Genomic DNA, 72,089 nt, shown 5'->3' on the forward strand with positions numbered 1-72,089 from the left:
CCGGAGAATCGAACCGGAGTCCTCTGGGTTGGCAGGCTAGCGCTCTACCACTAGAGCCAATGTCACATGTACCTTAGAGGATGCATATTGTGTATATTAGCTACACGCGCATACATTTGGTATAGAGCCTAAGCGTGCGGAGGAGGGGGGGTGCGTATGAGCAGCTATGCTTACTACCTACCCTCTTATCTTAAGTTGATTATGTCTATCATAAATGTAGATCACAGCTGGTTTGAGGATGATCAAGCTTCTCCACTACTTTCAGAAAGAGAGAGCATCTATGCTTACTACCTTCCCTCTTATCTTATGTTACCTATGACTATCACAAATGCAGATCATAAACGGTTTAAGGATGATCAAACAAACTCATTAGCGCGGACCATCTGAGTGAAATACGTTTGTTGTAGATGATCATAAAGTCACCGATACGTCGCTCAAGATTTATGAAGTTTTTTAGAAAGTGGCAAACTTTCTAGTCCACATGAGGAGGGAAAGGACACACCAAACGTCCTATCTCACTCAAAGAATATCTACGTTTGTCTGTAGCGTTACATATTTGTAGAAAAATATTGTATCTGATATTAGTGTGAGCGTTCAGTAGGATTCATTCACGGAACACTGACACCCCTGGGGCGAGCAGAAAATCGCCGATGAAGTGGCAGCCGGCAATCAGCTGGGTCAGGCTGTCGAACACCATCGGCGACATCCTGAGCACCACACACAATCACAACGGTGACCACACTCAAACACCCGGGAATACGTTACTTAACCGATACGGGAGCGCTCCATGAGGCGCTCCAACGACCGTTACGGGAACACGAGGCGTACACGCGAGAGACCGAGCGGCCATTTTGAAGCGCCGAGATGAACTGAGCATGAGCGAGCGAGATCCACTGAGAGCGAGCGAGACAGACTGAGACAGAGCGAGCGAGACAGAGAGAGCGAAATAGACTAAACAAGAGCGAGCGAGACAGATTATATGAAATGATGAATAGAATTATATGTAAATGCGAAGATGGAGGCGCTACAATTGAAACGAAGTACATTATATATGTATTCACAACGAATTAAAATTAAATATATAATTTGAAAATGAACATGAAAGAAATACCGAATTTATATAAATTCGCATGCGATTGACACACCCCCTATTATAATAGCGAGCGACAAATACCCGGTCAAATTTAATCAATAAATTAACCGATAGAATTCGAACCTCTGACGAAATCCGCTGGTGACGTCACGACCAATAAGCGAATACCATTTCTAGGTGCCGCTTATGCTCCTCAAAGGACGACGAAACCACAATTACGTCGTCAAGGTAAGCAAAAGCGAATGGATTCTTCCTTTAGGGGAAGTTGATGGTACGCACTGCTCAAGTCCAGAGTAGATATGAACTTATCCCTTATCCGTCTTAGGAGGTCGTTCATATATGGTAAAGGGTAGGCATCAGATTTGGTAATCGCATTTACCTTTTGGTAATTCACGCAAAATCTGTATTTTCCATCAGCCTTCTTTACCATTACTATTGGACTTGATCATCCGCTGGTCGCTGGTTCGATTACATCTTTTTCCAGCATATCTTTGACCAGCGCGTGCATTTCCTCTCGCACTCTATCAGAGACTGGGTAGTATTTCTGTTTGATGGGTCGAGCATTTCCAACATCTATTTCGTGCTCAACCCCCACGGCACAGCCTAAAGCCTGACCTCCGTCAGGAATCAATCCATTAACGAGGTCTTCTATTTCCTCCAGTTGTGTCTCCGTGGGCTCCCACAGTCCTACCGGTGCGAGAAATGCCGTACCATCAATTCCAGCCACTTCCATTGGTACTTTCACCTGAGCGTCTTTAAGCCATAATTCATCCTCGTTGTACAATCAATATTAGAATAAAATTTGATTTCCGTCCAGATAGAAAAATAGATAAGAGTAGGGGTAGATCTTTCCCATTAATTAATGATAGCTATTATAGTGGGGGGTGAGAGAGGGTAAATAACGATAAAAGTAGGAGAGTTAAGGAGGTCGCTGTATCCTTCTAATTTACATACGGACCAATGATAAAATATTCGGAGGGCGCTACCGATATCCGAATTAGCATACCGACCAATAATAACATTTCTTCTCGGAAAGAGGAGAAGAGAAGCGATCTTTGACCGTGAAAAGCCGATTCTCGTCCATTTTGCCGCTGTTCTTCGAGCCAGAAGGAGGTTTGCACCAGATATTCTCGTCACGCAGAATTAATTGCGTTAGACACCTTCTTTTCACGCTAATTTCGTTCGCCGAATCTCAGCAAGGAAAACTGTAAGTAGGCAAAGTGCCACTCATTAGTATTTATCGCGGAGTGCGGGAGTGGATTTTTCGGTGCAATAGGTCGTCGCGACGCGTGGATCCGTCGATACCGGTGCCTATTGAATCGCGCTGACCTTTCCGCCATTTCGTAGAATCGAACGTGAGTGTTAGGATCATACGGATTAAAAGCAGTGATTAATTTATTCGCGCTGACCTTTCGCCGATATAGTAGTTATTGCGAAATGTAGAATTAGACGAATAAAACCATTGATCCTATTAATCGCGTTGATCTGTCCGCCATTTATCAGAATCGAACGTGAGAGTTAGGATCAGACAAAGAAAACTTGTGATTTAAGATATTCGTGCTGACCTTTCGCCAAATTAACAATCTATTGCGAATATCGAAAGTAGACGAATTAAGACTCGTGATTTACTTATTCGCACTAACCTTACGCCCGTATAGTAATTTATTGAGAATATTGGAAATAGCTGAATTAAAATTCGTGATTTAATTAATCGCGCTGACCATTCCACCATTTTTGTCAAATAAGGACCGATCGGAAGAAAATTATTATTTCGATTATTTCGTGTCCTTGCTATTTCATAATTATGCAGAGTCATATTGACTTTAATCAATCCGACCACTTGATTATGATTTAATAAATAAGTCATAAAATTGAATAATTGTTCTTTATATAAAATTTACTTTTGTTACTCTGCCTCATTTGCATGCTGATGATTTTCAGCCGCGAGCGGACTCCACGATAGGTAACATACGCGCGAATTCGAACGGACTTTCGACCTGAAATAAGGAGTCATCATTTGAGCTGCCGGTATATCATAAGCGAGGAGACAAATAGGAAACGACTTGTTGGACACCGAGGCCTGGAGAAGAGGAGATCGCGAGTACTCACCCGTTTGCCCACCCTGCGCAGTCGCTGTAAAAGCAGATCGGAATACGCGATCCCATTAGGCCCTATCCCTGACGATCGCCCTAGTCAAACGGCGGTCTGGCGCCCTAAATAATCGGGAATAAGGAGTCAAACAGGCCTTGTGGCGGAAGAGCTTCGGTAGAGTGGTTAAGGCCCCCGAAATCCCCCGCCACAAATGTAACTGACAGCTTTTTGATTCTTCTACATTTCTTTCGTCCTTGACGTTTTTTAAATCCTCTACCTCGTTTTTTACTACTTTTCTTCATATCAACTCCCATACCAAGCTTACTTTTAACTTTCATAATGTTGGCTACAGTAAAGGAAGCTGCTTTCTCACCAAAACTGCTATCTTTAGCTAGCACTCTTTCCCAAGCTTTTTTAGCTAGAATTTCGTCAGCTTTATTTCTTATTGCAACAACCTCCAGATTTTGCGCATAAACGATATCATGTTCTTTACAAGCAACGTCTAGTGTATTTTTACCAGGATCTCCAAGTGCCAATCATTTGTTCAATTTTGTACCAGCACCACAATACTGATATCTAGGTGAGCTTCAATAGGCAAGTTATTTACAATTTTGTTCACTAGATCACCACCAGTCTTTCTTTTATAGTACGTGGTCATACTTCTTCGAAAGACAACATGTTAATGAAATAAAAGATATATAACTAGTCTTTTTATACCTAATAAACTCATTCATTGAGGAGTCTATGACGAGAAAACAGCATTGATTTCAAAGAACAGCCTCGTAAGCTTCAAGTCATTAAATTCGATAGAGTGGTAGAGACGGAAAAACAAGAAAAAAGACATGGTGAACTATTGCCTAATAGTATCCGTGCCGTTTTCTGTGGACCTAGTAATTGTGGAAAAACTAATTGTTTATTAAAATTAATCACTCATCCTGATGATCTTAGATTTGAAAACGTATATGTCTACTCAAAATCCCTTAATCAGCCTAAATATAAATATTTGAAAAATTTATTAGAGTCTATTAATGGTATAAAGTATCGTGCTTTCAGCGAGCATGAGACAGTTGTTTCATCAGATAAAACACGACCAAATTCTATCATGATTTTTGACGATATAGCCACTGAGAAGCAAGATAACGTAAGAGCATTCTTCTGTATGGGTAGACATAAAAAAGTAGATAGTTTCTATCTCTGTCAATCGTATGCTCGCATTCCGATGCATCTTATTCGAGATAATGTGAATTTACTTGTTTTGTTTCGACAAGATGACGTGAATATTAAGCACATTTACAATGATCATGTTAACTCATCTGTGACGAGAGCAAGCAGTACGCTTGCTCTTCGTCTGCCCTTCTTCTCTCTCTCCCTCTTATCGCTCGGCATGGCGACGTGGTCAGCGTTCGGCGCATATATTTATTGCGCCTAACCACTGGCCTTTATGTTTTTCCAGCCGCCGAAGATTGCCGAGCAAGGTTGAGAGCGCCTGAAGAAACAAGAGCGCAGCGACTATGAGGTAGAGAGAGACAGAGAGGGAGAGAGAGTGAGACAGAGAGAGAGAGAGAGTGAGAGTATTAGGCCCATGCAGGGATTGGCAGGCGCGCAACGCGTGACCGATAAGCGACGCGTCGCATGCCGCCTAACTAATAGGTCAAGGTAGGGAGAGGAGCGAGCGCCGCTGAGCGACTGCAAGATGCGCGCAAGAATTAGTGCGTGACAGAGTCGCAGCCGAGCCTTACTAGAGTGAGGCAGTTCCCGAAAGAAAGTTGAGGAGAAAGGTTGGAAGTAGCAGCGCAATGAGAGAAGAAGAAGCACACGTGCAGCAGTGACCAGACCAGGGCGAGCCGAGGCAACGTGTGGAGGCAACACCTGCAGCAGGGCATTCAGTGTCGCCCTCGCCGCCATGCACGGCAGGACTTCCAGGGAGTTCACCACGTGCTACGCCAAGGGAGACGTCCAGCCTGCGGCCAGGTCAACTCCCCGTTGCCGGCTCATCGCCAAGGACAAAGGTCAGGTTATCTCTCTTTCCCGGTATTTCTCTCTCATGGTGATGCGCGGCCGCGTAGGAACGATACGTAGCCAGGCAATCACTTGCCGGCTACGCTTATCGTAACGCGGTAGAGAGGTTTCAACGTATTCTTTCTTTTGTAAGGAGGTAAATGGCCAAGGCGATTTAGTCGCCGGGCCATTCGTCCTCCCGCGTTAGTTTAAGTTGTTCTGTATATGTGCGCGTGATGTAAACGTTATTGTAACTGATTTTGTATTTGTTGTCTGAATAGATTTAAGTTATACGTTCCAAGCAAAGAAAATCATTTATTCGCACGACCTATAATCTCGTTCCCCGATTGTTAAAGAGCGAAAGTGCCTCTCTTACTCTCCCCTTAATAAATTAGTGACGTCAGTGCCGAATAAGGCGCTGCCCCCGTTACACATCATGTCTTTTGAGAAGTTTAAAGCAATTTGTTCAAAATGTTGGAGAGACGATAATCATGGGTTTTTGGTTATCTACAGAGACAGACCAATAAATCATGGACGATATAGAAAGGGATTGGATTCTTTTGCTATAAATATAGAGGAGTGAGTGGATAAAGATTATTTAACTTTAGAAATTACAAGCGTAAACATGGCTGACTTTAAAAGAGAAAAGAAGGTGCTCGAGCAATTATCCATGGCTCGTGATGCCATAAGTCGCAAGTATTAACTAATAAAACGCGGTAAAGATGATTTAGAAAAGACATTGCATGAAACTTTCAAACCTATGGTTGATCCATTGAAGAAACTCGTAGAAGCAACTACTGATAAAAGGAACGCTACTACTGCTGAACAGCCAACGAAAAAGAAAAAGAAAATCGCGTTCGATAATGTTTTCAAGTCAGAAGTAGCAACTGACACTCCCTACAAATCTAGATATTTCAATAGTACTGATAATGAATTAAATTCTACATTGCAACCGCTTGATACGACATTTGAGTCTGGTATTTCTATTGATGATGATGATCATCATGATGAATCATCACTTGATACAACTGCTATAAATTTAAACAAAAGTAGTTCAAATGTAACTACAGAACAGAGACAACAGCTATTGAATGATTCGATTGTAGGAAACTATGTTCGACTATTGCATGAACCTCAGCAGAAAAGTAATTTAGACAAGACATTTGGTGTTCGCTTGCATGAAAATAAATATGTCATGGATAATTCTCCAATTTCCTTCAAAAACGATAACGTGACTGTGAATGATAAAGCATACAGCAAGACGCTTGGTTTAATGGATCTTAAGTATATTGGTATAAAAGTATATTGGTCCAAATTTATCTTTGAGCAGTAGCGCTAAGAAGCGAAAATAGACTATTGATAAAAGAGGTCTTTTTCCTAACTATAAAATAGGTAGGACTATTCTATAACTAGAAAAGGAATATTATTTGATTGTGTATATTGGGATGATCCAAACGAGCTCGCTGATCGATTGAGATTGCTTATTGCCGAACAAACCTTCGGTAATTTTAGTCATGTTAATGAAATTCATTCAATTATTGAAGAATTACGTGAAGCTGGCTATATAAAGAGAATCCTAAATATTACTCAGTAATAAAATGATTGTTGATGTGTTTGGACGTATATTGAATAAAAAAAGGAGGGTAATCGAGGTCCTCCTGGTGTAGGGTATAAAATCACTAAAGACGAACAATACGACACAAATGACAAAAGAATTTGTAATATAGCCGATCCTTAGGAGAGTAACGATACTGTAAACTTACTAACGTTGCGAAAAATTAGTGAAGCTAACGTTACTACGCTTACGAGTATGATAAATGATCTGATAAAATCATTGGATACAATAAGATTAGAATAAGTAAAGCACCGAGTAGTTATTAATCAGTTAGAGAAAGATAATATTAATAATAATAAGGAGAAAGAAAGAAATATTGGACCGTTTGACTTTTTAAAACAATTAAAAAAATAGATTAAAATGAAACATCAAAGAGTGATGGATAAGTTACATAAACCAGCACGTCGAAACTATCCCCGTAGAAAAGTTGATGTACGCGGAACATATGAAACATGGCAAGCTGATCTTGTAGAAATGCAAGGCTACTCGAGAGAGAACAAAGGCTTTCGATATCTATTAACTGTCATTGATATATTTTCAAAGTACGCTTCCTGTGAAACAAAAAACCGGTGTAGATGTTGCTTATGCAATGGAGTCTATATTAAGAAAAGGACGCACTCCTAGAAATCTACATGTGGTCTGTGGCAAAGAATTCTACAATTCAAATATCAAAGACTAATGACAAAGTATAAAATAAATCTATATTCAACCTATAGCAATCTTAAGGCAAATACTTGTGAACGTTTCAATCGCACGCTAAAAAATGTCATGTGGAAAAAATTCAGTCGTCAAGGAAATTACAAATGGATCAACATTTTAGCTGATTTATTGAAATCTTACAATAATCGAAAACATCGTACGATAGATATGAAGCCTAAAGACATGACTAAAGAGAATGAAATGCAGGTGTTGAGACGATTCTCTTACGACCGACGTCTTTTCGTTAAGAGCCCTAAATTCCAAGTAGGCGATAAAGTACGTGTGAGCAAGTCTAAACACGTTTTCGAAAAAAGATACACTCCTAACTGGTTTACTGAGATTTTTCCTATTCAACGAGTTGCGAAGAGAAAGCCTATCACTTATCATTTAAGAGATTATAAAGGCAATCCAATTGTTGGAGATTTTTACGAGCAAGAACTACAGAAAACTATGTATCCTGATGTTTATCTCATTGAAAAAGTTTTAAGGAAACGTGGTAATCAAGTATACGTTAAATGGTTGGGATTCGACAACTCGCACAATTCATGGTTAGATAAGACTTTATACGTATGAAAGAATAAAGACGTTTATGTAAAGTAACTTTTATTCAAATAAATATCATAATAATAATAAATAATTTTTGTTTTATTTTAATGGTAAGAGCCCCAACCTTCGCTCTCACCTATGAGGTACTTCCGTTTAAGCATCATCACTTGTGAGTCCATTAGAACAAGTCGAAACGTTCTTTAGTAGAAACACCTGTGACTCATTTACCTCTCCACAATATATTTTATAATAAATTTATTGTACATACTTTATTGAAATAAAGATACATTTTTGATACATTAAATAATAAATTGAAATCTACCATACGCTATGATATTCAATCTGTAAACAATATTTTTGTACATGATCTGAAAGTAATATATAAAGATCATAACGTTTCATGATGGTTTTTGAAATTCGATCTGATAAAATAAGTTGGAATTCAGCATCGAGCTCGAGAATGATTCGATTGTTATCTTCTTCCTTACAGTTTGTTACTAAAAAACAATGATTTTCTTCAAGTTCATAATGATTTTTCTCCGATAGTGGATCAAAGGGCTTCATAGCTATTTTATTTAACATTTCTAAGTCCATCTTGCTATCGAACACTTGAGAATAGTGGAGAAGGAAGTGGATACTACTAGTGAGGATACTTCTAACAGAATGACGTTTTCCGAGCTCTTCTCTCTCTCTTAAGACCTTTACTCCACTACTACACTTTTTTCTAGCCGCCACGACCGCCTCCCTTCACTTGCTGCTTCTTCCACCTTCACTTGCTGCTTCTTCCATCTCCACTTAGATTTTTAGTTGGTTAAGTGTACTCGTATATACTATACAATGATTTTTTAGTATAGATTCAAGAATATGATTCATCATTATTATACGTTTTTTAAATAGTGCTCACGATATTATACTATTTAGTTGCATAATACGACGTTGGAAGCGTTCTCGATCTCGTGCAAGCTGCTCCCACACTCCTTTCCTTGAGTTTTTGTCTTCAATAAGAAGATGATGAATTTGAATATTATCCGTTAACCATACATACTTCGAAGCAAGAATGCTCTTCTTTTTTCTTCTAATAGGCACCATGATGAATCACAAGAGGATAGTCTTGCTATAGCTATTTCTTCTCACTGAATGATGGTAGTGCAAGCTATGCATTCTTCTTATAAATATATAAGAACTCGTATGACTGCCCTCTATCGGAACTTAAGGTTAATATAGGAATAGTGAGAGCCCCAACCTTCGCTTTCACCTGTGAGGTACTTCCTTTCGAATCGTCGCTCATAAGTCACCTTTACATTGAGATAAAATTTATTTGAAAGGGCTACATTATGAACTTTTTGTTTACCTCTTCACAAAAGGAAATAAGAGGATAGTTAAATAAAGAAAAAAAAAGACTATTAAATTAGAAATATTTTTTTTTATTATTGATAGTGCAGCTATTTACATTAGTATTATAATACATTTAATTATTATTCGTTGAAGATACAATTATGTTTAAATTCGAAGTTTCAACCGACAATATGGTAAATAAATAACTCCTCCTTCTCACTAGTCTGATGTAGGTTTTTCAACATTTCTTTATCTTTTTCGACTACTATATTAACCCTTTTGGGCAGGAACACATCAAATTCGTCATCTGTTGTAATAACAACGCTAAATCCATATTTCGTTGTTAATGATCTAACTTTAGTAACTTGATATAATGTATTCGATGTAAGTTGGGACATCGCCTTTCGAGGAAGGAAAGTCGTATTGGAAATTTTATTTATTGCTGAGAAATCCATTCTGTAAAATAAAAAATCAAAAAATTAATTATTTATTTATTTATTACTAAGGTATAAATAAACTAAAATTATTTAAATAGCTTATTTGTTACAATGGTTGGTGGAAGATGTACGCATTAGAGGTTGAGGAAAGACTGTTGCTTGAGTGAAAGCTGAGGAACTGTTTCGAACAAGAGTGAGCTCTCAGTTTTATAAGTGGCAACCCCACTCTAAAAGCTCAAGCCGTCGTCGCCGCTTCCCTCTCTTTCAGTCTCCCCTCTCTCATGATTCTTCATCTAAAAACCTTTCTCCCACTCTGTAGACTCAGGTATCCATTGTTTCTCCCTCTCTATTACTAGTCATCAGCGCCATCTAGCAACTGTCGAAGGAGTAGAATTCTTTCGCTAGTGCTGCCCTCTAAAATTATTTTCTTCAATTCTGGATCTTTTCATATTACTATTTTCGTCTTCTTCTCTATACCTCTTTCTTCGTAGCTGTTCAACTCTTTCTTTCATTTCAGCAATTTCGAGAGTTTTATAATGCCACCATGGAAGTGTGTCCGGATTAATATCAAAAATACAACGTTTATCATCATGAGGGCTTAGTGCTGTCTTTTCCTCTCACTCTGTTATTACTTGATCGAATATTACATTGAGTACGTTTAATAATTTCCATTTCGTTTAAACACTTTCGATAATCTGAGTGAGTTATTGTATATTTTACTGTATGTTTTTTCACTCTTTTTGCCTTTTTCAAGGGATCTTTATTTATTATTTCGATACTGTATAGTTTACTTCGTAACCCAATGTACTCTCTCATAATAGCAGTATTGCACTCATCCTTCATAACACCAAGAACTTTTTTGTTAGCTAGAGACATTCCAAATTGATTATCAGCAGGATAGTCCGATGTGTCAAATTTATCAATGACTATTTTCATGATCTCATACATATCGACATCTTGAATTTCATAAATGAGGCTGTCAGTATCAGTATAAAGTAATATTCATTTTTACCAATTCGTTGCTTCATGTAACCATAATGAAAGTCATAGACTAATGTTTTTGAAAGATCTAATACACATAGACCGATGTATATAGGTTTTTTAATACTGATAGTTATCCAGGATAATTGAATAGCAGCTAAATTTTTATGAAAGATGGAATTACTATGGAAATTTAGTTGGGCAATTCGAGCTTCAGTGCCATATATACCACCCCATTGATTGATCAGTTTGACATCTTTTCGTTTTCTTTCGTCTTCCATCGTTTTTCCATATACTACATTAATAATAAGCTTGTAAAATATTTTTTCAAACTCATTTTTAGCTTACTTTTATTTTTCAGTATTTAAATCAACATACGGTTTCAGCCATTGTTTTTATTTGAATTCTAGCGCTCTATATAGCGTTTTGAGTTTTAGTCCATATTTGTGAGCTTGTTTTAACGCTCTATAATGAATAATGTATCGTTCTTTATCATAAAGCGTTGACAAAAGTTTTTTATGTTTTGATCCGGGTGGTTTAGTATGTTCGGGACAAAGAGGTAGGTCTTTATGATCATCATGTAGCTCTTGTGGATACTCTAGATCTACTTCGAAAATATAGCCTACGTCGCTATCATCAGAGACATTGAAAAAATTTGACATATCCACATTTGAAACACATTTGAAGCCCTCAAATGGTAGTGATTGAGTCATAGCCCAACCATAAAGGTTGTTACGTCATAGTACATTAAAATTTTATTTGGTTCATCCTTATTCAATTCTTCACCCATATATTTATTCTTTGCTTTTGAAAATATATTGCAGCATTGACTAATACCTCCACGAATACCTTTTAATTTTTTTCTATATGACTTATATATTGACTTACTAACATCATAACGGCATTTTACATATAATCCAATGCTATAGGCTCCATGTTCTTGGAAACTACTATATGTCTCTTAACATTGAGATTTCTATTCGGATCTTCTATAGATTTTAACAGACATTCAAAATCAGCGTACTAGGTGTGTTCAAAAAGTAAGGTGACTTTTCAAATTTCACGGGCAACGTACTTTCGATTTTCAATTTTTTTGTTTTGTTATGTTGGTACACTCTTCCCGAACATCTGTCCCAAGTTTCAAGTGTATAGCATTTTTTGTTTGGTTGTGAGAGGCGTAAAGGTTATAAGTGTTTTATGTGCTCGGCGATTTCTTGCTATCGAAAAATATGGATCAAAGGATTTGCATCAAATTTTGTGTAAAAAATAAAATAAAGAGCTCCGAAACACTTGAAATGTTGACGGTGGCGTACGGTGAAACTGTTCTGAGTAAAAAAAATGTTTACAAGTGGTACAAACTCTTCCAAGATGGCCGGGAAGATGCCAATAACGAGCCTCGCTCTGGACGCCCAAGCACGTCAACAACTGATGAAAACGTTCAAGCAGTGAAGAAAATTGTTCTAGAAAATCGTCGAATCACTATCAGAGAAGTTGCTGAGGATGTTGGTATATCGCTTGGCTCGTGCCATGAAATTTTTTCTAACGTTTTGGGCATGAGACGTGTGTCAGCGAAGTTTGTTCCAAAATTGCTAAATTTTGACCAAAAGAACCGTCGCATGCGCATCGCTCAAGAACTGTTGAATGACGTCAACAATGACCCAGATTTACTCAACAGGGTTATAACAGGTGACGAAACATGGGTATACGGTTATGACGTCGAGATTAAGACTTAATCGTCCCAGTGGAGGCATTCTGGATCACCAGGACCAAAAAAAGCACGCCAAGTTCGATCAAATGTAAAGGTTTTGCTTACAGTTTTCTTTGACTGTAGGGGCGTGGTGCATCATGAGTTCTTGCCACAGGGTAGAACAGGAAATAAGGTATATTACCTGCAAGTTATGCGCAATTTGCGCGAAGCCACCCGCCAGAAACGTCCGAATTTGTGGAAAAATAAAAATTGGCTTTTGCACCATGATAACGCCCCTGCTCACACATCGTTGCTTGTGCGCGAATTTTTGGCTAAAACCAACACAGTAACGATGCCACAGGCACCGTATTCCCCAGATCTGGCCCCCTTTGACTTCTTCTTGTTCCCAAAACTGAAGAGGCCCATGAAAGGACGGCGTTTTGCCACGATTGAGGAGATAAAGACGGCATCGAAGGATGAACTAAACAAGATCACAAAAAATGATTTTTTGAAATGCTTTGAGGATTGGAGAAAGCGTTGGCACAAGTGCATTATATCCGAGGGGGATTACTTTGAAGGAGATAAAATAAAAATTGATGAATAAATAAATATATTTTGAGAAAAATAAAAATTCACCTTACTTTTTGATCACACCTCGTATATCATAGTCAAAATCGCGGGAATATAGTATGTGCTGCGGTAAATACACAAAAAATACACGATTGGATGATGGAAAGACAAAAACAAGCAAAATCGAAAGCAAAAAAAAAAGCAAATCGATACAGTCGAAAGATTTACAGATGACTATAATTCATATAAAAATTCAACTGAATATTTAAAAATAGCTATGTCAGACACTGAACATAAAGATTATAGACAAAGTGTACTCTACTCAATGTACAATTAAAAATAATAAATATTAAATAAATAATAAAATATGTACTTATTTAAATAATAAAATAATCATAACGATTGCAAGAAAGGGTGAACGGATGGGAATAAGGTTCTCTCCTAGCAGAGATGTTTAGGAGGAACATCTCAAGGAGGAGTCAGTCGAGCGACTGCATTCGTAGTCTCTAGCATTCTCACGAAAACAGTTCCCGTCGTGGAGAGAGCACACACTGACTATAGACAGCATACGCTCGTCTCCCCGCACCATGGTCTACGCTTAGCTAGAGCATAGGAGAGAGTGAGAGAGAGAGCACACGTTTACTACTACTATAGTAGCGCATTCCCATCAGGTCAGAAATATAGACAGCATGCGCTCCACCCTCCTCCGCACGCTCAGGCCCTATACCAAATGTATGCGCATGTAGCTAATATATACAATATGCACCCTCTAATGTACATGTGGCATTGGCTCCAGTGGTAGAGCGCAAGCCTGCCAACCCAGAGGACTCCGGTTCAATTCTCCGTTCTGTCTCTTCATTTTTTTCAAAAATCGTTACTATTTTCTACTCGTTTCATTTTTAATGTAGCAAGTAAATTGTCAATAATATATATTTATAACTTTTTAAAAAAATACATTTCAATTTAATTAGACTGAAAGCACTAGGTATAGGGTCCCTAGGGACTAGGAGCCTTCCTCAAAAAATTATAAACAATTATTAACATTAATAATAATTAACATGGAAGGGTTAGGCCAGGAAATCAAAGGGTTAAACCAGGGACCCCCCCACGAATATTGTTAATAATAATTATTAACATTAACAATTATTATTAACATGAAAGGGTTAAGCCAGGGGGGGCCAAAGGGTTACGGACCCTCCGGCAGGTGTGCTGGAACATACATTGCTATACTACTTTTATCCTTTATTTTACCCTTATGGTACGCATTCTGGCATCAAAACATGTTTCGTATAAATGTTAATCGTCGTTTGGATTATGCAAAATACCGAATAGCTGTTAGAGACGACGAATTTAATCCTATTATACGAGGTCGTAGATTATTTCAACAATGGCTTGTAGATAGCTATGTAAAAATAGAAAAAGATAGAATTCAATATTGCAAAAATCATCAAAAAGAATTACGTACAATGGATTACATGACCACATAAGAAATTGTGCAAATGATGTTAATTGTCTTGTAGGGAAAACTATTATTCTCTCTTCATCATTTACTGGTTCACCACGATATATGCAACAATGTTACCAAGATGCAATGGCTATTTTAAATGAGACAGGAAAACCTTACATTTTTTTAACAATAACGTGTAACACAAATTGGCCGGAAATAACAGAAAATTTACTACCAGGTCAACAAACTGCAGACCGACCCGATTTAGTAGCAAGTTTTTAATCTAAAAAAAGATTGTTTATTAGATATTGTTGTAAAAAGAATTTTTTTTGGCAAAGTAGCATTTTTCGTATATGTCATTGAATTTCAAAAGAGATGATTACCACATATCCATTTATTGGTCACTTTAAAACAAGGATATATGATTACGACATACATTATTAATAAATTCATTTCAGCTGAAATTCCAATCAAAATAAGAAATCTACACTTATTTGATATTGTCATGAGAAATATGATGCATGGACCCTGTGATAATTGGTGTATGAAGGAAGGTAAATGCTCAAAAAATTTCCCAACAAAATTTCAACAAGAAAATACTATGGATGAAAATGGTTATCCCTATTATCGTCGATAAAATACTGGTACTGAGCACGGATGCCCTAATGGACGTAAAGTAGATAATAGATGGGTTGTTCTTTATTGTCCCGAATTACTAGAAATTTTCAATTGCCATATTAATGTGGAAATAGTTTCGAGTATTAAAGCTGTTAAATACTTATACAAATACATCTACAAAGAACACGATGCTGTTACAGTTGTGATTGGGTAAGCAGAATATAATAGTATTATCGAACACGATGAAAGTCATAATTTTATTGAAACGCGTTATGTCGGCCCTGTGGAAGCATGTTACAAAATTCTCAGTAAAACGCTACAAAGTAAAAGTCACTCTGTTATCAGATTACCTGTACATCTACCTAATGAGCAAGCAGTAATAATTGCGCAGAACGAAGATAAAGCTTCATTGTTAGCAATTTTGAATAATTCAAGCAGCATGTTATTAGATTATTTTAATTTGAATGCGACTAATAATAGTGCAAAACAATATTATTATTCTGAAATATCTAAATATTATACATATAAAAAAACAAAAGTAAACGGACAATATATTTCTTCATGGGAAACATAGAAAAAACATTTTAATTGCTGTGACGGTAAACGTCAAATTAGCGCTGATTATTTAGCTTAATTGCTGCCTGTGAGGGCAGCACCTGCCGGGGGGACGAAATTCGTAACTAAGGAATTCGGCACGCGAGCAGACGGAACGCGCGCGATTGAATTCGAACCAGTGAAGCATTGACCATTGTCGTGTCCACCCGATTTCGCTACCGCCGCTACCGATCCACGTGCCCTTGACGACTACACGCCAGATCAGCGACGTTCGACCAGTGCCAGATACCCGTGACAGCTGCCACCGAGGTGCCAGAGATTCGCCAGCTCGAGGCCAGAACGGGAGAGAGTGTGTGGGGTTTCGCCATCGAGGGCGAAACCAGTGTGTGCGCGCATTCGCGACCCGCCAGCAAAAACAATAAAAACTGTTCCGCGCTGTGTGGTTCGTCCCTGTCTTCTCCGATCGCCTGCAAATATAAGGTAAGCTGGCCAGCTTAATTTCGCGATCGCGGTGGCGTGATTAATAATCAAGTTCTAGTATTCGATGCGTGCATGTAACGGCTCTAACAACAAAGAGCAGCGAGCGTCCCGGCAATACGTGTTGCCGACGAGCGAGCGTCAACGTAAACAAACGCGCGGGCCGACCTTCTGTAGATTATAAGGAATAATAAAAGATCTAGTTCATATTACTAACAAGTGTTTTCTTTTGATTCTCTTATATCTCATAGCTTCCACTCACTTTCCTTCGATAAGAGAACTTACTGGTTGACTGGCGCCTGTCTTTGCATGCTCTCCGATTTACGTACTGAGCATAATTAACTGCTCGCGCCCTTTTAGTGTAATCGCGCGCATAAAAATAATTAAACGGTTTTACCCCGTTACATGGCGCCCAACGTTAAATAACCTACGGTGTTGTTGATTGTTCAAAACACCGGTTCTCAATAGTAACCTCGCGCCCAGTCAACCAGCGACTTAGGTGGCAGTCAAGTGTTGTTGTGCGCACTTGATACCGAAGGCCACGTTAGTAAACAAAATCTGTTAGCTAGCTTGCGAAGGCCCGCCGCGGCGAAGAATTGTAAATAATAGCTGTGAACGCGTGCGAGTGCGACCGAAAGATTCTCGAACGTAAACACCAATGAATTTTGAAAGTTGCCGCAAATAATATTATTATACCCGTTGGCCCGGGGAAAACTAACACCGGCAATTCTCAAACAAAATTAATTCAATTGAATAAGTTTATTTGACATCGTATTGTCTTAACGTAAATGTTTTTTTAATATTATTAACTGCGGTTTTTGGTGATTACGCGCAACGCTCGTTACAATATTTTAAATACTAACTCATACAGCCGTACTAACGAACAGTTAGTATGTCTGATAGGCAGGATAATTATATTGCGTATTAACGAGCGAAGAATCTTTCGGCAAACAATTCGTAAAACGCCGTTGATCAAGCCCAGTGTTGGCTAATAAAATTTTTTTATTTTTTCATTCGGCATACGAATCATAATACAACACTCGCACCCGCGTAACATAACTGTAAATTTTACAAAGAAAGCAAACGCAAGCAAACAAACAGACAATTATGGACCGCACTCAGACAGAGATAGAAAACTGGGTATTGACGCTCCAGGAGGAGGAAATCGAAGAATACCTCGAGCAACTGGAGCTCAAAACAAGCGGGACCAGGCTCTCGAGAGCTACACGACTACATAACTGGTTGCTTGGTGACTACTCGGCAGCAGATTTCGCAGAAGTCAACAACCAGAACAGCAGTCCAGCCAAAAGTGCCGCCCTACGCTCGGAGCTAATAGTATCCTTATGCCAGGAACACACAGCATCCGAGCAGGAGGGAGAACATCCGCTAGCCCAGTTAATGCAGAGTACGGACGTAATATCGCGAGTTCAAAAAACCGCGATAAACATCGCGAATGCCCTGGACAGCGGAGAAAACACAAATAGTAAGAAGGAAATTACTATAACGGCTGACGATGGCAGCCAGTTCAAACTCCCGCCGGCATTCGCGGTGATGATTCAAGACCTCATTTTCCGGTCCAGGGAACATGAGAGGAAATGGGAGGTACAAGACTCACGAAATTCAAATGCGTCTAACCTAACCCAAATAGTAGAACAAATTGTCAGGACCAACATCAAGGTGCAGGAACAAATCGACAACCTGTCAACCAGGATGAAGGAACTGGAAAATGCCGTACACAGAGATATGCGGCAAGACGATTCGAACAGTTCCAGTGAGGAACCACAACCGGAAAACACGTCAGAGCGTCGCATTCCAGGATACATTCACGTCCCACTACGACGCTAGGCTAGCCCAGAGCACTCCAGCCGGACCCGGACCGAGTCCCACGGGGGCCGCCGGCAGGACCCCACGCCGGACGCCCCCTTTCGGAGAGGGTGGACAGCATCAACTCGGTGGAGTTAATGCTGAAGTGAACAACCACCCGCCGAGCATGTGGTCATCCCAACAGACGTCAAACCCGTGGTCGACAACAAGGGACGTCGGCCTCATCGTCCGGGGATGGAAACTCAGGTTCTACGGACAAGGCAACGCGAGTATTGACACCTTCTTATGAAGGTTGGACAACTCAAGGAGCAGCGCTGGACTTACGGAAGACGAGATGCTCACAGCCGTCTCCGAGCTACTCGCCGGTTCCGCCCTCGTCTGGTTCGAAGCAATGCGGAACGAATGGTTCTCCTACGCGGATTTCGAGGCAGACGCCAGAGCATGGTTTGAGACCAGCAGGCAACAACAGCAGCATCTAACCAAAGAGGTTCAAGGCCGATACCAGGGCCCAGACGAACCCGCGACCGTATACATCGCGAACATGATGGGCCTAATGAGTCGGCTGAACCCCAGAATGACGCACGAGAGCCAGCTGGACCTACTACATGCAAACCTCCTACCGGAAATCCAAAGCCAAATACGGAGATCAGAAGTGGACTCCGTACGGACCCTAAACGACCTGGCCACAACGGCCCAGAACAACTTGCATCAGCGAAGGATGGAGCGGACGATACCAGACCCTCAGTCGACTCTATATCCTGAGTTGGCGTATCACCCCCGCACTGACGCGAGCAAGGGTCGTAAAGGGAAAGTGGCATCAATGTCCGGTGACAAACCGGAAGTCAGCGATAGATTGGACCGCATGGAAAAGGTACTCGAGAAGGTGACGCACCAGGTCGTCTACACACCGACGCCCCCGGGGGCGACACCTAATCCGAGTCTGGAATCCGTCGATGGCGAGAAAAAGGTTCTGCCCATCGACATGTTTAACCAATTGCTGGTGTCCATCAAGGAAATGACGGCGGAAATGAAGAATAACCGCGCCGACAAAAGCTTGACTTCCGAGGACCGAACTAAAAGGCCGGAGACTCCCCGCAAACGAGGAAGAGAGTTCTCAGGGCCGATCAAATGTGCCGAGTGCGGCCAACTGGGTTACTATAGGAAGTTCTGTCCCCAGTGCAACAAGGGAAACGAGCAAAGGAGTGGATAGGTGGGGTTGATCCCACTCCTTCATCCAGTAACCCAAACCCCGTCAAAGAGATCTCGCAGCCTCCGCCAACACAGCCCACGCCGTTAGTAGTGAGCGTGTTGAGCGACGAGAGCGAGAACTCCCTTAGTGACGCCAAAGAGAAGCGTGGCGGTAGAGTGCGTGCGGAGAATGAGGGTGATGACGTTAACAGAGCCAAAGGCCCTAAACCAGCCGAGGCGGTGACGTATGGATCGCACACGCCCTCGGGGGCACGGGTAAAGGCGGATAAATCGTCGAAGAAGAACCCCATGGAAACTCCGATCGTCCGAACCAAAGGGGCTCGGACGACAAGTAACGTCACTCGACCACGCAAGAGCACAATGGTTAGCGCTATGATGAATAAAGAGCAAAGCTGTGGAGCCGTCGAAGCTGTTTCCCGATATTCCCCGGAACAGGAGACGCGTTGGTGGCTACCGGTGAAAATAGGGGACTTCCAAATACGGGCCCTCTATGATCCGGGAGCTTTCACCACAGCCATGGGTAGTAATGCTCTACAAATAGCGTCTGTGCTGGGCGTCAGATTGGACACCACCCACGCGGGAACAGCAGGATTACCAGACGGTCGTAAGTTAACGATCGTCGGTCACGCCATGCTACCATTCACCGTGGGAGGATTGACGATGCCGACGAGAGTAGCCATCCTCCCTACCCTCGTCGAAGAATGTATTTTAGGAGTGAACTTCATCAGATTGTTCAGAGCGGTACTTGATCCAGACGTTAACACGTTGCTGTTCAAGGGATCGCAGGCCAAAATGGAGCTAGAAGTAGCTAGCTTGGAGGCTGGTCCGAGATTAGCCACAATCGGACTAGCCGAGGTTTCGGCTACACAACAGACCATGCTTCAGAAGACCATCGACGAGGCCCTATCTCGAGCCCCGACGGGCTTGGGATGTGCGGCAGGCATCGAGCACGAGATTCGGGTCGGTGATACGAAGCCAATAAAACAGCGTTACTACCAGGTATCGCACAAGGTCGAGCAGGAAATGCATAGACTGGTAAGGGAAATGTTAACCCAAGGGGTAATCGAACCAGCAGACAGTGGCTGGTCGAGCCCAGTGGTTATGATACGCAAGAAGGACGGTTCGTACAGATTTTGTATTGACTTCAGAAGGGTCAACAAAGTCACCGAGGCGAATGCGTACCCCTTACCGTTTATGCAAGATATATTAAGGTGTTTGCGAAACGCACGCTCTATATCGACGCTCGACCTCAGTAGCGCGTATCACCAGATCCCACTCAAGACCGAATCTCGGCCGATTACGGCCTTTACCGTACCCGGACTGGGACATTACCAGTTCGTACGAATGCCGTTCGGTCTCTCGTATGCCGGCGCCACCTTCCAGCGGTTGATCGATAGTGTGATCGGCCCCGAACTAGGCGAATTCGCCTTCGCCTATTTGGACGATATCATAGTGGTATCATCCAGTTTCGAGGATCACCTACGACATCTAAAAACCGTATTGGACAGGGTGTGCGAAGCCGGCCTCTCGATTAATCGAGAGAAAAGCGTCTTCTGCAAGTCTGAAGCCAAATACCTGGGCCTGTTGATCAACCGCGAGGGGATCAGGCCAGACCCTGAAAAAGTGCGCTCTATCATGGAGTACCCACGACCAGGAAACGTGCGACAGCTGCGCACCTTCCTGGAGGTTGATTCGTGGTACCGCAGATTCTTGACCGACTTCGCCACACACGCTCAACCGCTAACGAGGTTAATAGGAAAAAACAGCGAATATGTGTGGGGAGAGGAACAGGAACAAGCCTTCGCCAAAATTAAGGCACTCATGATGTCCGCACCATGCCTGGGATTACCGGAACCCGATGGGCAGTACGTGATGGAGACAGATGCCAGCGCTACCGGAATCGGGGCCGTCCTGATACAAAAAGCAGAAGACGGCGATCGAATCATAGAGTACGCTAGCAGAGTCCTTAATCCGGCTGAGCAAAACTACTCAGCTACGGAGCGCGAGTGCTTGGCGGTCGTGCAGTTACCACCCCGTTCAGGGTGGTAACTGACCACAATAGCCTGAAATGGTTATACAACCTGAAAAACCCGATTGGACGTCTCGCCCGATGGGCCTTGCAACTTCAAGGCCATACTTTCGAGATTGAATACCAAAAGGGGGCAGACAATGTGTTGCCCGACGCCTTATCACGCGCTTTTGAGCCCACGAAGGCAGAGGTTGGCGCAATGGACCAACCGAAGTCAAGAGACAGCGCCTGATACACGGATCAATTCCGACGCGTCGGGAGCCAACCAGAGAGATACCCGAATTGGAAGGTCGTCGGTCGGGTGATGTATCACCGAAAGCCGAACTGCGATCACCAAGGAGGAGACGGATATGGCGACGAATGGAAACTCGTCGTGCCCCCGAAAGAACGCAAAGCGGTGTTGTTCGAAAATCATGACCTAGAGACGGCAGGACACTTGGGACGCGAGAAGACCTTCGCCTGCGTCGCCCAGTCCTATTACTGGCCGGAAATGTACACGGATGTGAAGGGATACGTCCAAAAGTACCAGGTCTGCCGACAGTGCAAGGTCGAGCAGCGACCGCCGCGCGGGCTCATGCAAGAACGAACATGGTCTATGCCTTGGCAAGTGGTCGCGGGCGACATCGCCGGACCCTTTCCGAAGAGCCCACGAGGGCACGAATACGTCCTGGTATTCATCGACGTATTCACACGATGGGTCGAATGTATACCCATACGTAGTGCTAACGGCAAGACGATAGTGAAGGAACTTCGGGAACGAATAATCCTACGTTTCGGCACGCCAAAGATCTTCTTGTTCGACAACGGCACCGAGTTCCGCAATCAGTTGGTGGACGGGTACCTGAGAGATCAGGGGATAAAACGGACCTTCACCCCAACCTATACCCCGCAGGCTAACCCTACGGAAAGAGTTAACCGTACCTTGAAGACGATGATAACGTCGTATCTGCAGGGGAATCATAGGGAATGGGACCTAGCGCTACCCGAAATTATGTTCGCGTTGAATACGGCCGTCCACAGTTCCATCGGGGTTAGTCCGGCCATGCTCAATTATGGCAGACAACCGGGAGCCCCGAATACTCTCCGGAAACGGATGGACGAACTCGCCGCACAAGAGGAGAGTTTGCTCCGAATCGGGCAATGGAACGAGCACATGCAGAATAGCCGTTCCGCCATTCAGCAAGCTCACGAGAGCGCCTCGGATGAGTCTCTGAGGCAATCCAAGTACTACAACGCCAAACACAGGGACCGCAGATTTAAAGAAGGTGATTGGGTGTGGAAATATATCGCGTACTGTCCTGCGCGGCGCAGGGCGTTTTCGCGAAACTAGCTCCCAAATTCATAGGCCCCTTTATCGTCACGAAGGTACTCGGTGCCAACTCATATCGCCTCGCCAACCAACAGGAGGAGGTCACGGAGCTAATACACGCTAAGGACCTCAAACCCCATTATGGACGAGACGACGATATACCGGAAAATGGGACCCGACCACGAGATGACGACGAGACCTCTACCACCGAAGGAACCGAGGCGATAAGCGTCCCGCCCAACGCGAGCGATACACCGATACAAGGAAATGGAAGCGCCGACGTTACAGATAATACAATCCGAAATGACGACGCGATAACTCCGAAATCACCTCACCGTACTCGCCGTAATCCCCCCAGCCGAGTCCCACTAAATACCTCTCCTACTAATACAGCGAAACGCCCACGAGGGAGACCTCGTAAGTGCACGCTAACCACACGGATCACACAACATCGACACACAATACGAGCCCCTCCTCCCATCATCGGGAATAGGAAGAGGGGCAGACCACCGAAAGCGCCAACCGTAAATGCATGATACACGGCGAACGAAGGATCTGGGAGACCGACGCCAAGGACCCCACCTTCGAATCCGGCGACGAAGGTCCTGGGCAGCCGAACAGGCGCCCACCTTCGATATCCAATGATATTCAGGATACTAACATGCTGGGTTATTACAGGATGCAGATCACACTCGAACAGTTCGAGCAAGCGGCAGCCGCCCTCATCGGCTTGGACTTGGGTCCAACCGTTGAAGGGGTGGTGCATGCCGCCCTGCACCTTATAGGAGCCAAGAAGGAAGAGGAGGAGCGAGCACGGGTGCGAGCTCACGAGAGCTCGTCCTCCGTGCTCATAGAAGAGCTCCCGGCGGAGGAGACCACCACCACGCCGACGACAACACCCGGCGTCACGCGCAACGACGCCGCGCCACCGTCGAGACCCCCAGCGGGACCTATCCCCATGAAGGCCCCGACGGCATCCATGGGCACCCAAACAGAAGAGGGTGCCCCCGACGCGACCTGGCGCCCCAGGTTCCCTAGCCAGACGCCCCCGTCTGGCAAAAGGACCTAGATAGTTGAGGGGTTGAGGGAGGTCGAGCGAGGCTGGACAACCCTCAACGCCCTCCAACGGGCTGTGTACGCGTCGTACTCGGCGTACACAGCCGCGGTGCACCACTCAGATGACCCGGATCATTGGGAGAATGTGGTGTCCCGCCGTCGCCAGTTCGCGTCGGCGCTTAGGGAGGTCCAGCAGCGCCACCGCCAGGCCATTGAGGACCCGGCGAGTAGCAGTCACACGAGCCTCCCTCAGCTTCCGATCGCCGGAGCCAGGACAACGGCTCCGGAATCCAGGTCGGGGATCACGTCGCACCAAGGCCCGCAAACGTGCGGGGTAAACCTGGCGGTGAATGTGGACGGGAGCCAGGGCGGTCAAGCAACGGGGCCTATCCACATCAATGTGGTTTTAGGCCCCGCGGGTGAGGACCCAACGGTTGAAAGACCGTTGTGGTCCGCCCCGAACCGTAGAAACGGGTTGCCTCTGACCCCCAGAGAGCGAGGTCTCCCACGGGGCACCCTTTCCCGCGCTCAGTGGGAAGGGTGCAACGTGTGCCACTACCCCGGGGTGACCCGCACGGACCGCTGCCCACGCGTGCGACAACACGCCGACCTGGTCCAAGAGAGGCTGGGGTGGGAGGCGCGCGGCCGACCCCCGTTGGACGACCAAGGTCAGGAACTGCCACCGAGACCACCTAGGTGATGATTCCCTACCCCCGTGGGCAGGGCCACCGATATATCGCCCTGCTGTACAATAAAGTACAAATTTAACATCACTTGGACTATAACCCTTTATTATCCTTTCCATTCTCCTCCTCGGAAGGGGCAGCGCTAATGGAATTATCGTCGAGGACCCTGTAGGCCCAGACTGGAAGGGGGCTGTGACGGTAAACGTCAAATTAGCGCTGATTATTTAGCTTAATTGCTGCCTGTGAGGGCAGCACCTGCCGGGGGGACGAAATTCGTAACTAAGGAATTCGGCACGCGAGCAGACGGAACGCGCGCGATTGAATTCGAACCAGTAAAGCATTGACCATTGTCGTGTCCACCCGCTTTCGCTACCGCCGCTACCGATCCACGTGCCCTTGACGACTACACGCCAGATCAGCGACGTTCGACCAGTGCCAGATACCCGTGACAGCTGCCACCGAGGTGCCGGAGATTCGCCAGCTCGAGGCCAGGACGGGAGAGAGTGTGTGGGGTTTCGCCATCGAGGGCGAAACCAGTGTGTGCGCGCATTCGCGACCCGCGAGCAAAAACAATAAAAACTGTTCCGCGCTGTGTGGTTCGTCCCTGTCTTCTCCGATCGCCTGCAAATATAAGGTAAGCTGGCCAGCTTAATTTCGCGATCGCGGTGGCGTGATTAATAATCAAGTTCTAATATTCGATGCGTGCATGTAACGGCTCTAACAACAAAGAGCAGCGAGCGTCCCGGCAATACGTGTTGCCGACGAGCGAGCGTCAACGTAAACAAACGCGCGGGCCGACCTTCTGTAGATTATAAGGAATAATAAAAGATCTAGTTCATATTACTAACAAGTGTTTTCTTTTGATTCTCTTATATCTCATAGCTTCCACTCACTTTCCTTCGATAAGAGAACTTACTGGTTGACTGGCACCTGTCTTTGCATGCTCTCCGATTTACGTACTGAGCATAATTAACTGCGCGCGCCCTTTTAGTGTATTCGCGCGCATAAAAATAATTAAACGGTTTTACCCCGTTACATTGCATAGGTCGTATTTACTCTGTAAGTCCTGCTCAAGTAGAATTATTTCATTTAAGACTATTATTACTGCATGTGAAAGGAGCCACAAATTACAATGATTTAAAAACTGTGGACAAAGTAATACCTCCTTCATTTACAGCTGCCTGTTTAACGTTAGGAATTATTGAAGACGACGAGGAATGGAGCAGAGCTATGAGAAAAGCAGTGACTTGAATAATGCCTACCCGTCTAAGTCATTTATTTGTTCGTATATTGATTCATTGTCAACCTATTTACCCTGAAAATCTATAGGAAACGTATAAAGGTTCAATATCTGAAAATTTTTCACGCAATAACAAATTACATATCAGCTACCAAATAGCTTATGCTGAAATAAATAATATTTTCATGAAGGAAGGAAAAAGTTTAGCGGACTTTCCAACGATGGATCAAAATCTCGCAGTGCACTTAAATAATAATAACAATGGTAACGACGACGGTAATCATTGTATAGAAATGGGTAATCAACAATATGAAAAACTAAATGCTGAAAAAAAAGTAATAGTTGATAAAATTCTTGAAACATCACGATCTAATGATTATACTGGTTCAACTTGTTCCTATATAGACGGACAAGGTGGATCTGGTAAAACATTCGTTTACACCACAATTTACAATCTTTTAATGTCAGAGAACATGAAATGTTCCACAATGGCTTTTACAGGTATTGCTACTACATTGCTACCTAATGGAAGAACTGTACATAAAACTTTTGGCTTGCCAGTTCCTACGTTTAATAATTCATCTTCAAATATTAAAATACAATCTGATGAAGGCATGCTTTTAAAAAATACTAAAGTGTTCATTTGGAATGAAGCACCAATGGCCCCAAGATGTGGTTTAGAAATCGTAAATAGAAGTTTCAAATATATTATGAATAATGATCTGCCATTTGGTGGCAAAATAATGGTTCTAGGTGGTGATTTTAGACAGCTTCTTCCCATTTCAGTTAATGGAACACGTAATGAAATATTTAATTTATCTTTGAAAAATAGTCACTTATTGCCACTATTTGAAAAATTTCATTTAAAATCAAACATGCGAGTTTTACAAAATGAACTTGAATTTGCTAACTATTTGTTACATGTTGGTAATGGAACATTAAATCATCAAAGTAATAATTTACAGATTCCACAATACTGCATATTATCTGAAAATGAATGTATTGTTCAAAACATTTTTGGCAATTTAATTTGGCAATCGAATTACATTATATTGTGAAAATCATTATCCATTCACGTTTAAAAGACGACAATTTCCAATTCAATTGGCTTTTGCTATAACTATTAATAAATCGCAGGGCCAAACTTTAAATAAAATCGGTATCGATCTTCGAAGAGATGTTTTCAATCACGGTCAACTTTATGTAGCTATGTCTAGAGTGCGATCATGGGATTCATTAAAAATTTATCTAGGAAATCAAAGGCAAACTTCATTAGTTAAAAATTACGTATATACAGAATTGTATCAATGACAATACTTTTTGGCGAGATATAAAATTTATGAAAAATTTAGAAATGATTCCAATATATAAATAAGAAAAAAGGAGAATTTGAGGCACTTCTATTTTATATATGATGAATGATGTCGTTAAGGTGTTCTAGTTGATTTAAAAAGTCAAACGGTATAATATTTATTTCTTTCTCTTATTATTATTATCATTATTATTATTATTATTTGCTTGTAAATATTGAAACGCTTCTCGATATGTTCGTAATTCTATTCTTATTGTATTTAAAGATTTTCTAGGATTATTTATCGTAGTCGTAAGTGTAGTAACGTAAGCTTCACTAGTTTTTTGCAACGTTCGTAAGTTTACAGCATCATTACTCTTCTGAGGATCAGCTATATTACAAATTCTTTTGTTATCCACGTCGTACTGTTCGTCTTTAGTGATTTTATACCCTACACCAGGAGGATCTCGATTACCTTTTTATTCAATACCCGTCCAAACACATCAACACGCATTTTATTACTGAGGAATATTTAAGATTCTCTTAATATAATATAACCAGCTCCACGTAATTCTTCAATGATTGAATGAATTTCATTAACATGACTAGAATTACCGGCGGATTCTTCGACGATAAGTAATCTCAGTTGATCAACGTTTGGATCATCCCAATATACATAATCAAATAATGTTTCTTTTCTACCTATTTTATAGTTAGGAAAAAGACCTCTTCCATCAATAGTCAATTTTCGCTTTTTAGCACTACCGCTCAAAGATAAATTTGGATCAATATACTTTTTGACTTTATTCACATGCTTATTGCAATATTGTACATTTGTTTCGTATCTCTTACAATGAGCGTCGTGATTTCAAGAATTTTTATATAATTTTCAATATCCATGAACTGATTAATTTAGAATTAGAGTCTTTACGAAAGAGAAGTTTCATAAAACTAGGCGTCTTGCTGAATGCTTTATCATTCACAGTTACATTATCGTTTTGGCAAGAAATTGGAGAATTGCCTATGACATAAGTATTTTCGTACAAGCGAACGCCGAATGTCTTGTCTAAATTACTTCTCTGCTGAGGTTTATGCAATAGTTGAATATAGATTCTTACAATCGAATCATCCAATAGCTTTGTCTCTGTTCTGTAGTTACATTTCAACTAACTTTGTCTAAATTTATTGCAGTTGAATCAAGTGATGATTCACTAGTCTTATTAAATTCGTCTTCATCAGCATCATCATCATCATCAGCAGCAATAGATATAGCAGATTCAAATGTAGAATCAAGCGGGTGTAATATAGAATTTAAGTCATTAACAGTACTATTGAAATATCAAGATTTATTGTCAGCTGTCAAGGTCTCAATTGAAAGAGTGTCAGCTGTTGTTTTTGACTTGAAAACTTTATCAACCGTACTTTTCTTCTACTTTTTCGTTTACTGTTCAGTATTAACGTCAGCTTTATCAATAGCTACCTCCGAAAGTTTCTTAATGGGTCAACCATAGGTTTAAAAGTTTCATTCAACGTATTTTCTAAATTAGCTTTGTCACGTCTTATTTACGTCTGATGGCATCACGAACCTCAGATAATTGCTAGAGCACCTTCTTTTTTTATTCAAAAGTAGCCATGTTGACGCTTGCAATTTCTAAAGTTAAATAATCTTCATTCGTTCACTCCGTTATATTTATAGCAAAAGAATCGAATCCTTTTCTATACCGTCCATGATTGATTGGTCTATCTCTATCAATAACTATAAATCCATGATTATCGTCTCTGCAACACTTTGAACAAATTGCTTTCAACTTCTGAAAAGTCACATCAGAGTTAGCATCATCGTTGTAAATATGTTCAATATTCACGTCATTTTATCGAAACAAAACTAGTAAATTCACATTATCTCGAATGAGATGCTTCGGTATACGATTGTATGATTGACAGAAATAGAAACTATCTACTTTTTCATGACTTCCCATAAAGAAGAATGCTCTCACGCTGTCCTGCTTTTCAGTGGCTATATCGTCAAAAATCATAATGGAACTTGGATGAGCTTTATCCGGTGAAACAACTGCCTCATGCTCGCTGAATGCATGATACTGTATAACATCAATCGGTTCCAATAAATCTTTTAAAAATTTATGCTTTGGTTGATAGAGGGACTTTGATTAAACATAAATGTTTTCGAATCTAAGTCCATTAGGATGTGTGATTAGTGTTAGCAAACAGTTAGTTTTCCCACAGTTACTAGGACCACAGAAAACTGCTCGTATACTATCACGTAGTAGTTCACCATATCTTTTTTCTCGTTTTTCCGTCTAAATCACACTATCAAAATTTATGACTTGCAACTTAAGTGGTTGCTCTTTGAAGTCCATATTGTTTTCTAGTTATCGATCAAACGATGAATGAGACTACTAACTATAAAAAAACTGTTTGTATATTTTTACTTTACTTAAGACTTTGTCTTCTGATAGGGTATGATCGTTTGTCATAAAAGAAAGACTGGTGGTGCTGGCTTAGTGAATAAGATCATTAATAACTTACCATTCGAAGCTCATTTGTCTGGTTATCAGTAATACGGGCCGGGAACTAAACTGAAAACACGACTTGCTGGTGGTGATCCTGGAAAATATCCGCTAGGCGCTGCTTGTAAAGAACACGATATTGCTTATTCTCAGAATCGAGAGAACATTCATGCGAGAAATTCTAGCTAAACAGGTCGAGCTATAGAGTTCAAGCGAAAAATAGTAGTTTTGGTGAGAAAGTTGTTACGTTTGCTGTAGCCAACATAATGAAAGTTACAAGTAAACTTGGTATGGTTTTTCAAATCTTCAAACAAGAAAGAAACGAGGCAAGGGATTAAAAACTCATCAACAACAACGACAGTGACAAAAGACACATGTAAAAAGTAAAAATCTATCAATTGCATTGAAAAAAATTATTAACGATCCTTCGAGAAGTGTTGTACCTAGTAATAAATCACACTTCGTCATTTGTTTGGCTATAAAAAGCGCTAAATAAGCTGTGAAGAAGGCTGGAGGAAGAAGAAAAATAAACATGCCTCGTATTCTACCAATTCCTAGTAAAGTGGGTAGAGCTCTTCCTTTTTTAATTCCATTATTTTCTGCTTTGAGCGCCACTGGAGCTCTAGCTGGAGGACCTGCTTCGATAGCAAAAGCCGTTAACAGTGCTAAGGCCGCTCAAAATTAATTGAAAGAAGCTCACAGACACAATAAGACTATGGAAACTTTTACCATTGGTAAAGGACTTTATTTGAAACCACATCGTAAAGGTTATGGTCTTTATCTGAAACCATATTCAAGTGGAAAAGGTTTTAAAAAAAAGCAAGAAGTAACTTTACTTAATCGAGTACTGACAGATCATGATATAAGAAAATATGTTAAAATACTAAAAATTACAAATTTTCGAGGTGTTTTCATGCGTGATGCTGTACCAGTCGATGAACCGCGATATAAAGAGACAGCTATTGTAAATTTAGATGATAAAAGTGGACCAGGTACTCTTTGGGTAGCATATAAAAAAAAAGTGATGAGGTTATTTAGTTTGATAGTTTTGGAAATCTACAGCTGCCTATAGATCGATTGCTTTATCTCAAAGTTAATAGAATCATGTATAATTATATTAGATGTCAAGATTTTAATACATATAATTGCAGTCATCTTTGTCTCAAATTTCTTCAAAATAAACTATAGAAAAGACGTGTAGTATATAAAATCATTTGACATGAATCTGTCATGGAGAATACACTGACATTGAGTTCCTCGATAACATCAGCCATACTCCAAACATATTATTTTCCACCGATCGAATTGATATCAAACAAAACATACGTTCATGGTCTAGTTGATCTATTAATATTTAATTCAATACCAAACATTGACGTTGTTTATAATAAATTTTGCATTGAAGGTCAAAAAGCTATCACTTTACCGACTGGTAGCTACGAAATAGAAGATATTGAAAGTTTTTTCAAAGAAACATTAGCACCTAAATGTATATCGTTTAGCCTGAAACCAAATAATAATACTATACGAACGTAGTGTCATTCAGTGCAGTCAAAAAATACGTTTTGAACTAGAAGATTCTATTGAATCAATTTTATGCTTCACTAGACGCTCGCTCGTTGAAAACAAAACACATAGTTATGACTTACTCATCACTATTCTCAAAGTCAAAGCTTTACTTGTAGAGTGTAATATTACTACAGGCTCTTACATAAGCAATCGCAAAGTACATACTATACATTAATTTTTTCCAGCAGTCCCACCTGGATAAAAGATTATAGAAGTTCCCTCTCACGTCATTTACCTTTTAGTCGCTGTGAGGAGCATTGAACATTTTCAAATTCGTATAGTTGATCAAGAGGGAAACCTAGTTAACCTTCGAGGAGAAGTCATCACAGTGCGAGTACATACAAAAACCATATTTTAGTAATGGGTATCATTTACAATATAAAGACCGTTCCAAGCTATATTAAAAGACAAAAATGTCAGTCAGTGGCCAGTCAACAGCAAGCTATCAGATTGCTCACACTTCAGAACATTCAATTCCTGAAAAGCTTGAGACTAAAAGTCGTCGGAAATTGTGGAAGAAAATATTGTGCATATTAGGGTGCTGTATAAAACAACAACAACAATATGGAGGAATTTCTAGACATTCATTCAGTTGTCGCTTTCGATGAATCTATAGCTCATTATGAAGTTCATGCACATCAGCCTTATTCATTATCATATTTCAAAAATAGCGATGAAATCCATATAGCAATTCAACATCAAAATTTATCTCTGCTTCCATCACGCAGTATGATTCATATTTGTGGTCGGTTGACCAAGCCAGACGGTACTATGCCAGTGGAGAACACTTTATTAGTCAACAACGCTCTCTGTCATTTGTTAGAGGCAATACGATATGAAATAAATGCTATTGAAATTGATAAAGGGAAAAATGTAGGCTTAACGAGTCTCATGAAAAATTAGCTTTTACTCAATCCATGTCAGAGCTTTATCGCTGAAAATGTTGGATGGAATGGTGATAATAATGAAGTTTTGATAAGTAATGCTCTAGCTTATTTTGATGTGACTATCCCTTTCAGTTGTAGTCAATTCAAGTATGAACTTATTCTCACAAGATCAAGAGATGATTTGAATGCTATTATAAGTACTCCAGTAGGGAATTCTCCTGCTTCAGAAAAATCAAAAATTACTTTAACTAAGGTTGAATGGTTGATGCCATATGTGATGGTTGCAGACACAAGACAAAATTAAATTACTCATTCAGATTGGACGTGATCGTGCAATTACAATGAGTTATGGTACTTGGAAAATGTATGAGTATCCAAAATTACCTCGTACATCAAAGCATGTTTGGAGTGTTAAGATTTCCAATTAATTGGAAAAGCTTCACTTTGTTATTTTAGCTTTCCAAACTAAACATAAAAGTTCAGCGAGTTATAATTCTAGTAATTTTGATCATTGTAATATTAATAATGTGAAGCTGTTCCTCAATTCACAAAGCTATCCGTATGGAATCTCAATTTAAATATTAATCAAAATCAGTATTCTATTCTCTACGATATGTATTCTATTTTTCAAAACGCTTACTATAATAAAGAAAACGAGCCGTTACTCAATAAAACAGATTTCATTAATAAAGTGCGGCTAATAGTTATCGATTGCTCCAAAAAAAATGAAACATTAAAAAGCACACCAGACGATGTTTTCTAGAATTTGAAACTCGGACTGATTTTCCTAAAGATACTGCAGCCTACTGCTTAATATTACACGATCGTATTGTTCAATATAATCGAACTAGTGGTGATGTTAAAAAATTAGTTTAAAATTAACAAGACATTATGTAATCAATGTTTACAATGCTTTTCAATTTGAGTCGAATGAGGAGGTAATCGCTGCCACGGAAGCCTACTTTTCAGACCTTGAGGAAACATATTTTTCAGACGGGTTAAAGAAGTTGGAGCATCGCTGTGCCAAGTGTATCGAACTAAAAGGAGACTATGTTGAAAAATAAAACGCCACTTTTCCAAAATTTTCGTTTTTCTTTTGTAGGCTAAGTACTTATCGGACCACCCTCGTAGTGATATGATGCTCTCTACTTTCGAGTGTAGAGGTATGGTGACTATGACGTCCTCTACTTTCGAATGGTGAGGTATGGGCTTTATATGGAACAAACACGTGCCTCTACGCTCATAATGGTCTTTAGGGATCTCGTAGAGTTCACGTTAATTTCTGCATCTTTTCAAATGGATTTCGTATTAGATTTTCAAGGCTTTCAAGGTTCACACGAGTCTTTTGATGTAAAGAACTCACCTATTTACCTTTAGATATGGATACTGTTCCAACTGTGCTCTTCTTTAAACCACGATATCCTCGGTTTCAACTTCCTTTCAAGTGTCAACAAGTGAATAAATTCTTAGAAATGTGTCATCATGGTTTATTATGAAGATCCGGCATTATTCCATATAAAAATTTAGTATGTGTACTAAATAATCATTGAGATAATTCAAGAAATATTTATGTAAAAGGATTAAAACAGAAACAATGGTTACAAAAAATATTACCCGAAAAGTAAGTATAAAAATTATTTTTATTTTTTGTTAGAAATCAAAATCATTATTAATTAGAAACTTTTTTCTTTTTATAGAAAAATTTTAGAACTTGAAAGCGACATGAGATGTCCACCATTGAGAGTATTACCTTTTTCCATTAGAAACAATGTGCACATGTCATTACAATAAACCAGCTAACTTTGTATGTGCCGTTACAAATCCACAAAAATTGTTTTTATGGAAAAGATAGACGGAAGCAATCTAAAGTGGAAGGTAACGATGAAGTTGACAGTACTATATATAAAAATTCAACTCAATATTTCGATATAGCGATGTCAACTACTGAAAATAGAAATTATATACAGACTGTATTATATACAATGTATAGTTGAACAATAAATTAATAAATAAACGAAAATTCTATAAGTTTTATTAATTAAGATTCAAATAAAATTAACTGTGAGGTCGAAAGGTTCCCGAAATCTAATTAAACTATTATAACGATTGCTTAGAGAGAGAGACAGAGAGACAGAGAGAGCAGCATATAGCTTACCAAGCTATATGCTACCCTCTTTCCAAGGGCCAACACGTCTTACTATCGAAGGAAAGCGAGAGAGAGACAAAAAGAGAGAGAGAGAGAGAGAGAGAGAATCCACACTATACAGCGTATGCGCCTAGCACGCTACCCCCTCTCCAAGGGCTATACGGCGCACGCTCCTAGCAAGAAGCTACATACGCTAGGACTTACACCTAGCCAGCATATGTTTACTGAGCACCTTACTGCCGAAGGAGAGCGAGAGAGAGGGATAGAGAGAGGACCATCATATAGCTTCCCAAACACCTTACCAACTTCTACAGCATTCTACCTTAATAAACTTTGTAGGTGGGTGGCGGGGGGGGGGGGGGGAGTCTGTCGAAAGGCCCACTGGCAGACAAACAGGTGTCAAATTATCGCGAAAACTCAACACCTTCATCGGGCGGCCTCTTTGTGTCCCAGAACATACACATATCCCTTATACATTGGCGGCATCCTTTTTCATCTCCTTGTCCCAGAACACACATTGCGTGTCTATTATAGTCTATGTACAATTTCAAATTTTTTCTTAATAAGTCTTAAATTTTATCGATGTTTTGCTTATTGAATTTCATTTAATTTTGAATATTTTTCCAGCCCTTTTATATTTATGGCATCATTTCACATGGAGCACAAAAAAAACGGAACTATTGTACCAGTTTGCCTAACGACAGTGAATACTTTGTGGAATATACTCTACATTTCAAGTTCTACTGTTCTTTTTTTCATTGTTCCAGTAATAATATTGGTCAGTTCATACACAGTAATGATCTACAAACTTTCTCATAGGTTATATGTAAAAAGCGATATCAATCGCACATCTCAACGTGATCATAAGCGAATAATACGAATGTTGTGCATTATTATTTTAATATTTTTCATTTGCGTATTGCCCTTCCGAGCAATGATGTTATGGATTATTTTTAGTCCTTTATCCGAAATAATACGATTTAGTATTGATGGATATTATTCATTATTGTACTTTTCAAGAATAATGTGCTATCTTAATTCTGCTTTAAATCCAATCATATATACATTCATGTCTACAAGTTTTAGGAAACAAATTTAATTTTGTTATTTGTTTCCTAATCCTTCATCAGTAATGAATAAAAATTCTTTTAGAAACTTCAAATGATATTAAATATTTTTTATGTTTTCACTCCTGATATTTAATAATTTTATTTTAATTTCTTGATCATAGGAGTTATCCCTATAAATAACTAGAACTCTTGTTTTCTTATAGACGTTTCGCAATTTTATTCATTTATTGCCACCTCAGTATACATCTGTTAAATATATTGTTGACATAAAGTGAATTATTTCAATGTTAAACATAGTAATAAAATAAATGTAAACATACTCTTTGTAACATGCTTTATATTGTAATGTAGATTGAATTAAACATTTCTTCCAAACATATAACGTCAATTGTAAAAGTACAACATCAAATAAAATAGTTATGTTATTATTAGCACTCTCCATTTTGTTCAGCTTTTTTTTTTGAAAAAATGGCTTAGTAAAGAAACAATATCATTTGAACATTCTTATTCAACAATGCATATTTTAGTTTTAATAATACTAATTATAAACAGATATTTGGTATTTCGATGGGAGACCCTTTATCAGTAATATTTGCAGATTTAGTCATGGATGATTTGTAGACACAATGCTTGCTTTTTCTGAAGGAAGAATTTAATATTAATCCAATTTTTTATTACAGATATGTGGATGACAAATTAATGTGCATTAGGAACATTGATTTTGATCATATTTTCGAAACAGTTAGTGATTATAATTCACATTTAAAATTTACCTATGAGACAGAGGTTAATGGTTCTATTAATTTTCTAGACTTATCGCTTACTAGAAGAAAAAATGGAATTATTACTAACTGGTACCAAAAACCAACGATGTCGGGACGTATTTTAAATTATAACTCAAACCACACATTAAAACAAAACAAGAACGTTGTTAATAACTTGGTAGATAGATCGATATTGTTATCCGATGAAGGTCACCATGACAGTAATATATCTATTGTAAAAAACATGTTATTTAATAATGACTATCTTGAAGAATTTGTTAATTCGTGCATTAGAGATCGCATTAGAAAATATACATACAGTCATAACATTACACAGAATGAAAACAATAACGAAAAACCGACAATATACCTTCCAATTCCATTTAAAAAAGAATTTTTCTATAAATGTAAATCAGCACTAAAGAAGAGGAACTTTGTTTGCATACCAAAAATGACTAACAAGTTATCTAATATTATTGCTCTAGGCAAAGATAAATTAAAAAAATGGGAAAAAACAGGTATAGTTTATAATGTTCAATGTAAACAATGTACATCTAACTACATCGGTGAAAGCAAAAGGGCTCTTAAAACTAGAATTAATGAACATAAATATTCTATAAAAAAAACAATTGAAGACCCAGATAACTCTAGATTTAGACTTTTACCTATACCAGCTCATATCATGAATAATCCGAAACATGAATTTGATTGGGACAATACAAAAATCATGCATGTAGAAGCTAATTACAAAAAAAGATGCATCGCAGAAGCGGTACATATTAAAATTACTGATAATACCATTAATTCACAGGAAGATACAAAATATCTAAGCAACCAATATTCGAGAATATTTAACATCATAAAATCTATTTAGTGGCAGTATTATAAAGTAAACATGGATATAATAATACATCCGTAACTCCCTCTCCTTTCCTATGTTTCCCCTACTCTTCATATCTATTCTATCTCGCTTGTTGGATCTCTCAGTCTTTCTCTTTCTATTCTTATATAGCACGAGTGATTTTATATACAAAACGTGTTTACTCAGTTTTACTTTACTAGACATGACGTATTTATACCTTACTGACAGTAAATTATTATTTTATTTGATCAAAAAAATTTTTTTAATCCAATTTTAGAGCCAACCTGTTGTAAAAAAATTAAACAATCATCTCAGGTGGTTACACACGTGTGTTTCGTTGGTAAATATCCAACCTCATCAGATCTTCATTAAAAAACAAAATGAGAAAATAGTTACAGATATAAACACAAACAAATAAAAATCACGCTAACAAAACATTTACCTCAATTCGCAAGTCACAATCCAATCAAATATCACAATAAAGTCAAAAATAAACTCATCTTATAACTTAACATTCGTTCAAATACTCAAAATTCAAATCAGACAACGACTATGAAATAATGCAAATCAAACAGTGTCTGCTACCTTTTATACCAAAACAAATCACAGGTAGACACACAATCAAATGTATCCCCTCTCCTATGCCAAGAAAACCGGTACATTAAGCATCATAATACATCAAAACAAAATTTTAAAAAATATTATAAATAAATGTGAGATCAGTCAGCTAAAACATCAAATAAACCTTTATATTGTTTACTCAATAAACCAGTGTCCGCTTGTCTATTTATAGTGTTATAAGACAAATTAATATATATCATTTCCGTAATTAATCTCTTACAATAATTAGACTCTCTATCTAAAATCATTGTGTTGTCCCAGTCAAACGAATGTGTAGGATAATTTTTCAAATGCATAGGAACAGGAAGAGACTTGTCTAAAGGTGTCTTACTATGTTCATCTATGCGTTTTTTTAAACTTCTCTTAGTTTGACCAATATATACAGACGGGCAACTATCACAACAAAATTTGTATACTATATTTGTCTCATTCCACTTATCTGTAACATCTTTACCCAGTTTTATAATATTGTCCAGCTTATGATTAATTAATGGTATACAATGAATAATATCTTAAACTATGGTTACATAAGTTAAAAAATCTTTTATGAAAAGGCAACGTTAAGAAATATTCTATTCGTAATGTTGAACATCGTGAAAAATGGCTTAAAAATCTTACTAATATTGTGCTACCTACTGAAGTAATGGATGTTGTATCGATGTGCCCTAATTTTATTACATCTGAGTTTACAAAAAAAGATATTATTTTGACAATAAAAAATGTCGAGTATTTTTTACGCAATAAATCACATGTTAATGAGGTTGGTGATGTTAATATTGTGGATGATACTGCTTCGCGGAAAAAAGGAATAACAAATAGCTATACAATGCAACGATTGCCGAAAATCGTAGGACTCGCGCGAGGTTGATGAGCGGCTAAACGAGAGTAGCCGCGCTCGGTTCGCGAGAGAGAGAGAGCGTAGGGGCAATGACCGGGAGGGGAGGCAGCGACCAGTAGTATGACTGTGCCACTCAGTCAGTTCGTGCGCCTAACCTCCATTTTCCCGAGCCGTTCGAGTGTTGTTTTTGTTTGCCATTGACATTGCGACTTGCATGGGTGAGTGCTAGCAGCAGCAGCAGCAGCGGCAACAGTAATTGAGGCGGTGTAGCGAGCAGCGAAGCGGCGTTCCAGCAATTTGTCGTTCGAATACGGTTGGCCACCGTATCCTCATCGTCCTTGCGGTAGGTGCACCTTCCCCCTTTCAATTATTGTTATAGCGAGCGATCCCGCGCAGCGTGCGCGAGGTAATTAATTGTTGCGCGCGAGCGGTTAGTTCGCGGTAATCGCGGTTTTTTCTCTCTCTCTCGATCAGCGTGTGTTGTCATTCACGCGTGCGTGCGTAAGTCTCTCGGCCAATTTCCCGTGTAAATTAATTAGCGTAATAAAGTGAATATTTATCATTATTTCGAGTTTCCGTTATTGTGTTTCTCCTTTGTCCGGAGGTCGCGCCAGTGTTTACATTTCGATTCGAATTCGCCGGTTACATAGCTCGAACCGCGCGAATACAGGTAGACGCGAATCGACGACTTCGGTCCCAGCGGCGGACGCACGAGCGCTACTAGTAAGAGCGACAGCGCCGCCAAGTGGCGAGTTGGGGGAACCCAACTCGGAACAGCAAAGAGACTCTGCGCAGGCGCACTCCGAGGCAAGGTAGGTTACTGTGCTTTAAGCATATAGATAACAAGGCGTCGTTTAGTCACATTTAAAGGTACGTTTGCGTGATTTTAGACTAAATGGCAGCCTGTTACATGGCGCCCAACTAAATTAAGACTCACACACGAGGGAAATTGCACGAAAAGAGAGAGCAACGCGCGCGACAGAGAGACGTTTGCGCGCGTGCGTAATAAGGTGCGAGCGGGTAAAGTAACGCGTGGCTCGTTCGGTACGTGCTCTGCGGTAGGGGAAAGACGCCTCTCCGACCCAATAACAACTGCTTTTGTGAGCCGAGAGCACACTAACCCTAGGGGTCTAAGAGACGTCCGGAGTCGCTCTAACTCAAATATAAAAGGTGACTAATTGTATTTTGGGTTAACTTTTTACTTTTTAAGTGTTTTATTACACATTAAAGTAATTAAGTGGGGGTTAGTCACCGAGCGACAGTACCAGCAGAGCGCGCAATTGGGGTGTGTGTAGGGTTAGATTAACTAACCCGGTGGAGCTAACAAACAGTTAGCCTCCACCTATAGGCCGGTAGTTGCGAAGCGGGAGTTCGTACTTCCTTAGAGTACGCGATACCTGCACACACCCACAAGCCACGCGTATTGTTGCCTTGTGAATAAAGGCGTAAATGGGTAGTTGGCGATAAAAATCGCAACACCCCGCTCGCGCCTTGGGCGATAGGAGGCGGTAGTGGTCGAATAGGGAAATTAACCTCAACCGTCACCTACGCATGAGCGTCATGGAGGATACCACCGACGCGATAACCCGGTGGGCTTCGGAACTGCCTTCGACACAGCTGGACAGGTACCTGACGCAACTGGAGTTGCGAACAGATGGCCGTAAGCTGATGCAGGCAGTTCGATTAGCATATTGGTTGCTAGGCGAGTATATCGACCTAGACTTCCAAGGAGCGGCGTTGGATAGGGAGGCCACACAACGCAGGCGACGGAGTCGAGAGAGGTGGCTGGAGTCAAGGCGACAAGAGCTAGAAGCAGCTGATGCGGAGGATCTTGTCGCCCACCCACTCATGCTGTTATACAGGGATGAGGTGGTGGAGGCCAACCTGACGCGGACTCTCGCAGTCTATGACAACTTTGAAGAGGAGAGTCAGAGTGAGACGGGGGAGCGAGAGCCCGCAGAGGAAGGGGGGACCGGCGAGGTCAAGGGGCCCACGGAGGGGGTCGGTAGTGAGCACAAGGGCTCCACCGGATCGCCGGATAGGCGAAGAGCTCGACGCTTCGAAAATGAGGAGCTACAACCTCAAGAAGAAGAAGAGGAACGGTGCGTGACAGAACGATTAAAAGAAGAGATCGAGCGCAACCGTGTCGGGATCAACCGCATACTTGAGATGCTGGAAAGGCACGACCAGGTATGCGCGCGGTGGAGCGACCAGGTGACCGCTCTGCAGGTGGAGGTCCAGCAGTTGAGAAACAGGGACCCCACCAATCGACGAACGGTCGTACCAGAGCGGCCCCGGAGGACCGTAGATTTCCAATCCACGTATACGTGCCACTACGACCCAAGGGTACCAGGTAGTACCCCGGAACCCCAGCGACCGACCCCTGGCGAACCTCGAGAGGCTCCCCAAAGGCAGGTGCCTTCAAGGACGGAACAGCCACCGAGAAGAAGACCAAGAGACGCCGATATGGATGAAGGGGCGGCGACCCCTGAAGGATCCGCCTGGTGCGACGCCAATGCGGCGTCGGGGTACTACGCGACTCGGGACGCGGGTAGGATTGTGAGAGGGTGGAAGCTGCGATACTCTGGCACGGCTTCAGAGTTCGTAGACACCTTCTTGTCGAGACTAGAAGATCTACGCGCGGGTTCTGGGCTAACAGACGGCGAAATCTTGTGCTCGGTATCAGAGCTCCTCGAAGGCGTTGCGAGGACCTGGTACGAGCTTAACAAGCTTAAGTGGAGGAATTACGCCGACTTCCTGGCAGGCGCTCGACGTTGGTTTGGGTCGAGTGAGCTTCAGCAACAAAGATTGCTGCAAGAGGCCCAAGCCCGGTACCAGGAGAAGGGAGAGCTGGTACGAGAATACGCCTGCCACCTCCTCTTCATGTTGGCCCAGCTACGTCCGCCGTTACCAGAGCAGAGACAGTTAGATTTGCTGTATGCAAATCTCCTACCCGCCATCCGGATGCAGCTGCGGAGGAATGCGTTCTCCAACGTGGACGAATTCCACGCCCGGGCGACCGAAATCGAGACCGCCTTGCGGGACGACGAGCGCCCGAGAACCAGGTTGGAGCCAACGTCCACGTTGTACCCCGAGCACATGGGGGTGTCAGTTAAGGCACCACCGCCCCGGGCAGGACCCCGTACGGCCGCCATGTCCAACAAGCCTCGGGGTAGGGATCAGCGGCAACCCGAGTCGCCGGTTAAAACCCCGGCCAAGAGACCCGAGGACCGGCCCACAATCGCTGCAACGCAGGCCACAGACCCCATTGAGGATCTGTCGTCGCAGATCGCGACCCTGCGACGCGATATGGACCGGTACTTTAAGGAGAGGAAGGCTAACTCTCCCAGGCGGCCGAGGGGTCGGCCGCAAGAAAAGGGGAGGACTAAAACCCCCCCCCCAGGGTCTCCTGGCCAGCGACGAGAGGGTCAGCGGAGGAAAATAGATTACTCCCAACCGATCAAGTGCTCGTCTTGTGGCAAACTGGGCTTTACCAGAAGGTACTGCCCGGATTGCAACAAGGGAAACGGGCAGGGAAGCGGAGGACGGAGGTCCCCTCCGCGTCCCCAGTAAAGGTGACCTCTCGTCGCGGGTCGCTGGAACGTGGCAAAGGCCTGTCAGCGACCCCAGGGTTCAGGAAGGTCTCGTCAGGGATATCGGACCCCACGAGACCCAGCTGTGCAGCGGCGTTAGAAGCGACAGCGACCGAACAGATGCCTGATCTGGGTAACCGGGCATTTTGTATCCTCGAAGGGTACGGAGGCCGGATTCAGGTGGTGGAGCAGGGGTTTGAATGGGTCGGAGAGGAGACCATCAGACCCAAAAGCTCCAGGAGACCACCTGACACTCCGGAGGATACACCGGCGACCCAGACACCTGCGGGTGAGAGCACGTCGATGCGAGTAGCGGCTGCCCAGGGCAAGAAGAGCCGTGAAAGCCTCCCGTCCACAGAGGGGAGAGAGACGGCGAAAGCTCCCCGCAGGTACAGACCCGAGGATGAGACCAGATGGTGGCTTCAGGTGGGGATAGGTGCCTACAAGTTAAGGGCACTCTACGACACCGGGGCCTTATCAACGGTAATGGGTCAACTCGGGCTTAGGTTGGCATCAGACATGGGGCTGGGCCTGGACGTCACGCGAGCGGGAGAAGCGAAGCTCGCTGACGGTCGCCCATGTCCCATCTTGGGTCATGTGATTTTCCCCTTCACAGTAGGGGGAATCACGAAAGATGTAAGGGTCGCTATAACGCCACTGCTGTCTGATGACTGCTACGTCGGCGCGAATTTCGTGAGGGAATTCAGCGCCAACCTGAACCCTGATACGGACCAGCTGTACTTGGCGAAAGCCAAAGTGGCGGTACCGTTGGAAGTGGCAAGCGTCACTGGTACGTCGTGCCTCGCACCCGTAGGCCTGGTAGAAGCCATGGAAGCACAGTGTCAAGAAGTGGCTAGCCTCGTCGATGGATTAATTCCAGATGGAGGCGAGTGTTTAGGCTGTGATGTGGGGGTCGAGCATGAGATAGACATCGGAGACGCTCGACCCTGTAAACAGAAATACTACCCGGTCTCCGATAGGGTGCGAGACGAAATGCACGCGCTGGTCAAGGCCATGCTGGACAACGACGTCATTGAACCAGCAACCAGCGGGTGGTCAAGTCCAGTGGTGATGGTTAAGAAGGCAGACGGCAAATATCGGTTCTGCGTGAATTACCAGAAGGTAAACGCAGTAACCAAGCCGGACGCCTACCCATTACCCTTCATGAGCGACATCCTGCGAAGGATCAGGGATGCGAAGTTCATCTCGACACTGGACTTGAGTAGCGCGTACCACCAGATACCTCTTAAAAAGGAGTCGCGCCCCATTACGGCGTTCACAGTCCCTGGCCTGGGGCATTTTCAAATCAAGAGAATGCCCTTCGGACTGTCCTACGCCGGCGCGACTTTGCAGAGGTTGATGGACAGAGTGATTGGCCCGGATTTAGATCCTTTCGCTTTTGCGTACCTTGACGACGTGATTATTATCTCGCCGTCTTTTGAGGAGCATAAGCGACACCTGGGATTGGTTTTACAACGAATCCTGGGTGCGGGCCTCACTGTGAATAAGACCAAAAGCCACTTCTGTAAGTCGGAAGTCAAGTACCTGGGGGTCCTAGTGAACCGTGAAGGGGTAAGGCCAGATCCAGAGAAGATCAAGCCCATTATGGAGTACCCAGTACCACGGACGATCAGACAGGTGAAGCGATTCATGGGGATGATTTCGTGGTATCGTCGCTTCATACCCGACTTCGCAACCATCGCTGAGCCGATAAACCGCCTGACGAAGAAGAGCATCCCGTTTGCGTGGCAGCAGGAACAGGAGCAGGCTTTCGAACGGTTACGAGACGCAATGGTCTCGGCACCGATCTTGCAGTCGCCAGATCCCAGCGCGCAGTTCGTGTTACAAACGGACGCGAGCGATAGCGGGATAGGCGCGGTATTGACGCAAGAAGTCGATGGACAGGAGCGCGTAATTGAGTACGCCAGTCGCTCCTTAAACAGTGCGGAGAGAAACTATACAGTCTCCGAACGAGAGTGCCTGGCAGTTGTATGGGCTATCGGGAAGTTCCGGCCTTATGTTGAGGGGCACCACTTCAAAGTCATCACCGATCATAGTTGCCTTAAATGGCTCCACAGTATGAGGAATCCTACAGGCAGGCTAGCGCGTTGGGCGTTAGCACTACAAGGACATGTATTCGATATAGAGTATCGAAAAGGAGACCTCAACGTGGTGCCAGACGCTTTATCTAGGGCCTATGAGGAGGGGGTGGTAGAAGTGGGTGCCATGACTCATCAGCCGGAAACTGCCGATGCCTGGTACCTTCAGAAGTATAGAGAAGTATGCCAGGATCCACATTCTCAACCTACCTGGAAGGTAGTCGGTGGGAGATTGTATCACTACAATCCGGCTGAGGAGAGCGAAGGGTCCATCGACAACGAGGAAGCCTGGAAGCTAGTGGTTCCTGCCGAGAAGAGGCATCAAGTACTTGAGGAGGTGCACGATGCGCCAGCAGCGGGACACCAGGGGAGAGAACGAACGTTCTCCCGGGCTAGGCACCTGTATTTCTGGCCAAAGATGTACGATCAGGTCAGAGAGTACGTGAGGAGTTACCCGGTATGTCAGCAATGCAAGGCGGAGCAAAGGCCGCCTTGCGGGCTGATGGGTCGTCGAGAGGTCTCGCGACCCTGGCAGGTGGTGGCCAGTGACATTACTGGCCCCTTCCCGAAGAGCTCGAGAGGGTTCGAGTACATTTTGGTCTTTTTAGACCTGTTCACTCGGTGGGTGGAGTGCGTACCCGTACGTAAGGCCAACGGAAGGACCATCGTACGGGAATTGCACGAGAGGGTGGTAACCAGGTTTGGGGCGCCAGAGATTTTTCTTTCGGACAACGGGACCGAATTTAAAAACCAAGAGGTCGATGCCTATCTGTCGAGGAACGGCATCCGGCGCGCCCTTACCCCAGTTTACCACCCGCAGGCGAATCCCACAGAGCGAGTGAACAAAACCCTCAAGGCCATGCTCATATCGTACGTGGAGCGTGACCATAAGAGCTGGGACGAGCACCTGCCAGAGTTCAACTTCGCGTTGAACTCGGCAACTCACAGCGCGACAGGTTACAGCCCGGCCATGCTGGTCTTCGGCAGACAGCCCACTCCCCCCTCGACCTTTAGGAGGGCCCAGGATCAGTTGGCCCGAGAAGCTTCCGAGGGCCAAGAACTGACCGAATGGGGCGGCCACATGCGCCAGTTACCCAATTTGTGGGAACGTGCTGGCTCTAAGTCCAGGGAGGAGGCGGCCCGTCAGGCGGTCTACTACAACCGGAGGAGACGTCAGGCCGACTTTAGGGTTGGGGACTGGGTGTGGAAGCGGAACCGCATCTTGTCATCCGCAGCTCAGGGCGTTTCGGCGAAGTTGGCACCGAAGTATGCTGGTCCCTACGTAATTCAGGAGGTATGTGGGACGAATACTTATCGCCTAGGTAACCAGCAGGAAGAGTTGCCCGAGCTGATCCACGCCAAGGACCTCAAGCCCTATTTCGGTCCATTCTCAAATGAGGACAACGAGGAACCAGGAGGCGGGGACTCAGCACCGTTGGACGAAGAGGAGGGCGTAGGCGACCCGCCAGCGAAGATCGAGGAATCCAGCGAGGATCCGATATGCGAGCGCGTCGCGAATGCAGCCCCCGCGAACGAGCGTGAGAAACCCGCGGTGGCTCCTGAGGTACCGATCGAGGCGCCGGCTAAGCGAGGCCGAGGTAGGCCGCGCAAAACCCCCACGTGCGATCCTCGGGAACCAGGGGGAGACGACCTGGATGGCAATGCGGTAAGGGGAAGGGGCAGGCCACGTAGAACCGCTCAGCACGTGCGGAAGGTGGTACTGCCAGCTACCCCCGCAAATGGGCCATGTTCGCGAGGAAAGCGTCGGGGACCGGGACGTCCTCGTAAACAATAGCGTCGAGCGTCACGCGGCGACGGGTAGGTTAAGGGCTGAACCTGAAAAATCCCTTGACCCCACTTCTTCTCTTTTACAGATGGAGAGGAAGCTGGTCATCAGTGAGGAGGCCCTCGAGACGGCCACCCAGCTGCTACTCGACCTGGGATTGGGGCCGGGCGCCGATCGGCTGATCGGCGACTTACGAAGATTCGTCCGGGCCCAGGTCGAGACGGCCGCTCGCGAGGGCCGCTCGCGCCAGCGGGTGGACGACTTCCTCCGGGAAGGCATGAGGGCCCAAACGTCCAAGCCCTCGACCCGGGAAGTGTCCACCCAGACCGACGGCCCGTCCGAAGAGGGTCGTCGGTCTCAGTCCACGCGGGACCAGGGTATGCAGACCCAAGGGTCGAGCGCATCAACGACGGAGAGCTCGACCCAGTGCCCCGGGCCAAGGGAGGCCTGCGGCCAGCAGCACTGGGTCTGCAACCACCCACGGCAACTATCACAACAAAATTTGTATACTATATTTGTCTCATTCCACTTATCTGTAACATCTTTACCCAGTTTTATAATATTGTCCAGCTTATGATTAATTAATGGTATACAATGAATAATATCTTAAACTATGGTTACATAAGTTAAAAAATCTTTTATGAAAAGGCAACGTTAAGAAATATTCTATTCGTAATGTTGAACATCGTGAAAAATGGCTTAAAAATCTTACTAATATTGTGCTACCTACTGAAGTAATGGATGTTGTATCGATGGGCCCTAATTTTAATACATCTGAGTTTACAAAAAAAGATATTATTTTGACAATAAAAAATGTCGAGTATTTTTTACGCAATAAATCACATGTTAATGAGGTTGGTGATGTTAATATTGTGGATGATACTGCTTCGCGGAAAAAAGGAATAACAAATAGCTATACAATGCAACGATTGCCGAAAATCGTAGGACTCGCGCGAGGTTGATGAGCGGCTAAACGAGAGTAGCCGCGCTCGGTTCGCGAGAGAGAGAGCGTAGGGGCAATGACTGGGAGGGGAGGCAGCGACCAGTAGTATGACTGTGCCACTCAGTCAGTTCGTGCGCCTAACCTCCATTTTCCCGAGCCGTTCGAGTGTTGTTTTTGTTTGCCATTGACATTGCGACTTGCGTGGGTGAGTGCTAGCAGCAGCAGCAGCAGCAGCAGTAGCAGCGACGACAACTGCAGTAGCAACAGCAGCAACAGCAATAACAGCAGCACGAGTAGCGGCAACAACAACAGCGGCAACAGTATTAGAAGCGGTGCAGCAAGCAGCGGATCATTCGATCAACCGTGTGATTGTCGGATACGGTTGGCCACCGTATCCTCATTGATATTGCGGTAGGTGCACCTTCTTCCCTTGTTGAATTATTGTTGTTACGATTTGCGTGCGAATCCGCGCAGCGAGCGCGAAGAATTTATTATTGCGTGCGAGCAGGTAGTTCGCGGTAATCGCGGTTTTTTCTCTCTCTCTCGATCAGCGTGTGTTGTCATTCACGCGTGCGTGCGTAAGTCTATCGGCCAATTTCCCGTGTAAATTAATTAGCGTAATAAAGTGAATCTTTATCATTATTTCGAGTTTCCGTTATTGTGTTTCTCCTTTGTCCGGAGGTCGCGCCAGTGTTTACATTTCGATTCGAATTCGCCGGTTACATAGCTCGAACCGCGCGAATACAGGTAGACGCGAATCGACGACTTCGGTCCCAGCGGCGGACGCACGAGCGCTACTAGTAAGAGCGACAGCGCCGCCAAGTGGCGAGTTGGGGGAACCCAACTCGGAACAGCAAAGAGACTCTGCGCAGGCGCACTCCGAGGCAAGGTAGGTTACTGTGCTTTAAGCACATAGATAACAAGGCGTCGTTTAGTCACATTTAAAGGTACGTTTGCGTGATTTTAGACTAAATGGCAGCCTGTTACAACAATTAGAGATACTATAATAAAGAATTTGAAGAGAGTTGCTAGCAATACTTTGCATGTATCAAAGTTTGAGAGGGAATTGAAACAAAAAATAGATCACACTAAGCAATTTCTTAGAGACAATTACAATATATTTTTTACAAGAGCTGATAAGGGTAATTTAACGGTTTGTTTGGAAGTTTGTGATTATAAATCAAAAATGATTGAATTACTGAATGATGTGAATACATATAAAATTGTAACTACTAAAAATGTTTTGAGATCGTTGCAGTTGAGGGTTTATAAAATTCTTCACGATTTTAATGAAAAGGGCTAGTTAGATTTTAAATATAATAAATATGCTCTCACGCAAACTAACACGGTACTTTTCAAAGCTTATGGCCTTCCTAAAATTCACAAAGATGGATATCCACTTAGACCTATTATTTCAACTGTTAATAGGCCGTTTCATTTTTTATCTACGGTTTTAGACAAAGAAATAAAAAAATGTAACTTACGTCCACTTTCATATATTGATAATAGTTTTTAACTTATAAAAGAACTTCAGAACATAACAGTTCCGTCAGATTATATTCTAATTTCATTAGATGTAAGATCTTTGTTTACAAACGTTCCGTATGATTTAGTCATTGAGTCTCGATAGGCGATTTAATAAGATTCACTCTGTTTCCGTGATACCTTTTACTGAAATAGTTGATACGGTAAAGTTTTTGTTTGATAATACTTTTTTCTAGTTTGATGGAATAGTTTACAAACAGATTTTTGGTACACCGATGGGTTCTCCAATATCGCCGTTGTTTGCTGATTTAGTTATGGATGATTTGGAGACAGATTGTTTAAATGTTTTGCGAGAAAAATATAATTGTTCACCACTTTTTTATTTTAGATATGTAGATGACACTATTTTATGTATAAAAAGGGATAATTTACAATTGGTTTTGGATATTTTTAATAATTATAATAGTCATTTAAATTTCACACATGAAATCCAATTTAATAATAGTATAACTTTTTTAGATATTTCATTAATAATTAAGAACAGTAAAATTGTTACTAATTGGTACCAAAAACCGACTTGTTCAGGCAGAATTTTGAATTTTTATTCCAACCATACAACTCAGCAAAAAAGAAACATTATATATAATCTGATTGATAGATCGTTATTACTATCGGATGCAACCTTTCATGAAGATAATATAGAAATTGTTAAGAGTATTTTAAAAAATAATGATTACCCGGAAAAATTTGTTAATACATGTATATTGGATCGCATTCGTAAACATAGATTTTGTAATAGTATTGCTGCTCAGGATGATAGAAAAAATACGAATATTAAATCGATGGTTTTAACGTTGCCTTTTCATAAAAGATTTTTTAACTTATGTAACCATAGTTTAAGAAAATTTAATATTCATTGTATACCATTAATTAATCATAAGCTGGACAATATTATAAAACTGGGTAAAGATGTTACAGATAAATGGAATGAGACAAATATAGTATACAAATTTTGTTGTGATAGTTGCCCGTCTGTATATATTGGTCAAACTAAGAGAAGTTTAAAAAAACGCATAGATGAACATAGTAAGACACCTTTAGACAAGTCTCTTCCTGTTCCTATGCATTTGAAAAATTATCCTACACATTCGTTTGACTGGGACAACACAATGATTTTAGATAGAGAGTCTAATTATTGTAAGAGATTAATTATGGAAATGATATATATTAATTTGTCTTATAACACTATAAATAGACAAGCGGACACTGGTTTATTGAGTAAACAATATAAAGGTTTATTTGATGTTTTAGCTGACTGATCTCACATTTATTTATAATATTTTTTAAAATTTTGTTTTGATGTATTATGATGCTTAATGTACCGGTTTTCTTGGCATAGGAGAGGGGATACATTTGATTGTGTGTCTACCTGTGATTTGTTTTGGTATAAAAGGTAGCAGACACTGTTTGATTTGCATTATTTCATAGTCGTTGTCTGATTTGAATTTTGAGTATTTGAACGAATGTTAAGTTATAAGATGAGTTTATTTTTGACTTTATTGTGATATTTGATTGGATTGTGACTTGCGAATTGAGGTAAATGTTTTGTTAGCGTGATTTTTATTTGTTTGTGTTTATATCTGTAACTATTTTCTCATTTTGTTTTTTAATGAAGATCTGATGAGGTTGGATATTTACCAACGAAACACACGTGTGTAACCACCTGAGATGATTGTTTAATTTTTTTACAACAGGTTGGCTCTAAAATTGGATTAAAAAAATTTTTTTGATCAAATAAAATAATAATTTACTGTCAGTAAGGTATAAATACGTCATGTCTAGTAAAGTAAAACTGAGTAAACACGTTTTGTATATAAAATCACTCGTGCTATATAAGAATAGAAAGAGAAAGACTGAGAGATCCAACAAGCGAGATAGAATAGATATGAAGAGTAGGGGAAACATAGGAAAGGAGAGGGAGTTACGGATGTATTATTATATCCATGTTTACTTTATAATACTGCCACTAAATAGATTTTATGATGTTAAATATTCTCGAATATTGGTTGCTTAGATATTTTGTATCTTCCTGTGAATTAATGGTATTATCAGTAATATTAATATGTACCGCTTCTGCGATGCATCTTTTTTTGTAATTAGCTTCTACATGCATGATTTTTGTATTGTCCCAATCAAATTCATGTTTCGGATTATTCATGATATGAGCTGGTATAGGTAAAAGTCTAAATCTAGAGTTATCTGGGTCTTCAATTGTTTTTTTTATAGAATATTTATGTTCATTAATTCTAGTTTTAAGAGCTTTTTTGCTTTCACCGATGTAGTTAGATGTACATTGTTTACATTGAACATTATAAACTATACCTGTTTTTTCCCATTTTTTTAATTTATCTTTGCCTAGAGCAATAATATTAGATAACTTGTTAGTCATTTTTGGTATGCAAACAAAGTTCCTCTTCTTTAGTGCTGATTTACATTTATAGAAAAATTCTTTTTTAAATGGAATTGGAAGGTATATTGTCGGTTTTTCGTTATTGTTTTCATTCTGTGTAATGTTATGACTGTATGTATATTTTCTAATGCGATCTCTAATGCACGAATTAACAAATTCTTCAAGATAGTCATTATTAAATAACATGTTTTTTACAATAGATATATTACTGTCATGGTGACCTTCATCGGATAACAATATCGATCTATCTACCAAGTTATTAACAACGTTCTTGTTTTGTTTTAATGTGTGGTTTGAGTTATAATTTAAAATACGTCCCGACATCGTTGGTTTTTGGTACCAGTTAGTAATAATTCCATTTTTTCTTCTAGTAAGCGATAAGTCTAGAAAATTAATAGAACCATTAACCTCTGTCTCATAGGTAAATTTTAAATGTGAATTATAATCACTAACTGTTTCGAAAATATGATCAAAATCAATGTTCCTAATGCACATTAATTTGTCATCCACATATCTGTAATAAAAAATTGGATTAATATTAAATTCTTCCTTCAGAAAAAGCAAGCATTGTGTCTACAAATCATCCATGACTAAATCTGCAAATATTACTGATAAAGGGTCTCCCATCGAAATACCAAATATCTGTTTATAATTAGTATTATTAAAACTAAAATATGCATTGTTGAATAAGAATGTTCAAATGATATTGTTTCTTTACTAAATGCGATTTTTTTAAAAAAAAAGATGATATTTTCATTTATTATATTTTACTAGAGAACTAGTTAAACAATATATAGAATAATATTAGTTATGTAAGATTATGGTCGTGAACCAACAGAAAAGCTGACTTAATTTCATTGATTAAGGAACTAGTGCAGAACTAGTATCCATATTAGAAATAGCGTTAAAATACGTTACGTGTTAGAAATAATATTTCCACGACCATCCGTGATCTCAGTTTATTGCTACGCCATTTCGTCCGTGTTGCTTTACAAAGTTTTTCGAAAATAATTTAGTAAGGTCTTAATTTATCTAACTTATTAAGGTCCTTCTAGCTCTTATTCTTATTCAGCTAAATTGTTGATTTTGTGACGGCGGATCATTTTTAAAATTTTAATTTTTCGTAAGAATATTTTTTTTTGTATAGCATCTAAGGCAAGCACGAAATGAGAACAGTTGCTCAATAGCGAGGAGGGCCGAGATGAGTGTCGCGATAAGAATTTCCCTCGAAAAGCAATAAAATCCATACTGCATCCGAGCCAGCGTTCTCTCACTCATGCAAAGAGCGCGTAGCCCCCGTGAACGTGTTTAACAGGCGTCAACATGTCGATGAGAGGAGAGAGTCGTAAAACCGCGACTGCATCCTATATGCTACTTTTCCCAACGGATTTTTCCTCCTTTTAAGATGCTCAAAAATTTACCATTGAAATGAAATAAAATTTAAAATTATCCAAATGCAATTATTTAACTATCGCAATACATCCCGGATGAATATGACTTCTCAAACCTCTTATCGTGTTCTCATTTCAAAGTTAGGATTAGCTAGAAAATAAGAAATACGGAGAAAAATCCAAGAAAAAAATTAATTATTATACTCGTATATGCGCACTGTGTTGTTAAACGGATGTTTATTGTAAGAAATTAGGAAATAATCGCCTTGTTAAGTTACATAAATTTTTTTTCTTATATTAATACTGCGATTAAAACATAAATAGAATTGTATGATTAGTGAATAATTTAATAAAACACCCATAAATCTTGCAACCATTGCCGAAAATCGTTATGCCTCGCGTGGACAGTCAAGCGTGGCTAAGTGTAATAGCCGGGATCGGCTTAGATTAGAGAGAGAGAGAGGGCGCGCGTTAGAGGCAACAACCGGGAGGGGAGAGCTAGCGAGTCAGTATGACCGTGTTCGTTAGTCTGGCGAGATCGTGGTTTTTCCTACGAAGTGATTAAGTTGTTCAGCCGTGCCGAGTGACTTTCAGAGGTATTAAATAGATAATCTGTGCTGTGAGTGGCGAGACGAGCGCGCACACTGTGTAACGTGTGCAGCATCGGCAGCTACAACCACAACCTCAGTAGCATCCATTGCACAGCATAACAACAGCATCGAAAGGCGGTTGCAGAGGCAACTCGTTACTCGCGTAAGCGGATACAGTTGGCCACTGTATCCTCATCTGATTAGCGGTAAGTGCGCTGCACTTTTGGAATTGTTTTGCGTGCGATCCCGCGCAGCGTGCGCGGTGAGTTTTGTAGGTATCGCGCGTGCGACTAGTCCGCGACGTCCGCGAAATTAACTCTCTCTCTTCTCGTTCGACTTATTTTGTAGATACAGCGCGCATTCAGACTCTCGGCAAATCATCCTTTGTATAGGATTTACCTCGTCCAATAAAGTGATTAACTATTAATAAGAGACGATCTTATTATTTCGTCTCACCTTGTCCGGTGTCGGTGTTTATGTTTACATTTTGATTCGAACGCGCCGATAGTCCAACAAAGATCGCGAATGCTATAGAAAGAGCTGTTAGTCAACCGAGTTGTCTGCAGTGGCCGACGGAGCGCTGGTAAGCAAGCGCATCAGCGCCTCTTGCGGAGAGTTCGCGCATCGAAGTTGGATTGCTGCGAGGACTCGGCGCATGCGTACATTGCCTGGGATTTGCGACTAAACGGTAGCCTGTTACATGGCGCCCAACAGTTTTTAGGACTCACACAAGGGGATTTGGTTTGCACGTAAAGAGTGAGTGATGCACAGGAGAGAGAGACCTTTGCGCGCATGCGTGTTAAGGTGTGAGCGGGTAAAGAACACGTGGCTCGTTCGGCACGTGCTCTGCAGTGGGGTAAAGACGTCTCTTCGACCTAATAGCGATTGCTTTTGTAAGCTGAGAGCATACTAACACCAGGAGTCGAAGAGACGTCCTGTGTCGCTCTAGAGAAAAAAAAGAGGTGACAAATTTGTTTGTTGTGAGTTGTTATCCACACATTAGAGTAATTTTAGGTGGGTGTTAGTCTCAGAGCGACAATAGAGGCAGAGCACGCAATTTGGGTGTGTGCGGAGTCAATTTAACTAACCCGGTGGAGATAGCAAACAGTTAGTCTCCACTTATAGGTAGGTAATAGCGAGCGGAAGTTCTTACTTCCTTTGTCTACGCGGCATCTGCACACACGTACGAGCCTCGTGGGTTGCTGCCTTGTAATTTAAGGCGTATTAAAGTAGTTGCCAGTAAAAGTTGCAACACACGGCTCACGCCTTGGGCGATAGGAGGCGGTAGTGGTCGAATAGGTAAAGTAACCTCAACCGTCACCTACGCCCGTGTGTAGGCGGTATGGAAGATACCGCCGATGCGATAACCCGATGGGCATCGGAACTGCCTTCTACACAGCTTGACAGGTACCTGACGCAGCTGGAGTTGCGCACTGATGGTCCCAAGCTGATGCAAGCGGTCTGGCTGGCATATTGGCTATTGGGCGAGTACATCGACCAAGATTTCCAAGGAGCCGCGTTGGACAGGGATGCGGCGCAACGTAGGAGAAGAAGCTGAGAGAGATGGCTCGAGACTAGACGCCAAGAGCTCGAGGCAGCTGATGCCGAGGATCTCGGCGCCCACCCACTCATGCTGTTATACAGCGATGAAACGGTGGAGGCGAACCTGACGCGGACTCTCGCGGTCTTCGACATCCTCGATGAGGATAGTCGGAGCGATATTGGGGAGCGAGAGCCCGGCGAGGAGTTTGAGACCGGCGTAGTCAGTGGGCCCCCGGAAGTGGTTAGTAGTGGACGTGAGGGTTCCACCGGATCGCCGGATAGGCGAAGAGCTCGTCGTTTCGAGAACGAAGAGCTGCACCCTCAAGAAGACGAGGAAGAACGATGCGTGACCGAGCGGTTGAAAGAAGAAATCGAGCGCAACCGTGTCGGGATCAACCGCATACTTGAGATGCTGGAGAGGCACGATCAAGTATGCGCGCGGTGGAGCGACCAGGTGACTGCCCTGCAGGTGGAGGTCCAACAATTAAGGAGCACGGACCCCACAAATCGACAAAGTGCCGTACAGGAGCGGCCCAGGAGAACCGTGGACTTTCAGTCCACGTACACGTGCCACTACGATCCGAGGGTATCAGGAAGTACCCCGGAGCCCACGAGACCGACCCCTGGTGAGTCTCGAAAGGCTCCTCAAAGGCAGGCGCCTCTGCGGACGGAGCAGCTGCCGCGGAGAGGACCAATCGACGCCAACATTGGTGAAGGACAGGCGATCCCGAACGGATCAGCCTGGTACGATACCAACGCGGCGTCAGGGTTCTATACGACTCTGGATGCGGGTAGAATAGTCCGAGGGTGGAAGCTGCGATATTCGGGTACGGTTTCAGAGTGCGTGGACACCTTCCTGTCAAGGCTAGAGGATCTACGAGCGGGCTCTGGGCTAACCGACGGCGAAGTTTTGTGCTCCATATCAGAGCTCCTCGAAGGCGTTGCGAGAACATGGTACGAGCTCAATAAGCTCAAGTGGAGGAGCTATGCCGACTTTGTATCTGGCGCTCGCCGTTGGTTTGGGTCAAGCGAATTGCAACAACAGAGACACTGCAAGAGGCCCAAGCTCGGTATCAAGAAAAGGGAGAGTTGGTAAGAGAATACGTCTACCACCTCCTCTTTATGCTTGCCCAATTACGCCCGTTGCCAGAGCAGCGACAACTAGATTTGCATTATGCAAATCTTCTACCCGCCATCCGAATGCAGCTGCGGAGAAATACGTTCTCCAATGTGGACGAGTTTCACGCCCGGGCAACCGAAATTGAGACCGCTATGCGGGACGATGAGCGCCCGAGGATCAGGCTGGAGCCCACGTCCACATTAAACCCCGAGCACATGGGTGTGTCAGCGAAGGCACCACCGCCCAGGGCAGGAGCCCGAACAGCGGCCATGTCTAAGAAACATCGGGGTACGGAGCAGTTGCAAGCCGAGTTACCGGTGAAGAGCCAGGCAAGGAGACCCAAAGACCGATCGTCGATCTCCGTGACGCAGGCGACTGACCGTATTGAAGATCTGTCGTCACAAGTAGCAACCCTGCGACGCGACATAGACCGGTATTTCAGGGAGAGGAAAGCCAACTCTCCCAAGCGGCCAAGGGGTAGACCGCAAGATAAGGGAAGGGGTAAAACCCCCCTGGATCTCCCGGCCAGCGGCGAGAGGGTCAGAGCAGAAAGATAGATTTCTCCCAGCCTATCAAGTGCTCGTCCTGTGACAAGCTGTGATTCTTTAGGAGGTACTGCCCGGATTGCAACAAGGGAAATGGGCAGGGAAACGGAGGCAGGAGGTCTCCTCCGCGTTCCCAATAGAAGTGACCTCTCGCCGCGGGTTGCTCAGACGAGGCAGTGGCTCGTCGGCGACCCCAGGGTTCAGGCAGGTCTCGGAAAGGCTAATAAGTCCTATGGGAACTAGCAGCGAGGTGGCGTACGAGGCGACAATGACCGTGCCGGTGCCTAACCCGGGTAACAAGGCATTCTGTATCCTGGAAGGGTACGGAGGTCGGAATCAAGTGGTGGAGCGTGGGTACGAATGGGTCGAGGAAGAGATCGACGGCCCCAGAAGCTCCAGGAGACCGGCCGACACTCTCGAAGATACGCCTAGAACCCAAGAAGTGGCGAGTGAGAGTACGTTGATGCGAGTAGCGGCTACCCAATGTAAGAGGAGCCGCGAAAGCTTTCAGACCACAGAAAGGAGTGGGACTGAAAAAACTCCCCGTAGTTATGCGCCCGAGAATGAGACCAGATCGTGGCTTCAGGTAGACATAGGTGCCTACAAATTGAGGGCACTCTACGATACCGGAGCCTCATCGACCGTAATGGGTTAGCTCGGGCTAAGGTTGGCATCGGACATGGGGCTGGGCCTCGATGTGACGCGCGCGGGCGAAGCTAAGCTCGCCGACGGTCGTCCATGCCCTATACTGGGTCATGTGATCTTTCCCTTCACCGTAGCGGGAATCACTCGGGATGTAAGAGTCGCCATAACGCCACTGCTGTCGGACGATTGCTATGTGGGCGCGAATTTTGTAAGAGAATTCAGCGCCAACCTGAACCCTGACACGGACCAGCTGTACTTGGCGAAAGCCAAAGTGGCGGTGCCGTTGGAGGTGGCAGGTGTCACTGATACGTCGTACCTCGCAGCTGTGGGCCTGATAGAAACCACGGAAGCACAGCGCCAAGAAGTGGCTAGCCTCGTCGACGGATTGATTCCAGACGCAGGTGAGAGTTTAGGCTGTGCTGTAGGGTTCGAGCATGAGATAGATATCGGAGACGCTCGACCGTGTAAACAAAAATACTATCCGATCTCCAACAGGGTACGAGATGAGTATGCACGCGCTGGTCAAGGCCATGCTGGACAACGACGTCATTGAACCAGCAACCAGCGGGTGGTCAAGCTCAGTGGTGATAGTGAAGAAGGCAGATGGCAAGTATCGGTTCTGCGTAAATTACCAGAAGGTGAACGCGGTAACCAAGCCTGACGCCTATCCATTGCCCGTCATGAACGACATCCTGCGAAGGATCAGGGATGCCAAGTTCATCTCTACACTAGATTTGAGTAGCGCGTACCACCAGATCCCTCTAAAAAAAGAGTCGCGCCCCATCACTGCGTTTACTGTCCCCGGCCTGGGGCATTTTCAGTTTAAAAGAATGCCCTTTGGATTGTCATACGCAGGCGCGACCTTCCAGAGGTTGATGGATAAAGTGATTGGCCCGGACTTAGATCCTTTCGCTTATGCTTACCTCGACGACGTGATCATTATTTCGTCGTCCTTTGAGGAGCATAAGCGACACCTGGAGTTGGTTTTACAACGAATTCTGGGGGCGGGCCTCACTGTAAATAAGACCAAAAGCCACTTCTGTAAATCGGAAGTCAAGTACCTAGGGGTCCTTGTGAACCGTGAGGGAGTAAGGCCGGATCCGGAGAAGATCAAGCCGCTCATGGAATATCCGACACCACGGACTATCAAGCAGGTGAAGCGATTCATGGGGATGATGTCGTGGTATCGTCGCTTTATACCCGACTTCGCGACAATCGCTGAGCCATAAACCGCCTGACGAGGAAAAGCGTTCCGTTTGCTTGGCAGCAGGAGCAAGAGCAAGCTTTCGAAAGGCTACGAGACGCAATGGTCTCTGCACCAATCCTGCAGTCGCCAGATCCCAGCGGACAGTTCGTGTTACAAACTGACACGAGTGATAGCGGGATCGGTGCTGTACTGACGCAAGAAGTCGATGGACAGGAGTGCGTCATTTAAGTACGCTAGTCGCTCGTTAAATAGTGCGGAAAGAAATTACACAGTCTCCGAACGAGAGTGCCTGGCTGTGGTATGGGCTATCGAGAAATTCCGATCTTATGTCGAGGGGCACCACTTCAAAGTCATTACCGACCATAGTTGCCTTAGGTGGCCCCACAGTATGAGGAATCCTACAGGGAGGCTAGCGCGTTGGGCGCTAGCACTGCAGGGACCTGTTTTTGATATAGAGTATCGAAAGGGAGACCACAACGTGGTGCCAGACGCTTTGTCTAGGACCTATGAGGAGGGAGTGGTAGAAGTGGGTGCCATGACTCATCAGCCGGAAACTGCCGATGCCTGGTATCTGCAAAAGTACCGAGAAGTATGCCAGGATCCGCATTCTCAGCCTACCTGGAAGATAGTCGGAGGGAGGCTGTACCATTACAATCCGACGGAAGATAGCGAAGGATCCATCGACAATGAGGAAGCCTGGAAGCTTGCGGTTCCTGCTGAGAAAAGGCACCAAGTGCTCGAAGAGGTACACGATGCGCCAGCAGCGGGACATCAGCGGAGAGAACGGACGTTCTCCAGGGCTAGGCGCCTGTATTTCTGGCCTAAGATGTATGAGCAGGTCAGAGAGTACGTGAGGAGTTGCCCTGTTTGTCAACAATGCAAGGCGGAACAAAGGCCGCCTTGCGGGGTAATGGGTCGTCGGGAGGTCTCGCGACCCTGGCAGGTGGCCAGCGATATTACGGGCCCATTCCCAAAGAGCTCGAGAGGATTTGAGTACATTTTAGTCTTCTTAGACCTGTTTACTCGGAGGGTTGAGTGCGTACCCATACGCAAGGCCAATGGAAGGACCATTGTGCGTGAATTGCACGACAGGGTGGTAGCCAGGTTCGGCGTGCCCGAGATATTCCTTTCGGACAATGGAACCGAATATAAGAATCAGGATGTCGATGCCTACTTGCTGAGGAACGGCATCCGGCGCGCCCTCACTCCAGTCTACCACCCACAGGCCAACCCTACGGAGCGAGTGAACAAAACCCTCAAGACCATGCTAATGACATACGTGGAGCGTGACCATAAGAGCTGGGACGAGCACCTGCCAGAGTTCAACTTCGCGTTGAACTCGGTAACTCATAGCGCGACAGGCTATAGCCCGGCTATGCTCGTTTTCGGACGACAACCCACTCCTCCCTCGACCTTTAGAAGGGCCCAGGATCAGCTAGCTCGAGAAGCTTCTGAGGGCGAAGAACTAACCAAATGTGGTGAGCATATGCGCCTATTGCCCAACTTATGGGAACGCGCTGGCTTCAAGACCAGGGAGGAGGCAGATTGTCAGTCGGTCTATTACTACAAGAGGAGACGTCAGGCCGACTTTAGGGTTGGGGACTGGGTGTGGAAACGGAACCGTATCCTGTCTTCCGCAGCTCAGGGCGTGTCGGCGAAGTTGGCGTCGAAGTATGCTGGTCCGTATATCATCGAGGAAGTATGTTGGACCAATACCTACCTCCTCGGTAACCAGCAAGAGGTATTATCCGAGCTCGTCCACGCCAAGGACCTCAAGCCCTATTTCGGTCCATTTTCGAACCAAGACGACGAGGAGCCGAAACGAGGGGACTCAACACAGCTGGATGAAGAGGAGGCAGCAGGCGACTCGCCCGCGAAGGTCGAGGGTCCCAGCGGGGATCCTCTATGTGAGCGCACCGCGGCAGCAGCCCCCGCGAATGCGTGTGACGGGTCCGTAGTGGCTCCAAAGACGCTGGCCGAGGATCCGGCCAAGCGAGGAAGCGGCAGACTGCGCAAGAACCCCGTGAGTGAGCCCCAGGCGTTGGGTAGCAGTGACCTGGACGGCGATAAACCAAAGGGAAGGGGCAGGCCCCGTAAAACCATCAAGCACGTGCGGAAGACTGTCCTGCCAATTCCCCTCGCCAATAAGCGAAACGCGGAACGTCCTCGTAAAGCGTAGCGTCAAGCGTGACATAACGCTGGTTAGGTTAAGGGCAAACCTGAGACATCCCTTGATAGCACTTTTCTCTTTTACAGATGGAGAGGAAGCTGGTGATTGGAGAAGAAGCTTTCGAGGTGGTCACCCGAATGCTCCTCAACCTGAAGATAGGTCCGGATGCCGATCGGCCGATCGGCGAAGTCAGGAGTTTTGTCCGGGCCCAGGTAGAGGTGGCTACCCGAGAGGATTGCCTACGCCAGCGGGTGGACGACTTCCTCCGAGAAAGACGACGTCCGAACGAGAGAGCCGTCGGTCTCCATCCACCGTGGACCAGGGGGTGCAGACCCCGGGGTCGAGCAAACCCGAGGTGGCTGACAGCTCGACCCAGTGCCCCAGGCCAAGGGAGGCCTGTGGCCCGGAACAGTGGGTCTGCAACCACCCCCGCGTTCCCGAGCAACAGGGGCTGGAGAACTCCTGGAGGCATGTGAGGTTGGGCCTCCAGGAGCTGGACAATGCCTGGGAATTCGTCGGGGAACTTCAACGCCAGGTGCATACGCACCTGGACCAGTTCCTCAACCTCCAGGGAGCCCGGGAGTTGCTCGGGGAGTGGACTCCGGTGGTCCGGCGTCAGAAGGCCTATGGAGAGGCCCTGCTGCGTGTGGATCGGGGCAGGAGTTTTCAGAGGTCACGGACCCGCCGGTAGCAGTACAGCCGACGGTGCCGGGAGGCAAGGCCACGACCAATACTCCTGCCAAGCCCCCGGTGCAGGCTCAACCGAAGAGAGCCTCCTGGGCCCCCGGCGCCGGACAGGAGTTCACGGTCCACGTGGACGGGTCGAAAGTTTCCGAACCTATCGTGGTGGTGCGGACACACGGTGGACGCTCTTCCGCCACGGTGGGGGGCGTGACATTTACCGCCGCACCGGGAACCTCGACCCCACAGCCACCTCCGTCTGCGGGGAATCAAGGGCCAGGGTCAACGCCTGGTTCCTCCAGGTCGCAGCGGAGGGACCGTTACATCTGCGGCCATCCCGGGATTACCACCACATCAACGTGCCCGAACAAGGGGGCACATTGGCGCTATCCCCGCAGCTAGGGGCCAGGGGGCGCCGACCGGTGACTCCGGGTGTATAGTGGCCCGGGTGGGGCAATAAAATGGTTTTTTGTAGGAGTGACGTGTGGTGATTTCTCCCCGTCCTTCTCCTGTCCTTTGGATCGCGAGTCAGTGTAATAGTTCGGCCCGGTAGTCCGAATCGAGGAGGGGGCTGCAACGATTGCCGAAAATCGTTATGCCTCGCGTGGACTGTCAAGCGTGGCTAAGTGTAATAGCCGGGATCGGCTTAGGTTAGAGAGAGAGAGAGAGAGAGGGCGCGCGTTAGGGGCAACGACCGGGAGGGAAGAGCTAGCGAGTCAATATGACCGTGTTCGTTAGTCTGGCGAGATCGTGGTTTTTCCTACGAAGTGATTACGTTGTTCAGCCGTGCCGAGTGACCTTTAGAGATAACGTGTGCAGCATCGGCAGCAGCGACCACAACTTAAGTTGCACCCACTGCGCAACGCAACAACAGCAGCGAAGGGCGGTTGCAAAGGCAGTTCGTCGTCTGCGTAAGTGGATACGGTTGGCCACCGTATCCTCATCTGATTAGCGGTAAGTGCGCTGCACTTTTGGAATTGTTTTGCGTGCGATCCCGCGCAGCGTGCGCGGTGAGTTTTGTAGGTATCGTGCGTGCGACTAGTCCGCGACGTCCGCGAAATTAACTCTCTCTCTCCTCGTTCGACTTATTTTGTAGATACAGCGCGCGTTCAGACTCTCGGCAAATCATCCTTTGTATAGGATTTACCTCGTCCAATAAAGTGATTAATTATTAATAAGAGACGATCTTATTATTTCTTCTCACCTTGTCCGGTGTCGGTGTTTATGTTTACGTTTTATGCGCCGATAGTCCAACAAAGATCGCGAATGCTATAGAAAGAGCTGTTCGTCAACCGAGTTGTCTGCAGTGGCCGACGGAGCGCTGGTAAGCAAGCGCATCAGCGCCTCTTGCGGAGAGTTCGCGCATCGAAGTTGGATTGCTGCAAGGACTCGGCGCATGCGTACACCGTCGTAAGGTGAGTCAGTGTGCTCGAAGCACACAGCTAACAAAGCACCGGTCGGCCGTAGCGATAATTACAATTGCCTGGGATTTATGACTAAACGGTAGCCTGTTACAATCTGTACAATACAGCGTGCGAAATAATAAGATTATACTTATTACTTATTATTGTAAATATTAAATTTAAATATTATGTTATTAGTCAATAGATCACATAACCTAAAGCCTTAGAAATGTAACAAAAATAAAAGAATAAATATCAAAACCCGCAGATGGACCATTCGGTGTTTATTTACTTGTAGAACACAGAAACATTGGTCAACTTCGCATTCCTATACAATAATTATTATAATCCACGATCTTTAATCTCGCGATCTCAGCACTTAATCCAATCAATTTTGCCCTTCACACTCTGTAAAATCATAACAATCATGCCATTCGCTTTTCATACATTCGTTTCGGTTCTAGCTTACAAAATAAAATCATTCTCATAAAATTAAATCACTGACGCCTTCATGCATTCTAAATTCACATCAATCACTCCATTTCTACTCTATAAAATTAAGTCAAGCACGCGATTCACACTGTATAAAATGACATCCCTCACTCATTACTATACTCATACTTTACCAAATAAAATCAATCACTCTGTTACACTTTATATGTTTACATCATTTCCGCACGAACGGCCATTTCGTTTCTCGTTCTATAATTTTAATTCAAGTTGTTCGAAATCTCAAACGCTTTGCGCATTTATGGGCGACTCACGCTAGGTTATGCTGATTTGGTAGCTGAGCTGATCACGTCCCCAAAGACGACGATGGTGGAAGAAACCTTCTTTCCATGCTGCAACAGCCTTACAGCCCAATTGTTTTACGTTTCAGCACCTCGCTAAGCAAGCCTCGGCACGAAGTTGCTCGCGAGACATGGTCGAGCGAGCCATCGATCACACCCTCAGCGAGATCACTCGTTTCATCTTATCGATTCGTCACATTATCAATACAAATTATATACTTATAATTATTTTTAATACTTATTTTCAATACAAATTATAATCAACTGTAATTGCGAAAAAAACCTACAATATTGTTCCTAGCACTAAGTAACTTGTAAGTTATCGAGTTTATACAAAAAATAATTTTTAAGTTATTGTAAACCCGGTTATTGGATAAATCTTGGTTGAAAACGGTACTCGAGGAGCCATCTCGCGAGCCAAGGCCTGTACCTTTGCGTCCGCTCCTCAGATTTTCTCCACGCCCCCGCTCCAATTAGGGCCCGAAAACTCAGTGAGGAAAATGAGAAGAGACAAACGAGCCAATGAACGCATCATCGCTTGCTTCACTCCTCCCAAAACCAAGACGCTAGGAGAGGAACTTACCACTCAGTCACCCCCAGTGTATAAAAAGAGATGTACGAGCCTCGAGCGACAGTTATGGAAAAAAATCAGAGAGTGAAAAAGAAAATCAAGCAGTTAAGGAAATACCAAGCAGTGTCAAGGAAAAATCAAGGGAGTTGAAGAAAAATCACGCAGTACTATCAGTAAGGAGTAGGAAGTCAAACAGCCAAGCGGAACGAGAAGACAAGGGAAAATCAACCGATTTAAAACAAGGACGCACAGGCCGAAAAAGACGTATTATAAAATAAAAAAAACAGTAAGCAAACGAAATAATTTTTATTTCCTGTTTTTCAATCTTTCTATCTTCTAGTTAAGAAATAGCTAGTGCTTCCCTTTCTTTTCTTTTTTTTATTATCTGGAGACTACTTTTGATAGATTGATAGGACCCGTGGTGCTTCTAGCTCAAAGATTACGACTTTCGATCGGAATCTGAGAGCAGAAGTATAGGCTCTGTGGCACTATCCACCTCGATTTAGACAATTTCTTGACGAGTGATCTACGCCAATTTAGGCGAGAAATCGTAGTTCTGGCGACAACGAAACCTGAGATTGGCTGAGCCTCAGGCGCACCTGAGCTGTGTCGTTGCCACGACGTCACAATTTCAAACTTATACTGGTCTTCATGTGGACTTAATATTTGGTCAATTTTATCTGCTAGTCCGCTGATGTAACCTTCATCTGTTATTACTCAACTACACTCTTTTCAATCTATCTAGTTCTTCGATTCACGAGTAAGCTATTTTACTGTATTATGTTTATGATATTTAGCCAGACTACTGCAAAAAATTTGTTAGCTTCAGATTTAAAAGTAATAAAACTGGTAAAGAGTTATCTCCGATATCTAGCTAAGTTCGTTGCTAATCTTTATATGGTATCTTATAGGTAATCTTTATAGGTATCCTCACTACTCCATCGACGAACTCTGGAAGAAGATGAAATGTGATGTTGCTGCTTGGTTTTTCAGAAACGAAAGTATTAAAACTAGAGAGTTGTCAGTCCACGATATAATTGAACGAATAAACGTGTAACGAGGGCAGCGCCTTATTCGGCACTGACGTCACCAATTTATTAAGGGGAGAGTAAGAGAGGCACTTTCGCTCTTTAACAATCGGGGAACGAGAGGATAGGTCGAACGAATAAATAATTTTCCTTAATTAGAACAATACAACTTAAATCTATTCAGACAAACAAATACAAAATCGGTTATAATAAAGTTTACATCACGCGCACATGTACAGAGCAACTTAAACTAACGCGGGAAGATGAATGGCCCGGCGACTAAATCGCCTTGGCCATTTGCCTCCTTACAAAGGAAAGAATACGTCGAAACCTCTTTACCGCATTACGATGAGCGTAGCCGGCAAGTGATCGCCTGGCTACCTATCGTTCCTACGCGGCCGCGCATCACCATGAGAGAGAGAGAAATACCGGGAGAGAGAGATAACCTGACCTTTGTCCTTGGCGATGAGCCGGCAACGGGGAGTTGACCTGGCCGCTGGCTGGACGTCTTCCTCGGCGTAGCCCGTGGTGAACCCACTGGAAGTCATACCGTGCACGGTGGCGAGGGCAACACTGAATGCCCTGCTGCAGGTGTTGTCGCCACACGTTTCCTCATCTCGCCCTGGTCTGGTCACTGCTGCACGTGTACTTCTTTTTCTCTCTTTGCGCTGCTTCTTTTCTTCGCTACTTTCAACTTCTCTCCTTAACTTTCTTCCGGGGACTGGCTCACGCGACTTGACGCATGGTCAGCGTTCGGACTCTCGCCGGGCTCTCCCACCAAGCCCACTCATTAGGCGGCGTGCGACAAAAGCGCTAATTGGTCGCGCGTCACACGCCGGCCCAAACCTGCATAGTGCGTGCATAGGCGCGCACTCTAGCATGCTCGCTATCTCTCTCTCTCTCTCTCTCTCTCTCTCTCTCTCTGCCTCATAGTCGCTGCGCTCTTGCTTCCTCGGGCGCTCTCAACCTTGCTCGGCAATCTTCGGTGGCTGGAAAAACATAAAGGCCAGTGGTTAGGCGCAATAAATATATGCGCCCAACGCTGACCACGTCACCATGCCGAGCGATAAGAAGGAGAGAGAGAAGGAGGGCAAACGAGGAGCAAGCGTACTGCTTGCCCTCGTCCCACACGTTAAAATAGCCGGCCGGCGGGTTATACGCCCTATCAGGCCGGCTTTTCAGTTTCCAGCTAGCAATATAACTCAGGAAGTACAATACGAATACTGTTACGTCCGATATTTATAAAATATTTACTTTCTCTTTTTAATCGCGAGTATTATCGCAATTAACTAGGAAAATCAATCTAGAGCGAGCGAAGTTAGGCAGCAGAATAATCGAAAGGAAAAATCTGTCATGGCAGATTACCCTTCGCCACCATCAACTTGTAGATTCTCGAATCGATTTGCGATTTACCGAATTGCAGTCTGGCGTCGACAAGAATAGTAGAATGTGCCTCAAGCACTGCTCACTGCCAGTCACACTTCACTAGTCGGAAGGAATTAACGGAATGTTTCGGTTCGCGTCGTAACTTCACTGAATTTGATAGTACTAATTTCTTTATTACTACTACACTTTCAATCTTACAAGAGAGTTAAATGTTTCGCGTAGCTCATTATAGTTTCGTTCGCGGTCGTGGAGTGAGTGTCCAGTCCTCTTCGGAATCCAAAAAAAAGGCCAGCAATGGTCCCGTCCATTGGCGTGATAACTGACGTCACCGGCCAATGGGCTAATTGCTCTTTCAGCTTCGCGATACGTTCCTTATCCTATTCAGCAACTCTCGCCAGAGCGTGGGAGAGGAGGATTGTCTCTCTCTTTCTCTCAGTTATTGTCAAAAGTGCATAGTAGAGAAAAGACTACACGTGTATCTCACTCTTCGTCGGAAACGGCAACTATTTACATGCACATTTTGTCTGGAGGTCAATCCGTATCAAAATTACCGAGAGCGAGGAGCCATACAGTTAGCCGTTTGCATGAAAAAGACTTAAAGTCGCACACAAACTGCTGTTTTTGCAACATTTCAGCGGCCGATATCTTGTTTGCTTGGGACGTAACAAAAACGCTTATGAATAAGTCGAAATAGAAGACCTGTAAGCCGGGACGGTAAGCCCAGGAAGTTTTTCTTGAACATCAGAATTTTTCTTCTCAAGTCTTCATAACAGATTGGCTTCTGCAGAATAGTGCAAAGAGGTGCTGTAAATAACAACAAATAACAAAAAGCTACTATTTATAATCGGAAAATACCGTAGGGCTAGATCAACAAGTCGAAACCGAGAGCCAATGCTCTAGGTTCATCCTCCTTGGATGATTCTTCCGGTCGAGATTTAGTATTTTATTCCTAGAGGCTACCCCTTTAGTACAATTTCTAATAAGGAAAATAAAAATAAAAGATTCATTCCAGGCGAAAAAAATTCGTAGAAAGGCAAACTTGTGCCGTCCTCGTCTATGATGGAAAAATGTGACGTCTAACTAAACTATCCGACGTCGAGAGGGGAGTAAATCACAAAAAGCAAAAAAGGTCCTAATGAAAAATGTCTAGAATACATAAATGATCTCGGTATATTGATGATCTGCATGATAAAAACAGTTACACTTCTTAACCGTTCGCATACTAGTCTCCTGCTTCTTCTGTGGTTTCACACATTCAAAATGACTACCATATTCCTTTGTAATAAAGTTTAGTGATCAATTTTAAAAGATACCAATCCATTCTCTTATGATACTGCACTTTAGTTGGCTGCCTGAAAAGTTTACCGACATATATATATAAGTGATTATTTATCGATATATATGTATATATATCAGAGGTTATTTACACATATATATGTATACATATCAAGGATTTTTTACGATTTCTCTTATTTACACTTCGCACTAGACAATGTTCATTGATCTCAGCGATGCAACTGTCAGGTCCAGGATCAATATTAAGTTCCTTCGAAAGTCTCTACTGCTACTGTATTTGTTGTCGTTAAAACACGACTAATAATCACGATTATTTTTTGTTTATTTTAATAAATGCAGTCATGGCTTTTATAGCAATATTTAAATAAATATTTGATACATCATGCAATCACGCATACTTCAAGATTAATGTGTGCATTAAATTTTAACAATAAATATGGGTTGGGTTATATGGAACAATAAATCGATTACAGCTATTCTATTAGATAATTTACTCTAAAAACTTATAGTAATAAAATCGTTATTTCTTTTGTACAGTAAATACCTATTCGATTTAAATATTGTTCTTGAATTGTAATTCTTTGGAAAATTTTTAGTACAATTTTTGGTATCATCCATACATATGTGAATTTAAATTTTGTTTACCATATAGACCATGTATCATGAATTGCTTTACTAAATTATATAATTTATCTTTATTGGTATCTCTGCACTAATTATTTCATCAACTTTTTCGGGAATTAGAAATTTATCTTTCTTATCTAAAAATAATAACATGTTATAACGAACGGCTTGTAGTTCGCTATGTCTCTCTTCCTCCACGAAGTCAGTAATAAATATATTTGTAATATTGTGATGTATTTATATGTATAAGATGTGTGCAGTGCAGATGTCAACGAACCGCTAAGTGACGCGTCAATCATTCAATTGTCGATAGTAAGCGCACGACGCGGACCTCGCTAAGATGCGATTATTTTTGAGGAGAGAGAAAGTAGCTCCAATTAAGACAATCGGCTTTCGACCGGTAACAAGGAGAACCTCGTGAGAAGAGTGAATAATAAGAGTGTGATGCTGAGGATTGAAGAGAGGACAGGAAAAAGACGGCCACACGCGCCACTAGCAGCATAAATAGTGATAAACGAGAACCCTAGTGTGAACCACAAAACGATCGCCCTTGAGAGGAGAAGAACATACGCAAGATAGCTTCCCGAAGCGAGTAAGCTACCGGATCCGGCTGAATTTAGCGAGCGACCAGCATTGTAAGTACTAGTGTTCATCACTTGGTTTTTTCTCTCTTTTACGTTCTCTCTCCTCACGTTTGTTTGGTATAACTCTTATTTGACCCGCTTGCTACTGCGACTAGTGCATCAGGCACATATTATCCTTTCTTTTCATCGCGTATCGACGCTTTGTCGCGCCGATTGACAATCGCCTGTGAGTGCGACGGAGTAAGCGCATCGGTTTACCCTTTCGTATATAGCGCGCCGGTACGCTTTCTATCAGCGGCGGTTTACAATGCGGTGTGAGCTTGCATTCCGTCAGCCTGCGCAGAGCGTGTGCAACACCTATTCATTTTAAGTGGGCGTTTCTGAGTGCCCGTGTTTCACTAACCTGCAAGACGTATGTGCGTCGCTCGGTTCACGCCGAGTTTTGCGCTCTACAATCTTAATTTTGTATTAACTTTCCTCTTGACAATATAAACTACTGATTACCCGTATAGTAATAGAATCACTATTAGAGAACTAGCTGAAGACGTCGGCATCTCTGTTGGCTCGTGCCATGCAATTTTTTCCGAAGTTTTGGGCATGAAACGTGTAACAGCAAAATTTGATCCGAAACTGCTTAATTTTGAAAAAAAGGACCGTTGAAGGAGCATCGCTCAAGAGGTGTTACAACGTCAATGATGATCCTGATATGCTCAAAAGAGTCATAACTGGTGACGAATCATGGGTTTATGGTTATGACGTCGAAACTAAAGCCTAATCGTCACAATGGAAGACTCTAGAAGAGCTAGGACCGAAGAAAGTACGTCAAGTACGATCAAATGTCAAGATATTGCTCATCACTGTTTTCTTTGATTATCGTGGCTTAGTACATCAAGAGTTTTTGACCACACGGTCGTACGGTCAATAAAGAGTATTACCTTGAAGATATACGCTTTTTACGAGAATCAATACGAAAATAACGTCCGGAATTGTGGGAAAACAATTCATGGATTTTGTATCACGATAATGCACCTGCTCACTAATCGTTGCTTGGCCTTTTTAGCCAAAAAAAACCATAATCATGTCTTAGGCACCATATTTACGGGATATGGCCCTCTGCAACTTTCTGTTATTCCCAAAACTCAAGAAACCCATGAAAGGACGGAGGATTGGAACGATTGAGGAGATAAAGACTGCATCGCTGGATTTCCCTCTGCAAATTAGCAACCCGTCACACACAAAACAATCAAAGAAAAGTGGTAATGGAGCAAAGGCGCTTTTCTCACGTATATGCAAATGTGTTAGGGCAACTCTGCGAAAACATTACCATATAAGGAGCGTGACGTCATACTACAATAGAAAATCGACAATTATAAAGTTTTTCGAATAAACTAAAGTATTTTTTAGTCAATTTTGATGCGCTGATCCTGAATTTCATGTTGTTAGAACTCTCAAGTCGATATTTATTAGTCAAATTTAATCTACAAGTTAATATTGTTAGTTATTTTGCAATAAACAATTATATTATTATTTCGAGTATGCGATTACAACCTCGACGCATTGAAACAGAAAAGCATGAATTTGACACTTTGATATTTACTTATTCACTAAGTTATCAATAAATAAAAATTTTATAATTTTTTTAAACAATTAAAATTGCACTGTTAGATAGCGAATCGATCGTACGTATCTGTAAAATTAATGATTATGATTGTAACTAATTTGCTGATTTTTAAATCGTTAAAAAAGAAATTTGCAAATCCGTTTTTTAATTATCATTCAAAATTAGACAGCTAAATTAATCATTTTTAACTTAAATAACGTTCCTCTAATTACAAGCGATTTTTTCATGTAAAAATTTTCCATATATTTATTGTAAAATTGGCGTAATTTAATCATTGAATTGTATAACTTATAACTTTAGAAGGCGATTTTTCCTCGAGAAGCGATTTATGTTAAAAAATTCGTCTTTTCATATTTGATTTTTTAAATCATAAGATTGCAATTTCGATCGAGCCATTTTGCGACAAAACATGTGCAAAGTTTGTATCAATTTCGAAAATAGCGTTGTAGGGGCTACCAAGCGTAGAAAGGAGCCCGATTCGCAAGTATAAATTCGCTCGTCGCTGTGGCAAGAGGACTCACTATCCTACCTTGCTTAGCAACGCGAGCACTGTTAGAGAAATAAAGCCTCAGCAATTTCCTGAGATAAATTTCTTATTCAGTGGTTAGCCTGCTAAACTCCTATCCTACAGATATCTAAGCGCTCAACTCATGAGACTATCTCTCTCATGAGAAAAAAAGCAGCCTTAGATATCTTCCTACCTAAAATACATTTGCTGTTGAGAAATTAAGTTGAGTAGTGGTTGCGGCGCTGTCGGGCCTCTCCCCGATGGATGCGATCACTCTCAATTGCATTTCAAGACAATTCATCGAGTTAGAAAGCCTTGTGGTTTGCTACTCGAAAGATTTTCATATATTATTTAGATTACACGCGTGTCAACTTCTTGCTTTTCTCGGAGACGCGATTGCCAATTCAATACAAAGAGTCCGAACTATTGTTTTGATAACGCGAGATAGACTCGATCGTTACACTATTAAAATCGGTTGTAATATCGAGACAACTTTTTTCGTGAGATACTTTGTCCTTTAACATAAATCATATCGATTTGTCACTTCTGCAATTCTCTTTCGTAACTACGAAATAGATATTCGTAATTACATATGCAAATGTCTTCTTGTAACATTCTCATGATTTTTCGCGAACCGATGTGGCCATAAATTTCGGGCAATTCGTGGATTAATCCGGGTACCATTACATCCGATAATACTAGTTTATTATTTTGTGCTTCTTGTTTATAAATCAAGTTTTTATGATTGGGTAACGATGCTCGAAATTATCTCGAATTTTTGTTTTTTTGATGTACTTATCGTTTTTCTGTAAGAATTCTAGATTTTTAAAATGTTTAATTAAGGTTCGCGATGTCTCCTTCATTAAGGCCGCGATCTTGATTACCTTGACGTTTTTATTTTCACAATCAGTAATTCATTTTCACAATCATCTTGACATAAAATCTGCCGCTTTGTTCTTTTTTCCGGACAAGTATTCGCATGTCAACTTGTATTCTTGCAAGAATAGGCACTAACGTACTAGTCGCGCGTTGGTGAACTTGCAAGTTGTGAGAAATTTAAGTCTCATGATCGGTTCGTATACTATTTTTTATCGCACCTCCTAAATATGTTTCGAGTTTTATACATGACCATACGATAGCTGATAGTTTTTTTTCAGTTGTAATATAATTAAGCTCGGATCCTTTCAAAGTTCTCGATACAAAAGTAATTACTTCTTCTTCGCCATTCTCATTTAATTGAGACAAAGCGGAAACTATCGTATGTTTATAATAACTTGGCATCAGTAGTCAAAATGTATGGTTTACTTAGATCAGGATATCGCAACGTAATAGTTTCAATAAAAATTTTCTTCTCATTTCCAAAAGCTTCCTGATGCTCAGGTAGCCACTGTTAGCCTTTGCTTTGTTGTAATTAATTCATCAAAGGACACATATTTCAGCGTAATTTTTAGCGAATTTAGTGTAAAAATTCAGAAAACCGAGAAAGCTTTGTAAGCTTTTCAAGTTTTTTGGAGTTTTATAGTTTTGAATGATCTCCAGTTTATTTGTCTGCGCTTTAATTCTCGATGGAGTACGTGGCCTAGGAATTCAAACTCTTCTTGAATTAACTTCGATTTTGAAAATTTAAGCATCTAATTATCTCGGCGACAACAGGTAAAAAGTGTACGAAGATGTTCATTAAAAGTCTTCGAAATACACAAAATATCAATAATGAAAGGAATAATGAATTCTTTTAAGTCACCTATCGATAAATTTAATGCCCTGACTAGCGCTGCAGTGCTCGTGCAGGTACCAAAAGGTACGACGTTAAATTCGTATGTGTTTCATTCAGTTATGAACGCAGTGTATGTTTTACTGTTCTCTTCTAACGGAATTTGCCAAAACTACCGGTCAGATCGAAACTACGAGTAGAAATAAATTTGACACCAAAAC

The 72,089-nt window shown here is 42.9% G+C and overlaps 2 protein-coding genes across 2 annotated transcripts; both read left to right on the top strand.

Annotated features, from left to right (window-relative positions):
* Positions 1-25,723: 25,723 nt before the first annotated feature.
* On the top strand, positions 25,724-26,560 carry LOC131675633 (ATP-dependent DNA helicase PIF2-like). The gene has a single exon (XM_058954673.1). It carries the CDS (start codon positions 25,724-25,726, stop codon positions 26,558-26,560), a length of 837 nt encoding a protein of 278 aa, XP_058810656.1.
* Positions 26,561-34,545: 7,985 nt separating this feature from the next.
* LOC131675640 (kappa-type opioid receptor-like) lies at positions 34,546-35,022 on the top strand (the record flags this gene model as incomplete). The annotated part of the gene is made up of 1 exon (XM_058954682.1): positions 34,546-35,022. A coding segment is annotated over one exon (477 nt), but the record flags the coding sequence as incomplete, so codon positions are not given.
* Positions 35,023-72,089: the final 37,067 nt, after the last annotated feature.

This window comes from Phymastichus coffea, unplaced genomic scaffold (genome assembly GCF_024137745.1).
Source record: "Phymastichus coffea isolate CEN01 unplaced genomic scaffold, Cenicafe_Pcof_1.1 PCOF00001, whole genome shotgun sequence".
NCBI classification, from domain to species: domain Eukaryota; kingdom Metazoa; phylum Arthropoda; class Insecta; order Hymenoptera; family Eulophidae; genus Phymastichus; species Phymastichus coffea.

Bases quoted from the DNA above. Each gene is read 5' to 3' on its own strand.
- LOC131675633 (XM_058954673.1), top strand. From the start codon at position 25,724: ATGGATCAAAATCTCGCAGTGCACTTAAATAATAATAACAATGGTAAC.